The 72,089-nt window shown below is 47.7% G+C and overlaps 1 protein-coding gene across 5 annotated transcripts; it reads right to left on the reverse strand.

Annotated features, from left to right (window-relative positions):
• Positions 1-24,873: 24,873 nt before the first annotated feature.
• On the reverse strand, positions 24,874-59,091 carry ggps1 (geranylgeranyl diphosphate synthase 1). 5 transcript variants are annotated; one of them, XM_085996719.1, is made up of 4 exons: positions 58,984-59,091; positions 53,357-53,510; positions 31,661-32,150; positions 24,874-30,377 (listed from the first exon to the last, which is right to left on the reverse strand). In XM_085996719.1, the coding sequence occupies exons 3-4, from the start codon at positions 32,127-32,129 to the stop codon at positions 30,343-30,345; spliced, it is 504 nt and encodes a 167-aa protein (XP_085852845.1). In that variant the 5' UTR covers positions 32,130-32,150; positions 53,357-53,510; positions 58,984-59,091; the 3' UTR covers positions 24,874-30,342. The 5 variants fall into 5 exon arrangements, with proteins under 5 accessions (XP_085852845.1, XP_085852843.1, XP_085852840.1 ...); XM_085996717.1 differs by having other exon boundaries at positions 31,533-32,150; XM_085996714.1 differs by lacking the exon at positions 24,874-30,377 and having other exon boundaries at positions 31,032-32,150.
• Positions 59,092-72,089: the final 12,998 nt, after the last annotated feature.

Raw genomic sequence — 72,089 nt, forward strand, 5'->3', positions numbered from 1 at the left:
ACGCACCAACACACACTCACTCACCCACACGCGCGCACCAACACACACTCACTCACCCACACGAGCGCAACAACACACACTCACTCACCCACACGCGCGCCCCAACACACACTCACTCACCCACACGCGCGCACCAACACACACTCACTCACCCACACGCACGCACCAACACACACTCACTCACCCACACGCGCGCACCAACACACACACACGCGTGCACCAACACACACACACGCGCGCACCAACACACACTCACTCACCCACACGCGCGCACCAACACACACTCACACACACGCGCGCACCAACACACACTCACCCACACGCGCGCACCAACACACACTCACTCACCCACACGCGCGCACCAACACATACTCACTCACCCACCCGTGCGCACCAACACACGCACTCACTCACCCACATGCACGCCCCAACACATACTCACTCACCCACACACACACGCACCAACACACACTCACTCACCCACACGCGCGCACCAACACACACTCACTCACACACACACGCACCAACACACACTCACTCACCCACACGCGCGCACCAACACACACTCACTCACCCACACACACACCAACACACACACACTCACCCACACGCGCGCACCAACACACACTCACTCACCCACACGCGTGCACCAACACACACTCACTCACCCTCACGTGCGCACCAACACACACTCACTCACCCACACACACACGCACCAACACACACTCACTCACCCACACGCGCGTACCAACACACACTCACTCACCCACACGCACGCACCAACACACACTCACTCACCCTCACGCACGCACCAACACACACTCATTCACCCACACACACACGCACCAACACACACTCACTCACCCACACGCACGCACCAACACACACTCACTCACCCACACACACCAACACACACTCACTCACCCACACGCGCGCACCAACACACTCACGCGCGCACCAACACACACTCACTCACACGCGCGCACCAACACACACTCACTCACCCACACACACACCAACACACACTCACTCACCCACACGCACGCACCAACACACACTCACTCACCCACACACACACGCACCAACACACACTCACTCACCCACACGCACGCACCAACACACACTCACTCACCCACACACACCAACACACACTCACTCACCCACACGCGCGCACCAACACACTCACTCACCCACACGCGCGCACCAACACACACTCACTCACACACACACACGCACCAACACACACTCACTCACCCACACGCGCGCACCAACACACACTCACTCACCCACACGCACGCACCAACACACACTCACTCACCCACATGCGCGCACCAACACACACTCACTCACCCACACGCATGCACCAACACACACTCACTCACCCACATGCATCAACACACACTCACTCACCACACACGCGCACCAACACACACTCACTCACCAACATGCACCAACGCACACACACTCACCACACACGCGCACCAACACACACTCACTCGCCCACATGCACCAACACACACTCACTCACCCACGCGCGCGCACCAACACACACTCACTCACCCTCACGCACGCACCAACAGACACACACTCACCCACCCGTGCACCAATACACACTTACTCACCCACATGCGTGCAACACACACACTCACCCACACGCGTGCACCAACACACACACTCACCCACACGCGCGCACCAACACACACACTCATTCACACGCGTGCACCAACACAGACACACTCACCCTTATGTGCGCACCAACACACACACACACACTCACCCACATGCGCACACCAACACACACACTCACCCTCACGCACGCGCCAACAGGAGGACTGTGAGGCAGAGGAGGACGCTCGACCACCGCCCGAAGTGCCGGGATCAGGACCCATGTGCCCTGTCCGGCAGCAGAAATACAGTGCGCCCGTAGACGGTCAAGCGCAAGGACCACTGCAGAGTGACTTTGTGGTCCTGTATACAACCCCCCAGCTGCAGGCAATGGTATCTAACCTGACCAAAATGACCAGCAAAGGGGACCCATCTGTCCATTTTACAGATGTGGAGCAGGTCAGGGGGATCAATAACGGAGCTGAGACAGCCAAATTACTTTTATTTTCCCTGGATAGTAGATTGTACCAGTCGCTCTCAGTGGGTAGCAAGAGGGGGCAGGGTACGTTAGAGAGGATAAAGGATGACATCCTAGAGGCTATGGGCCTCAGTGATGGAAGTCCCTTCCCCCGAGTGGAAAGGACACTGCAGACAGCTGGGGAGGCACCGCAGGCTTTCGCGGACAGGCTTTGGCCCGTCTACCGGAGTGCCTGTGCGGGGGTGCCCGACCGGGCGCAGCTGCAGGGGGAGGCTAGGGCTCATTGGCTGAGGACCCTGGTGGCGAACAGCCTGCCCAGGATCAAGGCCAAAGCAAAGGGGTGGTTTGATTCCAGGGATCCCCAGACCACAGAAGAGAGTGTGATCCGGCAGTTAACTCTCTCTTTTAAGAATGGTAGGGGTGAGGATGACAAACCAAAGGACAGAGTACACGAGTTAAAGCCTAGTGGAGGCTGTAGTGTATGTACCTTTAAGAGAGAACTACTTTTACAGCTCCTGTATACTGTAGTACCGGCAGTGACCACACCTGTATATAAGCCTTGAGCATGCCTCTGTACTGTTAGTCTTTAGACTACCCTCCTCCAGTAAACACCTGTTGATTGTTAAGTTACAGCCTCCGTCTAGTTATTGGAAAACATCATACTTTAAGAATCACGGATTCAACAGAGGCAGCATTAGAAGAGACTGGCGCCAGGAAGGGGGTAGGTCAGAGTAGGAGACCCCATGGCCTGACCACAGAAACAGTACAATTTCCCCAGAGAGGCAGAGGCAGATTTAGAGACGGCAGTGGGATCACTGGTTGAGCAGGGTGTGTTGAGACCCATAGCGACACATGTGAACTCTCCGATTTGGCCGGTTAGGAAACCAGATAATCCGTGGAGAGCCACTGTGGACTATCGGGTTCTTAACAAGAACATCCCAGCCTGTGCCCCCACCATCGCAGCCGTAGCCAACCTGATCGGGAGTATCCCAGCATGTGCGAAAACATTCACGGTGCTGGACATTCCGAACAGATTCTGATCTATTCCTCTCAAAAGGGAGGACCAGTATAAGTTCGCATTCACTTTCAAGGGTCAGCAGTACACATGGACCTGCCTTCCCCAAGGGTTTCACAACAGTCCTTCTATTTTCCACCAATGTATGGCCAACTGTTTAAAAGGGTTCAGCAGACCGCAGCGGCTTGTGCAGTACGTGGATGACCTGCTTTTGTTCTCCAACAAGGGGAGGAGCATGGCCCACTGCTGGCTGAACTGCTGAGTCTGTTAAAGGAAGCTGGGTTCAAGGTTAATCCCAAGAAAGCACAGATCGGCCAGCAGGAAGTAAAATTCCTCGGGCTGACCGTCCGTGCTGGGGAGAGGGCCATCGATGAGACGAGGAGGAAGGCGGTACAGGAGCTACCTGCCCTGACCACGGTAACAGGGGTAAGATCCTTCCTGGGATTCACAGGGTACTGCAGGGATTTCATGGAGGACTATGCCACTACGGCAGCTCCTCTACTCCGGCTCCTCCACAAGGGAGTGGGCTGTGAGTGGGATGAGGACTGCATGGCAGCTTTTAGTCGTCTGAAGAGAGATCTGCAGACCGCACCGGCTTTAGGAGCGATTGATGGGGGAAAGGAGTTCTTTTTGGAGGTAGCTGTCACAGGGGACAGTTTGAGCGCAGTGCTGCTCCAGGAGCGGCATGGCAAGCTGAGGCCTGTGGTATACTCATCAAGAATCCTCACAGATGTAGAGAGGGGGTACTCCAATTGTGAGAGGCACCTGCTTGCCACACATTGGGCCATGAGGAGATCACAAATCTTCACGGGGGCATCCCCGGTAACTCTCTTAACCCATCATATGCCCACTCAGATGCTTCTAGATGGGAGGATAAAGGACGGCACGGTGAGCAGTGCACGCATTGCTCGCTGGACTTTATTGCTCTCTCAGATGGATTTGAGTGTGAAAGGCCTCTGTGAGCCCAAGCTTGCAGCAAATTTGATCTACCCAGGGGTGGCCCACAAATGTTCTGTTGAAGGGGTATGGGACGTAGACTTAGGGTTTCGGCCTGGGATCCATCACACGAGCCACGAGATCTATGTAGACGGGTCCAGTACAGTGGTGGCCGGGGAGCGACTCACTGGATGCGGGATTTTTGACCCAAAGGCAGGCATTGCCAAGGCCATTAAACTCCCGAGCACCATGAGCGCCCAGCACGCTGAACTGTTGGTGGTGTATGTGGTTACCCACCCCGAAGAGTTCCCTACACCCTACACGATTTGCTCGGACAGCATGTTCACTTGCAATTCGTGTACAGAATATTTAGCCATTTGATCTCGTCGCGGGCTCACATCTGCAGATGGGAAACCCCTAGCAACCAAGCCATTGTTGCAACAGATCATTACATTGATAGGAACCCAGGGGGATTTCTATATCCACAAAGTCAAGGCCCATTCTAAGACAGAACCCCGTGCAGAGGGCAATCAGCAGGCTGACGTGCTGGCCAAAGAGGGTGCTTGAACGGGCACGTTTTGGGATCCATATGGGTCGAGTCTGCTGGCAGCGATCAGAGACAGAGGTGGGACCCAAGGGAGTGCAGGTGTAGCATTGGCCCCGGAACTAAAGATGGTCCAGGCATGGGATCCCACCCTAAAGACTGTTCGGGAGATGCTGGCTAAGGGAGATAAGGTAGAGGGTCCATACGGAGTGGCAGGTATTACGATAAAGGAAGGGATGGTTTTCAGAGGGGATCAGTGGGTAGTTCCGCAGCAGCACCGGAGAGAATTCCTTCAGTTGGCCCACGAGGGTCCAGGAGCGGGTCACCCTGGGCCGGAGACCACCTGGCAACGGGTGGAACAGGCAGGGTGGTGGCCGCAACTGAGGGAAGACGTCTGCGCGGATTGCTTGGTGCGTGCTGCAAACAACCCTGACCCCCAGAAAAGGAAGGTATCCATGGGACACACTAGGAGAGTGGAGGGACCATGGCAGTCCATACAGGTTGATTATATTGGACCGCTGCCCACCGCACAGGGGGGTTACAAGTACTGCCTGGTCCTGGTGGATGTGTTCTCTAAATGGGTAGAAGCCTTTCCATGCTGAACAGCCACAGCTTTGGGGACCGAAAGGATTCTAGTGAGAGAAGTGTTCTCTAGGTGGGGGCTACCACAGTATGTGAAGTCCGATCAGGGGAGTCACTTCATAGGGGCAGTCATGCAGGCGACTCTGAAGATGCTAGTTGTAGAGGGTAAATGGCACGTCACACACAACCCGCAGTCATCGGGGATTGTGGAGTGGATGAATAGGACTATCAAGGAAAGGTTATGGAAGGAGGCGGGAGACTCGCCTAGAAAATGGACGGAGGTCTTGCCATTAGTTCTGATGGGGGTCCGAGCCAGCCCGTCTAGAAGCACAGGGTATTCCCCGCATGAGCTCGTGACTGGCAGGGTCATGAGAACACCCTGGTTCTCACGGAAGGTCAGTTGAGAGAAGTGAACCGGGACAGGTTTGTTAAGAATTTGCTTGAGCATCTCAGACAGATCCATTGGCAGGCTGCCAGTAACATGGGGAAGCAACATCGTAGAAATCATTTATTGCTTGAACCTCAGAGGCACCACAAGTGGAAGGTCGGAGATCAAGTAATGGTTAGAAACTTCGCCAGGGTAGGGACTTTTGAACCACTGTACATGGGACCGTACAGTATCGTGGATAGTGCGAGTCCGATGGTATATGCAGTCAAAATGCCCCGACGCACTAAGTGGTTCCATATTAATCAGTGCAAGCTTTGTAACCCTGGGGAAAGAGCTGATAAGAGGAGGAAACAGCAGGGAGTGGAGAGCTGCGCTACAGGTGTGGGTCTCCAGCCCCTAATCTGGGACTGTGAGGAGCCCACAGAGGGACCAGTCGTTCTGCCTGTGGGAGCAGGGGTGAGAAGGAGTGCCAGGATCCCACGGCCGAGGGTGCTGTGGACGCCTCCTTACACATTGGTGAATGAAGGAAGCCAGAGTCGTAAGAGGCCTAGGGTCGAGGAGACCTAGTGTGGCCACGCGGAGACGGGTGGCGCTGTACATAACTTCTCTCTCTCCTGTCTGTTGCCTTAGCTTGTCTGTATAGTTTGGATTTACATGTATGCTGTGGATACCAAATGTAATCATGTGTAACTGCGTCTGGAAAGGTGAGGCATCACCCAAGGACAACGTTGCATTGTGTGTGTTTTCAGGGAACGCCTAAGAACAAGATGAAGTCAGCCATGGTAGTCCTGATAGTCATGATTGAAGTCAGCATGCATCACAGGGGCGACACCGAGAAATCGGTTGTCTTCGGCTGCACCAGCGGAGATGGACCGACCGTGACCACTGAAGGTGGCTCGAAGGATGGGGCGACCGTGTATCTCCATGAGGGCCGAGAATAGGGGTTACTACCTCCCGGGTTAGGGTAACAGAGGGTAAACGGGTATGCCTTAGCTGTAGGGGACACATTCCACTGGGAAGGTGGTGGTGGCTCAGGAAACTGAGCACGGATACAGGGGACCAGACAGCTGACTGGGAAAGACTAAGTAATGACGCGTACCGGACGATCACGGGTTCTCAGGGAGGAGTGAATGTGTGTTGGGATAAGTGGTGGGAATCCGAGGAAGGGATTTATGTGTGTATGTGGGGGTCGGAAAAGATCTGCCCAGCGGGTGTGTCGATTGCGTTTAGCAGGCGATGGCAGGACGTCGGGGTTGGGATCGGAGTGTGGACTCGTGTGTGATCCCAAAACCCCCAAACACCATCAACGCCACAGAGCTCATCTCATACACCAGGAAACCGCTGCCCAGAGCCCCAACAGTACAGACGACTGTAGATGGGTGTCCCACCAGCACCAGGGGTCCAGGGAAACAAAGTGTTGTTTCAGAACGTGCACTACGCCGTGGCATCCGTGATCCTGAACCTGACTGAAGTCTATCTGCCTGTGTGGTGTCCAAGGAAGACAGAGAAGCTTTATGAAGCTCTGTTAAAAGTGATGTTTCAGGAATTTTATGAACTGGACTATGGAAATATAGAGAAAGAACAGCTTTATAATCTGAATGTTGGGGATAGTGTGCGGTCCAGGAGGCAGAGAAGAGGGACCTGGAATGATGTAGCCACGGCGTTCAGTACAGGAACGGGTATTGTTAATAGTATGGATGATGCACAACTCCAGATGCAGATCACTGGGTTAAAAAACCAACTGCGTAAGATTCTAGGGGAAGAGAATACATTGGTGGGTTGAGCTTCATGAGGACCAGGCAATGACCGTTCATTTAAAGGAGGTCATTGCGGAGCTGGAGAGGCGTGCAAAAACTGTTAATGATTTGATATGGGAGGACAGGAACGCCTCGGAGCAGGCTGCACAGAATGAGGTGTGTGTGTTGTATGGAGCATGGTTGCTGGGCGAGGGCCGCAGTAACCTGAAGGACCTGAGGCAAGGTCGCGTCCCTTCATGGTTAAGCAACAAGCACCTTGCCGCGCTGCACCCGTATAGCAATTCGTTGAGCCTGTGCCAGCTTCGTTTAGCCTCTGAAGACTACCATCCCTGTAGATTGCGGGCGGTCCAACCATATAGTGATGGGAATTGTAGTGAGGATGCCGGTAATGGGCGGGTCATCCTGGCCGGCACCGGTATACAGGGTTGAGAATATCGGGGTCATTCGTGGAGGAGTACATGTTCGTTTTAAAGCGGTCCCGCCGTATGTCATAAAGTGGGAGCATGCTATGACAGGCACTGACCTCTCCAGATGCCAGAGCCGGGGTGCACACGTAATACTGTGTCCCCAGCACTTGAATGCTTTTGCGCGACTAGAATGTGGGTTTGCTTCTGCAGGCATGGTGTAGGGGGTGGCGCATGCACCCAGTCAGTTATACCTCTGCCTGCCTGTGAGCAGTTCGAATCGCTCCCACGCCCCTGGGTTCTAGACACTGGACTTAGGTGCAGGCGGCGATACAGAAAAATTGAGTCAACAAGTGGTTTGGTGTAAGAAAAGCAAGATTTTATTAAAACAGGAATAAAACACAGTCTTATGAGAAATTACTGGTAAACAATTACAGGCATAAACAAATAACTATACTTAAACAGGGAATGGGGAACACACGGCACATCGAGGGGAAAAACTACATTAACAATCCCCTTATCCTTATCCCACCCCCTATACCTAACTAGATTAAACTATGAGGGGCCAGGAATTCATGCTCACCAATCCAAGGCCTGTTGCTTTAACAGTTGCGAGTTTTGAGGTTTGGTCTCCCGTCCTTTGGGGTACTCCGTCGCCACGTGGTCTCAGGGCGCGGTGCTGGAGCTATTGCTGCGACACACCTTTCCTCTCCTCAGCTACCGTCGTCGTCTCGTCGCGATGGGTTCTCTCCTTCTCCCTCGGGTGGTCGTCGGCGGTAACGTCGCGTTTGGCGGTCTTCACGGCTGGTTTGATTTTACTACCCAAGCGTCAGAACACCAACATATTCATCTAAATTCTTCCCCAAGCGTCAGCTTATAACTAGGTGCTCGGTCTTTATCAATGCGTCTTTTGCTGCCCTTCTCTGCTTTTGTCGGGTCTTTACCCTTTTCTTCGTCTTGCCTTGTCTTGCCTCATTTTTTCTGCCACTTTTCGTGGCCCATGTGTCCTGGGTGACTTTGGACTCGGGTCTCGTTCCCCTCTCCGCGCTTAGTGTGGATGTCCTTGGTTGCAAAACTAATGGGGGGAGCGAGAAGAGAACCGCCACGAGGCCAGGGCACGAGTATGAGCGGCAGCAGCCCAAGACGTCAGAGTCGAGAGGGCAGAGCAAGAGAGTAAGAGAGCGATTGCCACTGAGGGCCTACAATTATACTCCTTCCGATGGCCCTTAATCTGCGCGCCAAATCAGGTCAGTCCATTGTTTAACTTTTGGTGGGCTGTTTTAAATGTTCTAACTGGCTTTAGATGGCCGTTTATCGCACCTGATGGCCCGATGTCCGAGTTGTATTGTCATTAATGCATTTTAATTGGCCTGTCCAGCCTTGGTGGCTTCCTTAAGCTGTTTCCGATTATTTATGCGGACAAACTAATTGCCTCATGCTTAGGCCTAACTGGGTTTGATCTGTTCCAATCTGATGCAATGCATATTCAGTGTTTGCCTAGCTGTCTGGCTTTTCAAACACAAAGTCCTTTTCACAGAAATGCATTTTAGGTTTCGATTTCCCAAGACTGCCTGCTCTGTGCTGCAGAGTCCAAGCTTGTAAAATCTTACAGGCTTTTGGTCACGAGGTGCGGACGCCATCTTTTGGGTACCCTTTTTAAATTGTCCATGCAGGGTCCCTTTTATTAATAACCTTGGGGGAATGTGGGAATTTTGCGAATCTTACAACAGAACCTATCAATTGCACCATGGAAGTGATGGCACCAGATCACGTACCTCCACAGGTAGCATACGTAGGGAGTGGGACATACTGTGTCACCACAAGTGCACGCCGCTACCGGTACAGCCAGGACATGTGGAGTCTGGTGAGCGAGAGCAGTTTTTGCTTCAAACCCAAGGCTGAGGTTCAAGTGGCACAAGAGCAAATTACTCCCATCCCCGAACCCTAGACCATTCACCTCACTGTGAACAACACTTTCACGTGTCTCCAGGACTATGTGGATCATTTTGGGTACCTGATTCCTTTTCTGCCGGAACACATCACTGAGTTAATAAAGACCGTTGAGCTCTCCCAGAAACATTTTTACACTTTAGAGCAAAAGACAGTAGAAGTGGGGGAGGAGATCAAGGGGATTGTCTCACCACCATGGTGGGACATCGGTCTGAGTATAGAGATTCCCCCCTGGATTCGCATCTGTTCCCATGCATTAGTTATCATACAATTGTTGCTTGTAAGCTACTTGTTTTACAGCAGCTGCAGGCGACAGAGCCAGATGCTCCGAGCGCGGTGGCAAGGGGTGTTCGATCGATCCGGAAAGGTGTAATTGATTTTTGATGATGGTTTCTCCCTGCCAAAACTTGTAGTGTACCAAAGTTCTGTAAGCAAGTGTATTGTATTCTGGTTATAGTATTACACTCTGTATTGCGCGATGTGCGCAGTTGCATTTTTGTAATGTGTTACCACCTGTCAATGCTGTACTGTGTGATGTGCGCGGTGTCTTTTTGGTAACGTCCTGTGGATCTTATTAATGTTCTGTATTTTGACTTGAAGTTTGTCGGTGGGAATTGGAACCCAGCCATTTGAATGTGTTAAGAAGCCGTTTCGCTGATGCTTTGACTCGGTAGAAGGGAACTATGACATGCAGTAAGGGGTACAGTTCCGGGGTTTTAAAATGTAAAATCAGGGACACAGCTTCACTTGTGGGAGACTTTGGCTTTTGCTCTCTCGTCGAGTGATGCTTTGTGGAAAGAAAAGCAGCAAACGGGGGATTGAAGAGATCGCAAAGTCTCTGTTTGAAGAATGGACTCAAGTCGAGAATATTTTTTGGACTTTATGGGATTTTTCTGAGGGTATTTTCCCTGTGATGGGATCGCCCTGTGCAGATACGTGAAAAACTGGTTTGTTAAAACTCCAGAGAATGCATGGCAGTTGGCTGTGACAAAAGAACTGTCAGTCATCCAGAATGTATGGGTTCACCCGACAGTCCTGGAAAAAGGAAGGGGGCGGGGCCATTGACGAAGGGGCTGAGGACCCTGAGGCACCCATTAACTTGAACCTATTAGAAAGCCACTATAATATGCAAAAGCACTTCTCACCTCCATCTCAGAAGAGAAGCAGAACAATGAACCCACTAGCCTAGCCAGCCGAAGAGGAGCCAGTTTTTCCCAACACAAAGACCAAGAGATGTCCCAGACTTAGGGCCATTAGTCCAATCACTGAATACTCATGGGTCTGCTGATGGCCCATCACTAACTAAGCACCGGAGTGCTTAGAAACAAAAGGATTTTAAAGATTGGCGGGAATGATAGAGGTAGCAAGACTCCTATAAAGAGTCGGTGCCGTTTCCTGCTCTCGCCCCGAACTTGACAATTTCATTCACTTTGCCTCCAATTTCCACCCTTCCCTCACCTTCACATGGTCCATCTCTGACTCTTCCCTTCCCTTCCTCGACTTCTCCGTCTCCATCTCTGGGGATAGGTTATCGACCAATATTTACTACAAGCCCACTGACTCCCACAGCTACCTGGACTACACTTCCTCCCACCCCGCTTCCTGCAAGGACTCTATTCCATTCTCCCAGTTTCTCCGCCTCCGCCGTATCTGCTCCGACGATGCCACCTTCCACACCAGTGCTTCAGACATGTCTTCCTTTTTCCGCAACCGAGGATTCCCCTCTACCGTGGTTGACACTGCCCTCGACCGTGTCAGTTCTATCTCCCGCACCTCTGCCCTCACCCCTGCCCCTCCCTCCCGGAACCACGATAGGGTTCCCCTTGTCCTCACCTTTCACCCCACCAGCCTCCACATTCAACGGATCATCCTCCGGCATTTCCGCTACCTCCAAAGTGATCCCACCACCAAACGTATCTTCCCCTCCCCTCCCCTTTCAGCATTCCGCAGGGACCACTCTCTCCGAGACACCCTAGTCCACTCCTCTATCACCCCAAACAGCCCCTCCCCTTCGCCTGGCACCTTCCCGTGCAAGCGGAGGAGATGTAACACCTGCCCCTATACCTCCCCCCTCCCCACTGTCCAGGGCCCCAAACACCCCTTCCAGGTGAAACAGCGATTTACTTGTACTTCTCGCAATCTAGTATACTGTATTCGCTGCTCACGATGCGGTCTCCTCTACATTGGGGAGACCAAACGCAGATTGGGTGACCGCTTTGCGGAACACCTCCGTTCAGTCCGTAAGGGTGACCCCGAGCTTCCGGTCGCCTGTCATTTCAATTCACCGCTCCATTCCCACTCGGACCTCACCGTCCTTGGCCTCTTGTACTGTTCCACGGAAGCTCAACGTAAACTCGAGGAACAGCACCTCATCTTCCGATTAGGCAGTCTGCAGCCTTCCGGTCTCAATATCGAGTTCAACAATTTCAGATCATAACCTCGGCCCCTATTTCATTTTCACTTATATTTTTCCACTCCTTTCCTTTCCCCCCCCGCCCTTTCCTTTTGTTTCTCTCTCACACCTGGCAGCTATCTTTACACCTAATCACAGCCTATTACCATCTCGTCTAGCTTCTAATCTCTTTTACTTCTTTTGGTTCTTTTATTCTTTTGTCCGATCGCAGCCCTGCCTTCGATCTAGTTCCTTTTCTCTCCAGTTTTGAAGAAGGGTCAAACCCGAAACGTCAACTCAAATTTCTCTCCACGGATGTTGCCTGACTTGCTGAGTTTTTCCAGCATTTTCTGTTGTTACTCCTATAAAGATAGATCCTTTTCCACCATTCTCTCTCTCTCGTTCCACCAAGATCAACCTAACAAGAAGTACCAGAGGAAGAAGACGCTGAGACTGAGAACTGCATACCCCTCACAAGAAACGGCCTCCGGGCAGTGACTTCCCACAGCTGAGCGGAGCGATCGAGACCAACTGCGTGTGGTGGTAAGCATGGTCTCTGACATAAGAAAACTACTGGGCACTTGGTCTAAGGTCTAAGTATTAAACAAGGCTTTAATCAACTGTTTTTCAACATGGAGATCTAGTTGTGTCCTTCACTAGTTCCTGTTAAAGAATGTCCTGAGCAAGCTGGGCCCATGCCCGAGTATTTATACTCTCCCTGGACAGCGCCACCAGCGGGCCGCCCAGTATCATTTCATAAGTCATTTCTACATGAATGACAAGATTCATGTCAGTCTCGAGTGTCCCGAGATGGTAACCAGATATCCCAGGCAAGCTGGGTGAGGTGTAAGGGCTCAGGGTTTTTCTCAGAAGTGAAGTTTTTGGGCTATTCCAGGGTGGAAGCTTCGTTTGGTTCAGCCAGGCGATGGGGCTTATGCGACTGGGTAATTCGTTGGTAGGGGTGGAGTTAGGGTCCACCATAGCAACAAGGGAATTACTGCATGTTATAGTCCCCAGTTGTGTACTGTATGTATATTGTTTGTAACCTGGATCTTATTCTCCACAGAGACAGTGATTTTCTTTAGTAGTGCATGTTTTAGCCAGTGTATGTTAGACCAAATAAATAGAAGTATGATTTTTCACCGAAGCATTCCTGTCCGTGACTTATTCCATTTACACTCTGAATAAATAATTCCCGGGTATAGAACTTTCGTAAGGCGGGGGCGATTTGAACCGTCCATCTAGCAACTGGGTTAGGATCAAAACCGCTTACATAATGCACACTCACCCACACGCATGCACTAACGCACACTCACTCACCCACACATGCGCACCAACGCACACTCACCCACACACACACCAACGCACACTCGCTCACTCACACGCGCGCAATGCACCCTCACTCACCCACACCAACGCACTCGCTCACCCACACACACTCAATCACGCATGCACCAACGCGCTCACCCACACGCGCGCACCAACATGCATTCACCCACATCGCGCACCAATGCACACTCACCAACACGCGCGCACCAATGCACGCACATCAACGCACACACTCACCAATGCACTCACCCACATGCACGCACCAACGCACACTCACCAACACGCACGCACTCACCAACACGCGCACACAAACGCACACATGGGCACTACCGCACACACCAACACCTGGACCAACGCACAAAAATGCACTCACCAGCACACACTAACCAATGTACTCTCACCAGCACACTCACTCACAACACACACTAACCAATGTACTCTCACCAGCACACTCACTCACAACACACACTAACCAATGTACTCTCACCAGCACACTCACTCACAACACACACTAACCAATGTACTCTCACCAGCACACTCACTCACAACACACACTAACCAATGTACTCTCACCAATCAACACACTCACCAACTAACGCATACACATAAACACCAGTCATTAGTTGTTGGAGCCAATGGGATTTTCCTAGTTGCACCATTTAATCGCTAATTGTTGAATACTCACTTGCTTACTTACTCCAGAGTGCTGCTCCTGGGATCACTCCCAACGGCGGAGCAATGACATCCAGACAGCTCAACCTGGGAAATCAGCATCAGCTGACACAGCCCCCCGAACAGCTAACAACTCCAAGACAGCCCTGACCTGTGAAAACGAACAGTTACATGGCTCTGTACCTGAAGGGCTCGAGCTACATAACATCCATTCAGTTGGACTGGAGGAAAAAATATACAAGTACATAAAAACCTGAAGGTAGAATCTAACTGTTGAAAGCTCAAACCTCGTGGTGCGTATCTAAAGAGGGAGGGGTTTGAGGAGCTTGATTAAATTTTTTCCTAAATTAAAAAGATATAGATTATGGTTCATCTTAAGCACTTGCCTTGATAAGCAGAAGAACAAATTCAGGACATTTGGCTTTTGTGGAGAGCCTGCAATCATGAATATACTGTTGGGATCGGTAGAAAACAACAGGCAGAGACTTTTGTTTAAGCCAAAACAAAACGTGTCTTACTTTAATCACTCTCCACGAGGTCTGAAGGCTCAGCCCCGTGCAGGGGTTATGACGTCATCATGCAACCGACGTCATGAAGTCATCACGCTACCGACGCACTTAAAGGGACCCTGCACCGATAACCCAACCCAGCATGTACATATCACAACATTGCTATACATAGTGAATTGTGTTTAGGTACATATAACAGCATTGGCTATACATTGTGTTATTGTCCCTATGTGGTCTCCGCCACATGCGTCCCCCCAGAATTCACTAGCACTGGCAATGTCAGTCGTTGGGGGGGCCGGATCACACGGCCGGAACGGCTCCTCAGTTCCGGGGCGGGGACCGGGGGGTTCGTCGGAGGGACCTCGGGCGCACGGTGATGGACTGAGGGTGCGGAAACCGGAGGTCGGCCCCGTCTCGGGGGCTGTGCCAATTCAACGGGTCGGTGCAGATCCAGGTGGGCCGGCTTAAGACGGTCCACGGAAATGTAGTCCGGCTTACCACCGACATCCACTATGAAGGTCTTGTCCCCGGTTTCCAGGACGCGGAATGGTCCCCCGTAGGGTGGCTGAAGAGGTCCCCAGTGGGCGTCGTGGCGGACGAAAACATACTCCGCCTCACGAAGATCGAGCGGAACATGGGACTGCGGGAGGCCGGGCTGCGACGTAGGCACCGGCGCGAAAATCTTGGCGTTGTCCAGAAGGTCGGACCGCTGACGGGCTGCGGACCAAGGTTCCGTTGCATTGTGGATGAAATCCCTGGGAACCCGTAGCGGCTGGCCGTAGACGAGCTCGGCGGACGAGGGCTGGAGGTCCTCCTTCGGAGCGGTCCTGAGTCCCAGCATGACCCACGGGAGTCTGTTGATCCAACTGTCGTCCCGGAGGCTGGCCCGGAGCGTGGCCTTCATGGAGCGATGAAACCGTTCGCACAGCCCGTTAGCCTGAGGGTGGTATGCTGTGGTGCAGTGGAGTCTCAACCCGAGGCCTCGGGCGACAGCGTTCCAGAGCTCTGACGTGAACTGGGGCCCCCAGTCGGAGGACATGTCAGATGGGGCACCGAACCAGGCGACCCAAGTGCTGATGAACGCCCGAGCCACATCGGTGGCCGTCGTTGAAGGCAGCGGGACGGCTTCCGGCCATCGGGTGGTTCTATCGACCATTATGAGGAGGTGGGTGAACCCGCGGGAGGGCGGCAGGGGCCCCACCAGGCCCACGTTAACGTGGTCAAACCGCCTCTCGGACACTGCGAAAGGCGCCAACGGGGCCTTAGTATGGCGATGTACTTGCGAGCGTTGGCATACCACGCAGGTGCTGGCCCAGTCGCGAACGTCTTTCCTGAGCCTATGCCAGACGAACTTAGCCGCCACCAGCTTCTGTGACGGCTTCCTGCCCGGGTGGGGAAGATTATGGACGGCGTTGAAAACTGGCCGTCTCCACCCTTCGGGCACGACGGGACGTGGCTGCCTAACGGAGACGTCGCACAGGAGTGTGGTGCCGGCAGCGTCGAACACGACGTCCACCAGTTGAAGGCCCGTGACCGCCGTCCTGGTCGGCCACCATGCGGGTGTAGTCGATGCCGAGGTGTACAGCGCTGGCGACGGCTCGGGAGAGGCAGTCGGCGACGGGGTTGTGTTTTCCAGCCACATGCTGGATGTCCGTTGTAAACTCCGAGATGAAGGCCAACTGGCGTTGCTGACGGGCCGACCACGGCTCGGAGGCTTTGGCCATGGCGAAGGTCAACGGCTTGTGGTCCACGAACGCCGTGAACGGGTGGGCCTCCAAAAGGAAACGGAAGTGTCGGACGGCAAGGTAGAGGCTGAGAAGCTCGCGATCAAAGGTGCTGTACTTCCGCTCGCTTGGGCGGAGCTGTCGGCTGAAGAAGGCGAGCGGCTGCCAGGTGCCGTTGACCCACTGTTCGTGGACGGCGCCGACCGCATAGTCCGAGGCGTCGGTGCCGAGAGCGATCGGCGCATCAGGTAACGGATGCACCAGCATGGTCGCGTTAGCCAGGGCCCTTTTCATGTCCGTGAAAGAACTGGCCATCTCCTCGGACCAGTCGACGGCGAGTTTGTCGGGCTTGCCTTTGAGAGCCTCGTAAAGGGGCCGCGTAAGCTGGGCTGCTCGGGGGACGAAACGATGGTAAAAGTTCACCATGCCCAAAACTCCTGCAGAGCCTTCACGGTGAGGGGTCGCGGGAAGTCCATCACGGCCTCCACTTTCAATGGCAGTGGCACCGCCCCGTCCATCGTGATGCGGTGCCCGAGAAAGTCGATTGAGGACAGCCCGAACTGGCATTTGGCCGGGTTGACGATTAGGCCGTGTTGGCCGAGTCGTTCGAAGAGAGTCCGGAGGTGGGACACATGCTCCGTCCTGGAGGCGCTGGCGATGAGGATGTCATCCAGGTATACGAACAGGAACGTCAGGTCCCGTAACACGGTGTCCATTAAGCGTTGAAAAGCCTGTGCGGCGTTTCTGAGGCCGAATGGCATGCGGAGAAATTCGAACAGCCCGAACGGGGTGATCACCGCGGTTTTCGGGACATCCTGCGGCCGGACAGGGACCTGGTGGTAACCCCAGACGAGTTCCACTTTTGAGAAAACAACTTTCCCGGCCAGGCAGGCGGAAAAGTCCTGGATGTGTGGAATCGGATAGCGGTCGGGGGTCGTCGCGTCGTTGAGGCACCAGTAATCTCCGCACGGGCACCACCCGCCGCCTGGTTTCGGGGCATTGTGGAGGGGCAAAGCCTATGGACTGTTCGACCGGCGGATGATGCCGAGGCGCTCCACGGTGTCGAACTCGGCTTTGGCGATGGCGAGCTTCCCCGGGTCGAGGCGCCGAGCGCGGGCGTAGACGGATGGACCCGTGGTCGAGATGTGGTGTCCTACCCCGTGTTTGGTGGTGGCGGACGAGAACGTGGGCTTCGTGAGGTCCGGGAACTGGGCGAGGAGGCAGGAAAACTCATCGGAGGCTGAGAGTGCGCTGGACAACTTCGTGGTGCTGGACCCGCTGAGGGAACATGGGAGCGAGCTGAAGGTTTCCGCGTTAATGAGACGTCGGTTCTTGACGTCCACCAAAAGGCCATTGGCGCAGAGGAAGTCAGCGCCGAGAAGGGGGGTGGACACTTTTGCTGTGACAAAGTCCCAGGTGAACCGCTGCCCCCCAAAACAAAGCGCCACGTTCCGTTTCCCGAAGGTGCGGATGGAACTGCCATTGGCGGCTTCGAGGACGGGGCCGTGGTTCCCCCCTTGAATGTCTATGGCTGACGCGGGCAGGACGCTCACCTGGGCGCCCGTGTCGCAAAGGAAACGACATCCGGAGTCGTTGTCTGTAATAAACAAACTGCCTGAACGGCCGACAGCCATAGCAGCCGACGAGTGGTCTTTAGTTTGTTTCGACGCGGGAAAACTGCACGGGGGCCGACACTTCCTGGCTTTGGGGCCGAACTGAGCATGGTAGAAGCAGAGGCTTGAGGGTTGCTGCCGTTGGGCTGTAACAGTGGGGGCAGGGTTCCGCGTGGCCGCGCAGTACTGTTGCCCGGCGGAGAAAAATTTGTCGGCCTCCTTGGCCAGGTCGCGGAAATCGGTAGTGGAAGAGTTGGCTAAAGCCGACCGTACCTGACCTGGCAGGTGTTGACGGAACAGTTCCTTAAAGAGGAAGCACGGCGTGTGTGTGCCCAGGAGGGCCAGCATGTGGTCCATCAGCTCCAAGGGCTTGGAGTCGCCAAGCCCGGGTAGAGAGAAAAGCCGGCGTGCGTTTTCAGCTTCGGTGAGTCCGAAAGTTTGTAAGAGGTGTGCCTTCAGTGTATTGTATTTGTTGAGCTCCGGGGGGTTTTCGAGCAGGTTCACGACTCTGGCCGCGGTGGAGCTGCCGCGAGCAGAGATAACGTAGTAGTACCTTGTGTCGTCCGCGGTGATGTCCTGGAGTGCAAATTGAGCCTTGGCCTGGGCGAACCAAGCCGCAGCCTGTTGTTCCCAAAACTCAGGTAATTTGATGGAAACGGCGTTCGTCGCTATTTCAGATGAGGTCTTTGGGATCGTCCAAAAGAGCAGCGGGGTCACCAATGTTGGGATCGGTAGAAAACAACAGGCAGAGACTTTTGTTTAAGCCAAAACAAAACGTGTCTTACTTTAATCACTCTCCACGAGGTCTGAAGGGTTCAGCCCCATGCAGGGGCTATGACGTCATGACGCTACCGATGCTCTTAAAGGGACCCTGCACCGATAACCCAACCCAGCATGTACATATCACAACATTGCTATACATAGTGAATTGTGTTTAGGTACATATAACAGCATTGGCTATACATTGTGTTATTGTCCCTATGTGGTCTCCGCCACAATACTGTATTATTCACATAGGTGATATCAGTAACAGTTGTGTTTTTACAGTTGTGGGATACTGAGAGCTTTGAAAGAACTTGCATTTCTCTAGCACCTTTCACGAGTTCAGGACGTCCCAGAACGTTTTACAGCCAATGAAGTACTTTTAAAAAGTGTAGTCACTGTTGTAATCATAGAATAGTACAGCACAGGAGGAGGCCATTTGGCCCATCAAGTCTGCGCTGGCTCTTACGAACAGCAATCCAGTTTGTCCCACTCCCCTACTCTTTCCCCGTAGTCCTGCAACAGAGATAGGGAGGGGCGAGGCCATGGAGGGATTTGAAAACAAGGATGAGAATTTTAAAATCAAGGTGTTGCCGGACCGATAGCAAATGTAGGACAGTGAGCACAGGGCTGATGAGTGAACGGGACTTGGTGCAAGTTAGGACACGAGCAGCCAAGTTTTGGATGATCTCAGGTTTATGGAGGGTGGAATATGGGAGGCCTGCCAGGAGAAATCCCCAATGGCAATTTAAAAACAAAAATGAGCTCAAATTGTTAAAAATAAAATACACATCCTACCTTTGGGATCCAACAAAAATAAAATGGAATCAAAGACTGAGTGACAGGACTCATCTCAGGTATCGAGGGTCTTGAGAATATATATTGTAGGAACTAAAAATCCATTGGTCTTTCAAAAAAAAAATACCGACGAGAATTTGAAATCAATTTACTGGCCACATTTTGGGTCAAATTGAGTTTTAAGCCTGAACAGAACTGGTGAGAGGTTTACTTCTGCGCAGAGATATTTAGTGCATTATCTGGTAGTCAGCCGTGGCTCAGAGGATAGCATTCTCGCCTGAGGCAGATGGTTGTGGGCAATGTTCCCATTCAGCTGCATGGCGGTCTGGAGGTCCTGCGCTGGCCGCTCAACGGCTTTACAATTGAAATAACCACCCATGTCCGAGAAATTGAATGGGCCATGCACCCAAAAAAATTACCGGAAACATTGGTCGTGGGTTCAGGTCCCCACACCAGAGACTTGAGCACGTGACCCAGGCCCACTCTCGCAGTGCAGTACTGAGGGAGTGCCGCACTGTCGGAGGTGCCGTCTTTCGGGTGAGACGTTAAACCGAGGCTCTGCGTGCCCTCTCAGGTGGATGTAAAAGATCCCACGGCCACTATTTCGAAGAGGAGCAGGGGAGTTATCCCCTGTGACCTTCCAATCTCAGACTGGGTATTATGTAATGAGAAAGGATTAATTAACAATCTTGTTGTACGAGGCCCCTTGGGGAGGAGCGATCATATGATAGAATTCTTCATTAAGATGGAGAGTGAAGTAGTTGATTCACAGACTTGGGTACTGAATTTAAATAAAGGAAACGACGATGGTATGAGGCACGAGTTGGCTAGGATGGATTGGGGAATGTTACTTAAAGGGTTGACGGTGAATAGGCAATGGCAAACATTTAAAGATCGCATGGATGAACTACAGAATTTGTTCATCCCTGTTTGGCATAAAAATAAAACAAAAAAGGTGATTCAACATCGGCTAACAAGGGAATTAAGGGATAGCATAAGATCCAAGGAGAGGACATATAAATTGGCCAGAAAAAGTAGCAAACTTGAAGGTTGAGAGCAGTTTAGGATTCAGCAAAGGAGAACAAAGGGATTAATTAAGAGGGGGGAAATAGAGTATGAGAGTAAGCTTTCAGGGAACATAAAAATTGACTGTAAAAGCTTTTATAGATATGTGAAGAGAAAGATTGGTAAAGTCAAGCATAGGTCCCTTGCAGTCAGAATCAGGGGAATTTATAATGGGGAACAAAGAAATGGCAGACCAATTAAATACATACTTTGGTTCTGTCTTCACAAAGGAGGACACAAATAAACTCCCAGAGATGTCGGGGAACATAGGGTCTAATGAGAGGGAGGAACTGAATGAAATCAGTATTTGTAGGGAAATGGTGTTCGGGAAATTGACAGGATTTAAGGCCGATAAATCCCCAGGGCCTGATAATCTACATCCTAGGGTACTTAAGGAAGTGGCCCTAGAAATAGTAGATGCATTGCTGGTCATCTTCCAAAATTCTATAGACTCTGGAACAGTTCCCATGGATTGGAGGGTAGCTAATGTAACCCCACTATTCAAAAAAGGTGGTAGAGAGAAAACGGAGAATTATAGACCGGTAAGCCTGACATCGGTGGTGGGGAAAATGCTAGAGTCTATTATAAAAGATGTAATAGCAGAGCACTTGGAAAACAGTGACAGGATCAGACAAAGTCAACATGGATTTACAAATGGTAAATTATGCTTGACTAATCTACTGGAATTTTTTTGAGGATGTAACTGGTATAATAGATAAGGGAGAACCAGTGGATGTGGTGTAATTGGACTTTCAGAAGGCTTTCGATAAGGTCCCGCATAAGAGACTAGCGTGCTAAGTTAAAGCACATGGGATTGGGGGTAAGGTACTGACTTGGATAGAAAACTGGTTGGCCGACAGGAAGCAAAGAGTTGGAATAAACGGGTCTTTTTCTGAGTGGAAGGCAGTGACGAGTGGGGTACCGCAGGGATCGGTACTAGGACCCCAGTTATTCACAATATATATTAATGATCTAGACAAGGGAACTAGATGTAGTATCTCCAAGTTTGCAGACGACACAAAGCTAGGTGGGCGTGTGTGCTGTGAGGAGGATGCAGAGAAACTCCAGTACGATTTGGACAGGTTGGGCGATTGGGCAGATGCAGTATAATGTGGATAAATGCAAGGTTATCCACTTGCGTGTCAAAAACAGGAAGGCAGATTATTATCTGAATGGCAATAGATTGGGAAAAGGGGAAGTGCAACGAGACCTGGGTGTCCTTGTGCACCAGTCGCTGAAGGTAAGCATGCAGGTGCAGCAGGTGGTTAAGAAGGCAAATGGTATGTTGGCTTCATAGCGAGAGGATTGGAGTACAGGTGCAAGGATGTCTTGCTGCAGTTGTACAGGGCCTTGGTGAGACCACACCTTGAGTATTGTGTGCAGCTTTGGTCGCCTTATCTGAGGATGTTCTTGCCATGGAGCGAGTGCAGCGAAGATTCACCAGCTTGATAGCTGGGATGGCAGGAATGACGTATGAAGAGAGATTGGGTCGATTAGGTTTATATTCACTAGAGTTTAGAAGAATGAGAGGGGATCTCATTGAAACTTATAAAATTCTAACAGGACCAGACAGACTAGATGCAGGAAGGCTGTTCCTGATGGCGGGGGAGTCCAGAACCAGGGATCACAGTCTAACGATAAGGGGTAAGCCATTTAGGACTGAGATGAGGAGGAATTTCTTCACCCAGAGAATGGTGAACCTGTGGAATTCTCTACCACAGAAGACAGTTGAGGCTAATTCATTAAATATATTGAAGAAGGAGTTAGATATATTTCTTAAGGCTAAGGGGATCAAGGGATATGGGGAGATAGCAGGGACAGGGTACTGAATTTGGATGATCAGCCATGATCGCATTGAATGGCGGAGCAGGCTCGAGGGGCCGAATGGCCTACTCCTGCTCCAATCTTCTATGTTTCTATATTTATCCCTCAGCCAACATCATTTAAACAAGTTATTCGGTCCTTATTATCACATTGCTGTTTGTGGGAACTTGCTGTGCGTAAATTGGCTGCCACATTTCCTACATTTACAATGACTGAAGGATTAATAACAAGAGGGCACAGGTTTAAGGTGATTGGCAAAAGAACCAGAGGCGGTGAGGAAAAACATTTTTACGGAACAAGTTGTTCTGATGTGGAGTACGCTGCCTGAAAGGGCGGTGGAAGCAGATTCAATAGTAACTTTCAAAAGGGAATTGGATAAAATATTTGCAAAGGAAAAACTTACAGGGCTATAGGGAGAGAGTGGGACTAATTGAATAGCTCTTTCAAAGAGCTGGCACAGACATGATGGGCCGAATGTCCTCCTTTTGTGCTGTATGATTCTATGAGATAAGGCGCAAGTTGGCAAGGCAAGCGATGCTGAGGAAGGGAGCAAAAGGAACAGGAAACAAGTAGGCTGGTGAGAATGAGGAGTCCCAGAAGTAAAACTGAGGATGGGTTTCAGTCAATCCTGTGCTAGTTGGAGTTGAAGCTTCACCCAATGTTATATGCTGGCTGCCAGAGCACGAGCTGAGAATAATGCAGATGTGCAGATATTCCCCAAAGCACTAGTCAAGGTTAGATACAGACGCCAGCACAGTACTCCATGCTCTGGCTAGCAGTAGGGCTACGATGACATATGCCAGTGGCCCAGTTTTAACTTAAGTGCTACAGGAGGCTATAATTCCCAGATTCCCATCTCCTCAATAAGTTGGCATGGGATCAATTCTACTGATATAAATGGTTTTGGTATTCACTGTTGTCTGTTGAACCCAGAATTTCAGAGGAGAATTTTGTAATGGAAGTGGAATTAGAGGCATTGAACAAGAGTGATGTCATCCTTTCCTCCAATACCACTTTCCATTATTTCAGTTACAAATTGATTTATTGGAGTCTGGAACAGGATGTGCAACAGGTTAGCTCTATACAGCCAGGGTTATGGCTATCTACTGCCAGATATGAATTAGGAATGTGCAAAGTCTTGAGTACACACACAGGCAACCAAATGGCTTCAAGTGAAGCATCACAACTCCGATAACAGAAATCAATGCCAGTGACTGCTGGACAATAAAATCTTCACATAAAACATTAAAAGATACAGGAAACTCTCGATTTACCGGCACCTAAATAACCGGAAATGTCTTAACCGGCAAAATTCAGGAGTAGGTTCAGTAAGTTTTACTTCATAGTAGTGGCCGTGTAACCAGGGTTCCTGCATCTGTTGCTATGCAACAGGGACGCCTGGATCTGTGGCCGGGGTTCCTGCACCTGTTGCCATGCACCAGGGACGCCTGGATCTGTGACCATGTGCGGGGCTCTCGTACCTTTTACTATACCTCTCTGTAATCCGGACTTTTTGATAAACCGGCACCACGCCGGTCCCGGATAAAAAAGTTTCCTGTACCTGGAAAAAAAAAACTGAAAGCTGCTCAAATATGAATGAGAGCCAAAATGGGTAGTGTTGGAAAAAAAACAGATTTACACAATGCAACTGTGGTGCAGTATTCCTTAACTGCAAAAATACATAACTTGTATTTCTATAGCACTTTTCACCAGCTCCGGACTTCACAAAGCACTTTACAACTAACAAAGTATTATTTTTTGAAGTGTAGCCACTGTTGCAATGTAGAGAAATGCAGCAGCCAACTTGCACACAAGATCCCACAAATAGCAATGTGATGCTGACCATTTAATCTGTTTTTAGTGATGTTGGTTGAAAGATAAATATTGGCTGGGGCACCAGGGAGAACTCTCCTGCTCTTCCTCGAAATAGTGTCACAGGATCTTTTTTGTCCACCTGAGAGGTTAGACGAGGCCTCAGTTTAACACCTCATCCGAAAGACGGCACCTCCGACAGTACTGTTCCTCAGACAGTGCTGCACGCTCTCAGTACTGCACTGCTGACATTGCATTAGCTGCAGTAAAACATGTCTGCAACACTACTGTGAGCGCTCAAATCTTATGGAGGATAGTCTAATACCCCGGTGGGTTCATCTCCCCAAAGCTGTATTGGGCAAGAGCCCGTGTAACTTTGTGTAGAGGTTGATTGAACGAAGAACAAGTTCCCCACTGGTTTAATAATCACTAATAATCTAATACCTGTACCAGTAGCTGCATGGGCCGTTTTAATAATTAGTACCACCAAAACGGTTCAAGAGGCAGTCACTACAAGCGGTCCAACTTAGTCCCATTTTAAATTCTAGTCTTGAGTTAAGATCCATGGTTACACACATTCAATCACATGGATTTGCTCGAGAAACACATAACAGAATGGAATCCCCTCGATTACACCAGTTACAAATTTTGAAATATTATTTGATAAAAGTCACACTTTTACTGAGGCATTAAAGTTCACAAATACATTCGGTGGATACTGTAGTTCATTTTAATCCATTACAAATGTTCTTACAAATCCAATCAATGTTGTGCAAATCACATCACTTCCAAGGAGTCTGAAAGTTCCTCCAGCATTGGCAGAATACACCATTGACAGAACACAAAGCATCAGCTGTGTTTGTTTACACCAATGACTCCCACCATTCCCTTAACAAAAAGCTGAGGAAGGTTTTTAAAATAATGTCACATGGTGTAAATTCTAGACTAAGATCAAGACTTCCTAGAGGCATTGGTTGAATTCGATATAAACGTCAATGAGCACAGCCCATCGGTGTAGCATTTAGTGTACAAACATAGACAGTGGGATTTCTCAAAGTCTTAGAAAAGGTAGATAAAGACTGACTAATATACAAGTTGTAACTTTAAAAAAACAATCTGTGAAAAGTCCAACAAACGTGTGACATGGAGATTGGGTTAAAAAGACAGTAGGAGAGTAGAGAGTCAGAACAAGATTCCCTAATAATGGGGTCATCAGTTAGATTTGAATGTTGCAAAATAGGTGGAGAACACAGTCGCTGCTTTCCACCATGTAAACAGGAGGAGGCCATTCAGCCCCTCAAGCCTGTTGTCATTCAATTAGATCATGGCTGATCTGTACCTCAAGCTCATTTACCCGCCTTTGCTCCATAACCAGCACTGTTGCCTCACAGCACCAGGGACCCGGGTTCAAATCCGGTCTCGGGTGACTGTCTGTGTGGAGTTTGCACATTCTCCCCGTGTTTGCGTGGGTTTCCTCCCACAGTCCAAAGATGTGCAGGTTAGGTTGATTGGCCATGATAAAAATTGACCCTTAGTGTTAGAGGGGATTAAATACGTGGGGTTACGGGGATAGGGCTTGGGTGGGATGGCTGTCGGTGTAGGGACCGGGTGCTAGGGTTTGGATGATCAGCCATGATCTCGTTGAATGGCGAAGCAGGCTCGAAGGGCCGAATGGCCTACTCCTGCTCCTATCTTCTATGTTTCTATACCCTTAGCTAATGCAAATCCAGCGCGCAGTCTTGAAAGCTCCAACTGACCCCCAGCATCCACAGCCTTTTGGGAGACAGAATTCCAGGTTTCCACTAACCTTTGTGTGAAGAAGTGCTTCCTGATTTCAGTCCTGAACATCTTGGCTCCAACTTTATTATGCCGTCTTGTTCTGAATTCCCCCCATTGGAGAAAATAGTTTCTCTGTATCAGATCCCTTTAGTATTTTAAATACCTTGATCAGATCACCCCTCAACCTTTTGAGCTCCAGGGAATTCACCTACTGTTGTAGATTCGGCAGACATTTTGGTGCCGCCTGTGTAGAATCCCCATCGACATGGAGTTTCTGCAATGGGCAGTATCCAAGGTTCTGCTTCAAGTTGGGAACTTGCATTTATATAGAGCCTGATCACATTGGGTCACTTGTCCTAATATCTCCAGGTGGCTCAGTGTCAAATTATATTTGATAACGTTCCTGTAAAGCACAGTGGGACAATTTACTAGGTTAAAGGCCCTATATATTTTCTCTTGAAAAGAGAAGGCCGATGAGGTGACCTAATACAGGTCTTTAAAATTATGAAAAAGAATAAGGGGTTGCACATTTAAAACTGAAATGAGGAGGAATTTCTCTTCTCAGAGGGTCGTAAATCTGTGGAATTCTCTGCCCTAGAGAGCTGTGGCGGCTGGGTCATTGAATATATTTAAGGTGGAGATACAGATTTTTGAATAAGGGAGTGACAGGGAAATGGAGCTGAGCCCAAGATCAGATCAGCCATGATCTCATTAAATGGCGGCACAGGCTCGAGGGGCCAAATGGCCTACTCCTGCTCCTATTTCTGATGTTGTTATGAAAGGCTTTGATAGGGGAGAGAGAGAATGGCTCCACTTGTGGGGAAGAGCAAAACTACAGGCAATCAGTACAAGATCGTCACCAAAAAATCCAATCGGGAATTCAGAAGAAACTTCTTTACCCAGAGAGTGGTGAGAATGTGGAACTCACTACCACGGAGTGGTTGAAGTGAATAGTATAGATACATTTAAGGGGAAGTTAGATAAGCACATGAGGGAGAAGGGAATAGAGGGTTATGCTGATAAGAGTTAGATGAGGAAGAATGAGGCTTGAGTGGAGCAACAATGCCAGCATGGGCTGGTTGGGCCGCATGGCCTGTTTCTGTGCCTGTATATCCAGTGTAAATAAACGCAAGTTGTTGCCCTCTGGACGATCCAAAGCGCTCAAACTCAACCAATGGCTGATAGTTGAGGTGACATCCAGGTGAACGTCAAAAGAACATTTGTAGTATAATTATCTCTCTGGAGTGTTTCAGTGCAGTTCTCCTAAGAGTACCTGTATTGGAGATGTGGAGTGAAATTGCAAGAATTGAAATTATACCATTTTTTTTCTCTAAAGCAGCTCTGCAATTTGAGATCGGTCCAGGGTGACATCAGTAAATGCTTCCCTAATTAGTTCCTGAGGCAGACTTAATGTTGGCAAACCAGCTACAAATGGCAGAGACCACAAAATAAAAGCAAGGCTACAGAGCTTTTCACAAGCACAGCATGATGAATCACTGAACTTGAGGCTGACAAGAGGGTTTCTTACAATTCCAACATTCTCAGATTTTGGTTCTGTGCAACAGCTGGAACCTAGGAGCACAACTTAATAACTGTCCAGGCACCAAGAGAAATTGTGCACTGACCTCTCAAAAAACAATGCTACATAATGGCGAGGCGTTTAGATAACTTGCTACAACAGCCAAGGAGTACACCTGGCCACCTGTTAATACAGCAGTTTGGAAAGTGATTTAAAAAAAACTTTATTTTGCAAAATGCGAGAAGTTTCACTGAGGACAACCCAAGATGGTTACTGTTAGAATTAGGTAGCTGTGATCTATAGCGTAGCTCATTCATACAATGTTATTTGAACTCAGTTTATCACCATTAAATATCTAAGAATTTTACCAATAGTAACTTGTGTGGATTTCGTTATTACTGGTGCTGCTAAATGGTGGAGTGGGTGGTGTAATTGATCATCAACCCTAAACCTTGGGCTTCTGTGCTTCCCCGAGCACGACCCTCTGTCTTCTCACCTGGAACTCTACAAGACCGGTTGAAGGTTACACTTGGAATGTTAACCTGATCAATCAGCTGCGCACTTGCCAACAGTTGTGGTTTTCCTCTTAGCCCTGGGACCTAGTTTGAGTGCAGCCCAGTCTGATAGGGACGACAGCCTCCTCCTGTGTCACAGGCAAGGGGGAACCGACTTTAAATAAATCACAACCCAGTTCCCACTGAGCATGAACCTCACGGCACAGAATTGCTCCTAAATGGTAGTCTCACTCAGAGGGAACGTATAGTGACTGGTGTGTGGTAAATGGCAAAACTTCACATTGTTGGAGTAGGGACTGCAGTGCAGAGGTGCTAAGGCATATGATTGGCACAGAGATTAGGGAACTTTACTCTGCAAGTAATCACTTTAAACATAACATGGGAGTGCATGATGCTGACACTGGATGCCCAAATAGAGAAATGCTCTACTTCCCCGCGTTAATATTCCTCACATCGAGCAATAAATTCAGCAATAGAATGTACACTAGTACTATAAAATTCACAACGCGCTAGAAAATCAGATAATCACCAAAAAGGCAAAGTACAGCCCCTTCCAGTCACGAGAAAATTTTTCTAACCATGACTCCCTTCCATTGATGTATACCACAAAGAGCAGGGGTCCCAGTACACTTCCCCAAGACATCCCACTCAATATTCCACCAGCTGTCCCCCCCCACCACGGCTTCCTCTACAACTACCTTGTTTTCCCATAGGAAGTTACTGATCAGTGTCTTACCCTTGACACTCAATGGCCTTAATTTGTAAAGGAGGCTCTCATGCAGTATTTTATCAAAGGCCTTTCAGAAGTCAAGGTATACCACACTGCATGGTTCCCCAACCCGTCAATTTGGGGCGTTAGCTGCTTGAAGAGTCAGAGGTTGACTGGGTGAGAACAGGTTGGGTCTCTGCAGTGATGGACACACCCCTGAACTGTTTAATAGTCTGCTAACACTACCTAGACTTGCACATGAAGAATGGCCAGAGGAAATAGGGGGGCGATCAGTGCCTATGGAATGGTATCCCAAGATAAGGGGCCAGCCTTTCAAGACTGAAATAAGGAGGAATTTCTTCACTCGGAGGGTTGTGAATCTTTGGAATTCTCTACCCCAAATGCTGTGAATGCTGAGTCGTTGAGTATATTCAAGACCGAGATCGATAGATTTTTAGACTCCAGAAGAATCAAGGGATATGGGGATCGGGCAGGAAAGTAGAGTTGAATTCGAAGATCAGCCATGATCTTATTGAATGGCAGGGCAGGCTTGAAGGGCCGAATCACCTACTCCTGTTCCTATTTCTTATGTTCTTATAAGGAGATCAACACAATGGGGAGGGGAGGAAAATAAAAATAACCCTGGTGTTTCTAATGCTATAACAAGATTTACTGAAAACAGACATCACCATAGTTTAGGATCTGATTACCAAAAATACACAACCAGTTCTGCCCAGGAAAATTCTGCACTGTTGAAGACTTCTGCAGTGTCAGATTTAAAGATATCCCCATCATGTGTGCAGAAAATTCAAAGTACAGCACTGCCCATGATGTTTAAAGACCATTCTTGTGGAACAGTCAAGCCTTACAATAGTGCGAGTGCAAACTTATCCACCAATCCCCTGCAATGGTCAGCTTAAAATGGCCCTGCTTCCTTTTAGGAAAAAAGGAATCCACTTCTTCCCCACTTCTCAAAGTAAAGAGTCAGATACCACATCACACAGAAAGGTAGCACGAGTTTTCAGCTCAACGTCCGCACGGACCAAGTTACCCAACAACGCTTGAACAGAGGGACGGGAGGGATTGAATCACTTCCCTACAAGGGGAGAAAAATCGAAGGATGGAAACCAAACAGTGAAAAGGCCTGACTGCTCATTTGTTGCAGATAGATCTGTGCAAACTAGAAATAATGCCAAATAAATAACTTGATTAAAAATCCACTTAAAAAGGAAACTGTAAAATACTTGGCCCAGTAAAATGGACCTGATTTTATTGTAAAAATATGCTGCAATGGCAATGAGTTGCTATGTGCTTCTAACTCTTCCAACTCTCCAGATATATTGTGCATTAATTATAGCTGGGAGGGTATTAGCGTGGCTGTGTTTAGCAGTCAGAGAGCACCATGCATTCTCACTTGATACAAGGGCTGAGCAAAGTTACAGCAGTCTATCAGTTAGAGAACAGCAAGCATTAATTGTTCTGGTCTGCTGAAATTCCATCTGTAGTCTCCGAGTGCAGCAGAGCAAAGAAGTGCATGACAAATGCCGATCTCCAGTACTCATGATACAGTCTGTGACAATCAGTGCCTGCTGTCTGACATTCTCCCCTCATAACAGAGCTCATCTCAGAGCCCACTCTGCTGTTCAGCACAGCCAGTGTCTTCAAAGTCTTTCTCTCGATACGACGACAGGACTTGCTAAGCATAAAGAAAGAAGACTTGCATTTATATAGCACCTTTCATGGCCACCGGACATCACAAAGCACTTTACAGCCAATGAAGTACTTTTGAAGTGGAGTCACTATTGTAATGTGGGAAATGCAGCAGCCAATTTGCACACAGCAAACTCTCACAAATGGCAATGTGATAATGACCAGATAATCTGTTTAGTGATGTTGGTTGAGGGATAAATATTGGCCAGGACACTGGGGAGAACTCCCCTGCTCTTTGAAATAGTGCCATGGGATCTTTTACATCTACCTGAGAGAGCAGACCGGGCCTCGGTTTAACGTCTCATCTGGAAGACAGCACCTCTGACAGTGCAGCACTGGAGTGTCAGCCTAGCTTTTTTTTTTAATGTGCTCAAGTTCCTGGAGTGGGACTTGAACCCATAACCTTCGGACTCAGAGGCGAGTGTGCTACCCACTGAGCCACAGCTGACAGTGATGGGCATCCTCAAGATCAGTACCATTCACTGACACCAAGAGTCCCAAAGACTGGCCTGCCTCTGTAACGCTGCAGGTAGGGAGGGCAGGTGAGTGCGAGGGGATGAAACGGGCATGGGGTAGGACTGTATCAGGCACACGTCAGTTAAGCAAAATGTTATACTGAAACATAAAAACATCTGTTCAGTCTGATTTTATAGGTTGAAAACAGGACAAGCTTTCGATTGCATGAATATCCTGTGGTTTTCAACCCCAACTGCAAGTACTGTTTAAACTTCACACATACTGCGAGAGCACAGTCATGGGAGAGAGATCAAGAGCTCAGGAGAGAGCGAGGGAGCTCTCAGGAGTGAGAAATTGAGTGGGAGAGCATTCATGAGCGCGAGTGAGAGCACTCGAAAGAGAAAGCGAGAAATGAAGTGATAGTGCACTCATGACAGAGCGAGAGATCGAGTGAAAGAGCACACATGCGCAAGGAGTGAGCGAGCCAAAGCATTCAAGAGGACAAGCGAGAAAAGAGGAGCATGGGGAAAGAGAAAAAAAAGTTTTTTCAACTCTCTTTATACAATTGGCTAAGTTGTTCAATTAAAGCTGCTAACTGTGGGTTACCACCAAGCTTGTCAATAGTTTTGTAAGCTTCTGATTCCAACTGTTTGAGTGTTTGTCTGGTGTAATCGAAAGAACCCACCTTTTCCAAATAGTTTACACAGTATTTCTTTACATCTACATTTTCAGTCCTCTGACGCAAAATATTCTGCACTTGTGTACTCTCTGGATGTGACCAGATAGCATGAATAAGGGGGAATGAAAACTTGCCTTCCGTTAAATCTTCACAAAAACCCTTGTTTGAACTGTATTCCCTAGAGATCAGGTTTGCATAATCATCACGTATTTGGAATAAAAGTCCAAGTGTGTCAAGAAGAGGCTTTAAGTCGGATTTATTTTCAGAGAAGAGTTGCATGAGGCCAACAGCCAGCCCAAAGAGTCCTCCAGTCTTCTGCAGCACCATGGCCTTGTAATCTTCCAACGTGGGGCAGGTGTACGTATCTCTCCAATAGATGTCCAGGCCTTGGCCGCGATGCAGCTCCAGCAGCTGTTGGGTGAAGACTTTAATGGCTTCTGGATGGTCAAGGGTCAGTACCTTCTCCAGACTCAAAAAGTAGACGTAGTTGGCTGAGTTTATGACAGATGGAACACCATAGATGCTGTGCGCCACAGGGAAGCCACGGCGCAGCTTAGAATTATCCTCAATATCATCGATCAGCAAGCTGGCACTGTGCAACATTTCTGTAACTTCTATGATGACCTAGAGCAAAAACAGAAACATCGAAAAGTGTAAAAACCATGTTTAAAAGATGACCAGTTTTAGTTCTGTAGAAAACAAAACCACACTTGGACATCAGATTAACCATCCAGCACCAGATGTGGCTGGACCACATCAAGCTCTACCAGACCTCTGCCAAAATACACCCATGTTTCTAGGATTATCCTAATCCCCATCTACTTTTTTATTCTGCCTCTGGGGATTTTTTTGTCTGTTAAAAGTGCTGTGTAAATGTAAATTGTTAACAGTTGGCAGTGAAGTCTGCTTCTGTAAAAGAGCTTATATTGGTAGAAGTTTTGATCGATTTACTAACTACCTATTTTTGCTTGCAGGCAATGCCTATTGGAAATATGAAATAAATGTCAAGTTACCGATATATTGATAGACAAAGAAAGGGAAGGGCTTGCAAGCCCAAAGTGTCCAAAGGAGCTACACAACTGGAAGTAGTGACCTCGTCCTCACCAATCTACCTGTTGCAGATGCAGCTATCCATGACAGCATTGATAGCAGTGACCACCGCACAGTCCTTATGGAGATGAAGTCCTGTCTTCACCCTCCATTGTGTTGTGTGACACTACCACCGTGCTAAATGGGATAGATTCAGAACAGATCTAGCAGCTCAGAACTGGGCATCCATGACGCGGTGTGGGCCATCAGCAATAGCAGAATTGTATTCCACCACAATCTGCAACCTCATGGCCTGGCATATCCCTCACTCTACCATTACCATCAAGCCAGGGGACCAACCCTGGTTCAATGAGGAGTGCAGAAGAGCATGCCAGGAGCAGCACTAGGCGTACTCAAAATGAGGTGCCAACCTGGGGAAGCTGCAACAGAGGACCTACATGCATGCTTAACAGCAGAAGCAGCACAGGGCTAAGCTATCCCACAATCAACGGATCAGATCAAAACTCTGCAGTCTTGCCGCATCCAGTCAATGGTGGACAATTAAACTACTAACGGGAGGAGGTTCCATGAATATCCCCATTTTCAATGACGACGGAGCCCAGCACGCGAGTGCAACCATCTTCAGCCAGAAGTGCCGAGTAGATGATCCAGATCGGCCTCCTCCTGAGGTCCCCACCATGACAGAAGCCAGTCTTCAGCCAATTTGATTCACTCCACGTGATATCAAGAAGTGGCTGAGTGCACTGGATACAGCAAAGGCTATGGGCTCAGACAGCATCCGGCTGTCGTGCTGAAGACTTGTACTTCAGAACTAGCCGCGCCTCTAGCCAAGCTGTTCCAGTACAGCTACAACACTGGCCTCTACCCAACAATGTGAAAAACTGCCTTAAAAAGCAGGACAATTACCACCTCATCAGTCTACTCTCAATCATTAGCAGTGATGGAAGGTGTCATCGTCAGCGCTATTAAGTAGCACTTATTCACCAATAACCTGCTCACTGATGCTCAGTTTGGGTTCCGGAAGGACCACTCGGGTCCAGACCGCATTACAGCCTTGGTCCAAACATGGACAAAAGAGCAGAATTCCAGAGGTGAGGGGAGAGTGACTGCCCTTCATATCGAGGCAGCATTTGGCTGAATTTGGTACCAAGGAGTCGGAGTAAAACTGAAGTCAATGGGAATCAGGGGGAAAACTCTCCACTGGTTGGAGTCATTCCTAGCACAAAGGAAGATGGTTGTGGTTGTTGGAGGTCAATCTCAGCCCCAGGACATCGCTGCAGAAGTACCTCAGGGCAGTGTCCTAGGCCCAACCATCTTCAGCTGCTTCATCATTGACCTTCCCTCCATCATAAGATCAGAAGCAGGGATGCTCGCTGATGATTGCAGTGTTCAGTTCCATTCGCAACGCCTCAGATAATGAAGCAGTCCATGCCCACATGCAGCAAAACCTAGACAACATGCAGGCTTGGGCTGATAAGTGGCAAGTAACATTCGCATCACACAAGTGCCAGACAATGACTATCTCCAACAAGCGAGTGTCTAACCACCACCCCATGACATTCAACGGTCTTACCATCGCTGAATCCCCCACCATCAACATCCTGGGGGGGGTCACCATTGACCAGAAATTTGGCAATATATCACCATTCCTTCATCGTTGCTGGGTCAAAATCCTGGAACTTTCCTGACCTTTAAAAATTTGTATATGGGATGTGGGCGTCGCTGACAAGGCCAGCATTTATTGTCCATCCGTAATTGCCCTCGAGAAGGTGGTGATGAGCTGCCTCTTGAACCACTGCAGTCCGTGTGGTGAAGGTACTCTCATAACGCTGTTAGGTAGGGAGTTCCAGGATTTTGACCCAGCGACGATGAAGGATCGGCGATATATTTCCAAGTCAGGGTGGTGTGTGACTTGGAGGTGTTGGTGTTCCCATGCGCCTGCTGCCCTTGTCCTTCTAGGTGGAAGAGGTCACGGGTTGAGGTGGTGCTGCCGAAGAAGCCTTGGCAAGTTGCTGCAATGCATCTTGTAGATGGTACACACTGCAGCCATGGTGCACCGGTGGTGGAGGGAGTGAATGGTTAAGGGGGGTGCCAATCAAGCGGGCTGCTTTGTCCTGGATGGTGTCGAGCTCGAGTGTTGTTGGAGCTGCACTCATCCAGGTAAGTGGAGAGTATTCCATCACACTCCTTACTTGGGCCTTGTAGATGGTGGAAAGGCTTTGGGGAGTCAGGAGGTAAGACACTCGCCGCAGAATACCTAGCGTCTGACCTGCTCTTGTTGCCACAGTATTTATGTGGCTGGTCCAGTTAACTTTCTGGTCAATGGTGACCCCCAGGATGTTGATGGTGTGGGATTCAGCGATGGTAATGCTGTTGAATGTCAAGTAGCGATGGTTAAACTCTTGCTTGTTGGAGATAGTCATTGCCTGGCACGAATGTTACCAGCCACTTATCAGCCCAAGTCTGAACATTGTCCAGGTCTTGTTGTATGTGGGCATGGACTGCTTCATTATTTGAGGAGTTGTGAATGGTACTGCACACTGCAGTCATCAGCGAACATCCCCATTTCTGACCTTATGATGGAGGGAAGGTCATTGATGAAGCAGCTGAAGATGGTTGAGCCTAGGACACTGCCCCGAGGAGCTCCTGCAGCGATGTCCTGGGGCAGAGATGATTGACCTCCAACCACCTTCCTTTGCGATAGGAATGACTCCAGCCAGTGGAGAGTTCCCCCCCCCCCCCCCCGATTTCCACTGACCAAACAGCACTGTGGGAGTACCTTCACCACACGGACTGCAGCAGCTCAAGGTGGCGGCTCACCAGCACCTTCTCGAGGGCAATTGGGGATGGGCAATAAATGCTGGCCTTGCCAGCGACGCCCACATCCCAGGAACGAACAAAAAAAGCAGTACTGGATTTGTTGGTGTGAAAAAACAAAGCTTGGCAAGCACAAATTAAAATCCATTTCAGAATACTCCGGCTTATATTTAAACTCTTCAACTGAACCCAGGTTAGCTGTGGGAAACAGCTGCAAGGTCATTTCATCACACACAATGCATAGATATACTGGCTTTGACACACCAAATTGGGGGGTATAGTTAATACTGAGAAAGACTGTGACAAAATAGAAAAAGAATATAATTAACTTGCAGAATGGGCATGTAATTGGAAAATTAATTTCAATCTAGACAAGTGTGAGGTGTTACATTTTGGTAGGTAGAATAAGGAGGCCACATACAGCTTGGATAATCAGACTCTAAATGGGGTAGAGGAGCAAAGGGATCTAGGGGTAGATACTCAAATCACTAAAAGTAGTGACGCAGGTTAATAAGGCCATAAAAAAAGCAAAACAAGCCCTGGGGTTCATTTCTGGAGGGATAGAATTGAAAAGCAGAGAAGTTATGATAAACTTGTTTAGAACCTTGGTGAGACCACTATACAATGCAGAGTTCTGGGCTTCATATTCTAAAAAGGATAGAGGCATTGGAGAAGGTGCAAAAAAGATTGACAAGGATGATGCCAGAACTGAGAGGATATACTCATCAGGACAGGCTGAACAAGCTGGGCTCTTTTCGCTAGAAGAGAGAAGACAGAGGCGTTACTGAATAGATGTCTTTAAAATTATGAAGGAGTTTGATAGGGTAGACATAGAGGTGTTTCCATTTGTGGAGAGTTCAAAACTAGGGGCTGTGGCAGAACCACCAGAGGATTACAGACAATTGTATATAATTCCTTTTACAGCAATGTAGTACAGCTGGGGGCTGCACCTTTAATGTATCTGTTAACTGTACTAGGGCTTCTTTGCTGTACTCCGCGTGATGACGTCATGCCGTCCGTCACGTGATCTCTCAACGGCGGGAAGAACGTGATGATGTCATGACGTCAGAGCTCGGAACCTTCTAGCAGTAGAGCTCAGAACCTTCTAGCAGTAGAGCTCGGAACCTGCTAGCAGTTTCCAGAGAGGCTTTCAAGCAGACCAGACCTATTTGCATTGTATCCTACAGTTTTCTGTACAGCTTTGTTTGTTCATTAAATATTATTGTTTTTGATTTTGAGTCGATCTCAATTCTTTCGGCTAGGAACCCCAGTTCCCACAGGGCCATAAATATAAGATTGTTACTAATAAATCCAGGAGAAATTCTGCCTTATTAATGTTGAAATATTTATTGTAAATCTCCACATATTCGATTCGAAGTTGATTCACCAGCAAACCTTTGCCTGCCATTTGTGAGGCAGAGTGTTTTCTGTTGTTATTTCAGATTTCCAGCATCCGCAGTATTTTGCTATTACATTAATGTCTAACTCCTCTGGTTAAGAACTACATTAAACTCGACACACTGGACACCACGTTAAGCCTGCTCTCCGATGTGAATCTAATACCAGGTCTCAAATTAAGAGAAACCTGGGAGGCAATTTACAAAAACCCAGTTAATTTGGATATTTGTGGATTTCACACGAGTGAGGGAGAACCAGGTGCAATTCACGTTATGTTTACTATGGTTATACAGAACTTCTCTAGGGGTAGGATTTCAAACTGGGTGCACAAGGGAGTCCCTTGGGGTCAGATTTCTGTCTGCCTGGCACAGTGTCAAGAATTCAGTATTTTACTTACTAGCACGTTATTTCTGTTGTTGAATACTAAAACTCTGTCTGCAAAAGGGTTGTGTTCCTTTGGGTAGTTGACGGTACCCCATTGCAAGTCAGGGCACATAGCCTGAATTTTACTACTTTGGCAGGTTGGGAGTGGCGGGGAGGGGGTGCGTGGCTCAGAAGCGGTCCCAGGAGTTAAGTGTAAAGGTACCTGCCTCCTGGATCCAGCAGTCCTCACCTTACTTTAGCTGGCCGGTTTCACAAGGCCGGCAAAACCCGACCAGCCATTTAAATTTAAAATGCTGGTTAAATAGTCCCTCCTCCGTTAAAACCGGCAGCGGGCAGGTTGCAGGCGGGTTCTGGATTCAGATTTTTAACACCAACTTCCCACCTGACCCAACCTACCCTTTTTTTGGGTTAAAATTCCCCCCCCATCAGTTCAGCAAGAGTTATAGAAATATTCCAAAACAGTAGGTACTCCAAGAGGCTGCCAAGATCTTGCCCAGGTACTACAGGTCAAGACTACCACTACGTGACTTTCTGGAGACCATAGTGGAGTGAAAGTCTTGGATCTGAAACTGCTTCAAAAAGGCACTGTCGATACTTCCCTTGGAACTGTAGCTATCTTCAGAGATATTAAGGGGACAAGATTGGAACAGGAAAGGGGGAAAATGGTAGACAATAGTGCAAAATCTGTCCCTCCTGTAACAGTAACAGCAGCAGGCTTGTCCTTGCCTACCCAAAGATCAGAGTCTCCATCAAAGTCATGGTGATCTGAGAAACAACATTCCGATACTCAGTAGGGTGTGCACAACAGTGATCTACACATGCTGGTGCATCAACGCAAAGTGCTGCGGAATGGGACATTGTGGGGTTGTCTCTGATCACCAAAATGACTGTCTCACTGATTCCTCCCTATTTCCAGTCTAGTTTCTAGCTTAGTATACAAGTAGAAAATAAGTGGTGATATATATTATACACACACAGACACACACAAACTGTAACTGCTCAAAACATTGAGTAATTATAAAGTATTAGTTTAGCTGAGCTTCCTGAACAATTTGTTTGTATATAAATGTACCATTCCCAGATTAGCGTGCAGGATGTGAATTTTGAATTTGTAACTAGGTAGAGACAAGATATTGGTCCCAGTGGGAGTTCTGCAAGAGCGATTGACTCATTTTGCTGATCTAAACTGCAGAAAAACAAAGTCATATTAATATTAACCATTAGTCTGCATTCCCTAAAGTAAATCATGGGCAGAAAAAAAATAAAATGGAACACTTAGACCAATTTTCAGTCCGAAGCATTTTCAAAGCCCCGCTCACAATAACCGTTCTACTGAAATATCAAATGACAGCCCTCCATAAGAAAACAGCTATTATTAGTGTATTACTTCATGCACTTGCATCCCTCATTACAAAAAATTCAACCCAGTGCTCTAAAACGTAATGCTAATCTGATTAAGTTTGAACAGTGGTCATGACCTAATGAGCTTGAAGCAGTTGAACTGAAGCGTTTAGTAATGGTGCGTACCTCTTTACACTGGAGTGCTGTTGAAGCAAGTATTTTTAATTATATCGGAGCTGGATACCATTCTGTTACCAGGAAGAAATTCTTAGCATCTGAATACATTATGACAAAAGCAGTTTTCATGGAAAACTCATCTGACAGAGGCACTGGTTAAACACACAAGTGGGCATACTGTAGAAAGTCCAATTTGTTCTCAATACAAAAAAAACACACCTTCCCTCCTAAAACTGTGCAATGCACAAATCCAGAAAAAACAAAGGGTTCATCAAGGTACTTAGCGAGAGACTTACTCCTCTGGACTCAAGTGACCCACTTGGACATCTCATTCTTAAAAAGAGCTCCATGTATTAAATGGCTTTGTAATTTCTCTCTCTCAGATGCAACGATCACTGAATGTGCCTGGAGGGCATTAGAGGTGCCACTCATTGCCCTCTTTACATTGGCTGTTGACCCTTAGGCTGCGAGCATCAATAGTTATTCCTGCAGCAGGACAACTGAATCTTGCTTTGTATCAAGAACATTCTTTAAATCTTGCGCCTCAAATCTCCCCACCACACCAGAAATTTGGCTGGTTGTCTGGGTCTGAAGTCAATGATACCACATCAGAGGTCATGCCGTTAGGTCAGTCCTTTTTTTGTTACACCAATGCGGGACTTTAGGTCAGGAATTTCCTGGGACATTTCAGCTTAACAGATGGTTTTTGAGAAAATGTGTGTCACCGATTGATGCTGAACATCGTTGAATGCGAATGTCCTTACCCAATTGCACCGGCTCCGAAGTTACAACTGCTAAACTCCTAACTTAGCTCATTAACATAGCCCCACCCCAATGCAAAAGACCAGAGAATGCGAATTTCCTGCATTTACAACTGTTCTGAACAGGTGTAAATTTACAGCCAAAATGTTAGGAGGCGCAGGATACAGTCGCAATTTCTGGTGTTTTATAGCATTTTTTTTTTTTACATTTCAGCTTAGAGACCAGCACTGTATTTTCTAGATCTTTGAACGCTTATGACTGGGTTACAATACAGAAAGTCAAGGCCATCGGTATTACACACATAGCCCTATCCCATGTCAGTACACACTGGGGCAGCCGGAGAAGACACCCATGAGTTCTGGCTTGGGTTACTTTCACGATCTTCGTTTACTGCTTGTGTTATTGCACAGCTCCAAGGCATCAGGTGGTGCTCACTCTGGAATCCCAACAGGATTGATGAACTTGGGAACATAGCCCAGTTGGAGAGTATTATTCTTTCCACTAGCCTCAGGTCAAAGATCTGGTTTTGCTCCAGTTATTGTGTGCAGCATTCTATTAAGAGATCATGATCTCCTGAGATTGCCAGTAAGGCTAGCCCATTACAGGACTTTGCCGATTCACCGATTCAGTCTTCTGACCCTTTTGGGACTCTTTCCTGGTTTACACTTCTGTGAAGCACCTTAGGACATTTTTAAAGGTGCTATATAAATGTAAGTTGTTGCTGATTTTGGTATCCCAGCCTTTTTTGGGGCTCCTTATTTCTCCCACAGGCTGGCTTACTCTTCCCTTTAATGTACAATCTTGGTCTCTGATTTTGGCACTGGCTTGACCAGAGTTGCCAACTCTGGTTGGACGTATTTCTGGAGATTTCATCACATGACCTCCCGTCTCCAACCGCCCCGCGCTGTCAAACAACCTTACGCCGCCACCTACAACATTTTTATAACTAATAAATGAAAGTGTGCAAAGAAAATGAAAATAATTTTAATGGTCCTATGATTTTTCTCCCAAGTTGCTTGCAGCAGTGTCCAGGAGATTAATCTTCAACTCCTGGAGGGTTGGCAACCCTACTTGATGCCCCCCTGCTCCATGAGGATTTGGTCTGGTTTAAAAAAAATCTGTTTATGGGATGTGGGCGTCGCTGGCAAGGCCAGCATTTATTGCCCATCCCTAGTTGCCCTTGAGGTGGTGGTGAGCCGCCTTCTTGAACCTCTGCAGTCCGTGTGGTGACGGTACTCCCACAGTGCTGTTAGGGAGGGAGTTCCAGGATTTTGACCCAGTGACGATGAAGAAACTGCGATATATTTCTAAGTCAGGATGGTCTGTGACTTGAAGGGAAACTTGGAGGTGGTGGTGTTCCCATGCACCTGCTGCCCTTGTCCTTCTAGGTGGAAGAGGTCGCCGGTTTGGGAGGTGCTGCTGAAGAAGCTTTGGCGAGTTGCTGCAGCGCATCTTGTAGATGGTACACACTGCAGCCATGGTACGCCGGTGGTGGAGGGAGTGAATGTTTAAGGTGGTGGATGGGGTGCCAATCAAGTGGGCTGCTTTGTCCTGGATGCTGTCGAGCTTCTCGAGTGTTGTTGGAGTTGCACTCTGTTGTGAATGGCAGGAGTTGGCAAGAACTATTGGCTGCTCTGGATCAGAATCCGGAGAGAATACCTCCTCCCTTCTCCCAGTGCTATCCAGTGCATGACTTTCATCCCAGTAAACTCAAGTGGTTGCAAGGTTTGGATTTTTGATTTATTGTGGAAATGACCGTCATTTCATAGCGTGTTTTGCCTGGATGTTTCGCATACATAACGCACTGTTCATGTTCCATTTATAACAGCATTTACACCGAGGTGGAAGCAACAAAGAAGGTGGAGATTATTGAAACATACCGTGCACTTCACATTGTGTGTACTGAAGCGATTATATATTATTGCAATTATAGAAACAATATCGAGTCTATGGAGTTTAAGTTTATGATGGGTTCCCTGACCTTGTGGGTGAAATGTTAAATCGAATGAGAAAAATCTATATTGTGTTCATGATAATGACCTTTCACTGGATTTATTACAAAAGCAAATTATCTTTTTAATAAGCCACACAGCACAAAAAGGCCTGTGCACACTTTTTTTGGGGGGGGGGGGGGGGGGGGGGGGGGAGTGAGAATGAAAGCAGACACTCTCTGGGACATGAGCCAGGGAGCAAAGCCAATTACCTAAAACTGTGCATTAGTCCAATCTTCACAGCGTAGGTTTAAAAACAAGTCATAACCCAACGATCATCAGTTAAATAGCTTTTACAATAATCAACATGCCAACGTTCTGTTTAAATTGTTTTAAGGTTGTGGGCTACCCGTCAAGGTTGCCGTTATTGTTGCACCCTAGTTGCCTGGGGGGGGGGGTATTCCCTTGAAGCAATTACATGCCAACTGTGTGGCTTGCTAGGCTATTCTAGAGCACATGACATAGAATATACAGCACAGAAACAGGCCATTCGGCCCAACTGCTCCACGCTGCTGTCTTATGCTCCACATGAGCCTCCTCCCTCCCCTCTGCATCTCACCTTATCGACATAACCTTCTATTCCTTTCTCACTCATGTACTTATCTAGCTTCCCCTTAAATGCATCAATGCTATTCAACTCAACATTAAGAGTCAACCATGTATTGTGGAGCTAGAGACACATGTAGGTCCAGACAAGGTAGGCTGGCCAGCTCCCTTTCTTGAAGGACATCATGAACCAGTTATTTATGACAACTAAACTTTCAGTAATGTGCTCATATAAAAAAAAATGAAGGAGTTGATTGGTTAGACAGAGATGTGCGGGTTAGGTTGATTGGCCATGATAAAAATTGGCCCATAGTGTTAGGGGGGATTAAATATGTGGGGTTACGGGGATAGGGCTTGGGTGGGGTGGCTGTCGGTGTAGGGACCGGGTGCTAGGTTTGGAGGATCAGCCATGATCTCGTTGAATGGCGCAGCAGGCTCGAAGGGCCGAATGGCCTACTCCTGCTCCTATCTTCTATGTTTCTATGTTTCCTCTTGTGGGAGAGACCAAAACTAGGGGCCATAAATTCAGATAGTTACTCATAATCCAATAGGGAACTCAGGAGAAACTTCTTTACCCAGAGAGTGGTTACAATGTGGAAATTGCTACCACAAGGAGGAGCAGAGACAAAAAGCATAGATGCATTTAAAGGGAACCTAGATAAACACAAGAGGGAGAAAGGAATAGAAGGTATGGTGATAGGGTGAGATGAAGTAAGAGACTCACTACTCTACTGAGAGACTCTCTGTAGCAAGGATGTTGAAATGCATTGAGAATGTTAGGTGAGGGGGGGGGCGGTGAAGTACACCACAAGGAAGTCAATCCAATTAACTTTAAATAGCAACGGCACAAAGTTTTTTGACTGATAAGACCCACCGCCTGCTCCCTCGACCCTATTCCCACCAAACTGCTAACAACCCAACTTCCTTTTCTGGCTCCCATGTTAGCTGATACTGTTAATGGTTCTCTCTCCTCGGGTACTGTCCCCCTCTCTCTCAAATCTGCCATCACCCCTCTCAAAAAACCAACCCTTCATCCCTCCGTCCTTGCAAACTACTGCCCCATCTCCAACTTCCCTTTTCTCTCCAAAGTCCGTGAACGTGCTGTCCTCTCCCAAATCCGTGCCCATCTTTCCTGCAGTTCCATGTTTGAATCCCTCCAATCAGGTTTCCGCCTTTGCCACAGTACCAAAATGGCTCTCATTACAAATGACATCCTTTGTGACTGTGACAAATGTAAACTATCCCTCCTCGTCCTTCTTGACTTGTCTGCAGCCTTTGACACGGCTGACCACTCCATCCTTCAACGCCTCTCCACCATCGTCCAGCTAGGTGGAACTGCACTCGCCTGGTTCCATTCTTATCTATCTAATTGTAACCAGAGAATCACCTGCAATGGCTTCTCTTCCCGCTCCCGCATCGTTACCTCTGGTGTCCCCCAAGGATCTATCCTTGGCCCCCTCCTATTTCTCATCTACATGTTGCCCCTTGGCGACATCATCTGAAAACACAGCGTCAGTTTCCACATGTACGTTGACGATACCCAGCTCTACCTCACTACCACTTCTCTCGACCCCTCTAAATTGTCAGACTGTTTGTCCGACATACAGTTCTGGATGACCAGAAATGTTCTCCAATTGAATATTGGGAAGACTGAAGCCATTGTTTTTGGTCCCCGCCACAAACTCCGTTCCCTAGTCACTGACTCCATCCCTCTCCCTAACATCTGTCTGAGGCTGAACCACACTGTTCGCAACCTTGGTGTCATATCTGAAATGAGCTTCCAACCACACATCTGCAGCATAACAAAGACTGCCGACATCCACCTCTAACATCGCCCGTCTCTGCCTTTGCTTCAGCTCATGCGCTGCTGAAACCCTCATTCATGCCTTTGTTGCCTCTACACTTGATTATTCCAACGCACTCCTGGCCGGCCTCCCACAGTCTACCCTACATAAACTTGAGGTCATCCAAAACTCATCTGCCCGTGTCCTAACTCGCACCAAGTCCCGTTCGTCCATCTCCCGTGCTCGCTGACCTACATTGGCTCCCAGGTAAGCAATGCCGCGATTTCAAAATTCTCATCCTTGTTTTCAAATCTGTCCATGGCCTTGCCCCCTCCCTATCTCTGTAATCTTCAGCCCCCCCACCCCCCTTTTGGTCACCTGTCCTAATTTATCCTTGTGGATTGGTGTCAAATTTTTTATCTTAAAATACTCCTGTGAAGTGCCTTGGGACGTTTTACTACGTTAAAGGCGCTATATAAATACAAGTTGTTGTTGATGTTGGGTGATGGCAGGACAGCATATTGGTGACCTTAAGTATCAGGTCACCCAGGATCACACACCACCACATAGAATGAGGAAGAAATACTTAGTCAGTTGCTACCTCAGCCTTCTACAGCCACTCCCTGCACCCACCTCCCCTCCCCTCCCCCAGAAACTGAGCACTAGAGTTGATATTTACCTCGTGCAAGACCATGGAGGAAGGGGGAGGAGTGATGCTCACAGTTCCGCCTTCCCATTTACCTCACTGGATGAAATGGAGAGCGCCGAACAGATTACCTACCTACTGCAAGCGCAAAGAGCCACATTAGGTCCCAGCACAGCAGGTGGCCATTCGGCCCACCATATCTGTGATGGGTCTTTGCTGGAGCAGTCCAAAACTAATCTTGCTGCCTTGCATTCTCCAATCCCCACCTCTGCGCTCCCCCGCCCCCCCCCCACATTTTCCTCTGCTTCAAAATGTTTACCTGCTCTTCCCTTAAAAGATGCAATGGCTTTGGCTTCCAACTACTCCTTACAGCAGCATGTTCCATAGCCCAATAACCCTCAGCATAGGGACATTTCTCCTAGCTTCTCTCATCTGACAGTTTTAAATTGATGACTCCATGTCACCGATTCCCCAACTAGAGGAAACAGTCTTTCCATATTCAGCATCAAAATCCTTCATAATTTTAAAAAGCTCTATTAAATCGTCAAAGCCTTCTCTGCACCATCCAGCTTGGGAAACGATAAAAAAGCACCAGGTGTTCTGTTTCCTATCTCACTGTAGTTTAGGTTTCACCATATACTAGCCATATATATTGGCCTTGCAGGGGGTGCAGCACACATTCACCAGAATGATACTGGGGCTAAAAGGGCTAAATTATGAGGACAGGTTACATAGACTAGGCTTGTATTAATTTGAGTATAGAAGATTAAGGGGCAATCTAATTGAGGTGTTTATGATTAAAGCAATTGGTAGGGTAGAGAGGGTAGAGAGAGAAACTATTTCCTCTGGTGGAAGGAGCCCAGAACAAGGGGCAGAACCTTTAAAATAGAGCTAGGCCGTTCAGGGGTAATGTCAGGAAGTGGAAATCTGGAACTCTCTCCCACACAAAGCTGTTGAGGCTGGGGCGGAGGGGGGGGTTGGGGGTCAAGTGAAAATTTCAAAATTGAGATTGATAGATTTTTGTTGGGCAAGGGTATTCGGGGTTACGGAACCAGGGCAGGTAAATGGAGCTAAGATACAGATCAGCCATGAGCTAATTGGATAGCGGAGCAGGCTCGAGGGGCTGAATGGCTTCCTCCTGTTCCTATGTTCCACAGTGTAGTGCGATATATTGGTGCTACAAGACATTGATAAATCTGAGTGGGGCTCCTCTTCTCTTCACAAATGTCTCAATAATTTTGTGTGAGAAATTAAAAGGCTGAAAAACTGAGGCCGGATTATGAATGACAACACAGTTCACTAGAGAAGACTGCAGAAATACCAAATAGGAACAAGAATGCAAAACAAGCACGCACAAAATAAATCAGAAAGCTTTTCTCTCAACAAGCCAAACACCACAAAGTGGATCGACTAAAGCACAGGAACTGTGCATTCTAACAGGAGGCTCAACCTCAATTCCGTAAATTTAAAACCATGCAGACTCATAGGTTCAAATAGGCCCCACACAAGCTTGTTTAAACACAGGATTCAAATCCCAGGAAAGCTTTAACTGCCAGAAATCAGAGTTTGCTTTTGTAGGTACTCTGGATTTGGAACAGCTTTCAATCACCAGCGATTTCCCTACCAAGGGATTCAAGCTATTTGGAGGCATAATCTTAGGAACATCGCTATCGCTGTCCCTCCTCCCAACTGTGGAGATACATTCCACCTCCATGCGTGAGGCAACAAGGCACATAAAAATAACCAGCTGTTGCTGCTCCAACAGCGGTTTGGGCAGTTTGCTCTCTCTATCATAAGTACTTGAGGGTCAGTGTAAAGTCTTTTTCCAATGTGAGTGCATGTTCTCCGAGATCAACAGCATCTAACCAGTTTTGTGAACAATCCATTCAATGTGCCATTGCAAAACTACCTTGATTATCTTGTGACCGAACTGCTCAAGATCCTCAAGTTCAGCACAGTTCTCAAGGAGCAGAACCCATCACTTTCAGACCTATGGGGACCTTCTCTATGCAGAAACTCTCTCTTGACAACAGCTTGTATTTATATTACATCTTTAACACGTTAAAACATCCCAAGGTGCTTCACAGGAGCATTACCAAACAAAATTTGACACAGCCACATAAGGAGATATTAGGACAGGTGTCCAAAAGCTTGGTCAAAGAGGCAGGTTTTAAGGCATGTCTTAAAGGAGGAGACACGGAGGTTTAGGAAGGGAATTCCAGAGCTGGGGCCTCGGCAGCTGAAGATACGGCCGCCAATAGTGAAGCGATTAAAATCAGGGCTGCGCAAGAGGCCAGAATTGGATGAGCGCAAAGATTTTGAAGCAATACATCTTCAATAAGAACATTCATTATCCAAAACTGTGGAAACCTTCCATGAAAAAAGTAATCAAGAGAATAACAGTCTACATTACTCGTGTATCTAAAAAGCAAGCCCCGATTAATTGCAGACGATCAAACCCTGGCCCTACAGTGGAATTCAATCAAGTGGGCTTGGGAAGCAGTGATCCTCAGTTGCAGTATGCTCTGGGCAAACCGGTTTACCGCAATTGCCGAAACTTTTAAACAGCTACAACAACTACTTATATCGCGCCTTTAACGTAGAAAAATGTCCCAAGGCGCTTCACAGGGGAGTTATCAATTTTTTTTTAGGACCGAGCCACGTAAGATATTAGAACAGGTGGCCAAAAGCTTGGTCAGAGAGGTAGGTCTTAAAGGAGCGTCTTAAAGGAGAAGAGAGATGTGGAGAGGTTTAGGGAGGGAATTCCAGAGCTTAGGGTCTTGGCAGCTGAAGGCATGGCCACCAATGATGGAGCGATGATAATTGGGGATGCACAAGAGGCCAACATTGGAGGAGTGCAGAGATTTCAGAGGGTTGTAGGGCTGGAGGAGGCTACAGAGATAGGGAGGGGTGAGGACCATAGAGGGATTTGAACACAAGGATGAGAATTTTTAAATTGATGCATTAATGGACTGGGAGCCAATATAGGTCAGTGAGCAACGTTTCCTCTAAGCTGCGTAGCTCTGTCGGTTCCACTCAGCCTGGGACCGGCTTTTCCAATGGTAAATTCTGCACATGTGCGCAACTGTGAATGGGCCACGCACCCAAAATAAATTGGGGCAACATTGTCAGCGAGCACAGGGGGTGATGGGTGAACAGGACTTGGTGCGAGTTAGAATAGCAGTGTGTTCGATGAGGTCAAGTTTACAGAGGGTTTAAATACTTAGCTGGGGAAGAAAAAGCAAACCCTGGAAAATAAATGGATAAGGTCAGCCTGCCGATTCCTGATGAAGTACCAAATTTAGGGGTAGCAACCTATTTTGGTGCAACATACTCAGTGTACTCGGGAGGAAATATGCCAAGAATCAGAGTCTCATACCCTCATACTCATGAAAGGGGGAGCTGAAATCCCCCAGCCATTTAAAGCCAATACTCCATCAAAGCAGATACCAAGGTGCAGAGGAGCTTGCACAGCAACACAGCAAAAAAGATTTACAAGGATGATACCAGAAATGCAAGGGTATATCCATCAGGAAAGGATGAACAGGCTGGGTCTCTTTTCTCTGAGGAATGACCTAATAGAGGTCTTTAAAATTATGAAAGGTTTTGATAGAGTGGATACAGAGAGAATGTTTCCATTTGTGGGGAAGAGTGTAACTAGAGGCCATCAGTATAAGATAGTCACCAAGAAATCCAATAGGGAATTCAGAAGAAACTTCTTTACCCAGAGAGTGGTGAGAATGTGGAACTCGTTACCACAGGGAGTGGTTGATGCAAATAGTATAGATACATTTAAGGGGAGGCTAGACAAGCATTTGAGGGAGAAGGGAATAGAGGGTTATGCTGATCGATTTAGATGAGGAAAGGCAGGAGGAGGCTGGAGTGGAGCATAAACGCCGGCATGGACTGGTTGGGCCGAATGGCCTGGTTCTGTGCTGCACATTCTATGTAATCCTATGATGACTAAATGCCAGAAGACCAGAGCTCATTGTTGGAGAAGTGAGCCAATGCCCATGCTCAGACACCGGCTCGGAGTTTAGCTACAAGTCCAAGTCAATGCCCGTTACTGACAGCTGCAAGAACTGCACCCGACACCTTCCCTGCATCTCGAGTCGGAACACTACTCGGTTGTGGGTTTTGAAGTAGCATTAACCAAATCAAAGTCCTAAATTCAATGCTGTCTGAGAAGACTAGAAAAAACTAAAATTCTAAACATTCATTTAAAATTTAGCTTAGTGTAGAAGTTGTACATTCTTAATTTTCTATTACAAAGAACTTGCCACAGTTAACAATCGGTTGCTAAAACGTTGTAGCTACTATGCACTTGAACTGTTGCTGTTAAATAAACGTGTCTGGTAGTCGAAGTCTAAAATGTGGTCTTGTATAATGTTATTCTTCAGCCTTACAAAGACCAGGAGGGTCCTGCGAAGGCACGGGATAGAACTAATAGCTAAATTAATGTAAATAAGGATTTCTGGTTTCTTATCCTGGGCAAGCTATGAAGCTGTAGATCAGACTGACCGGGAACATTGAGGACATAGGGAGCTGGGCTTTACTGACGAGAATAGTTTGAAACTTAGAAGCCAAAAATATCAAGAGTAAAAAAAAAGTAACAGAAACCCAATCACACAGCCCTGTAAAATGCTGCCCACCTAATGTGCTTATGAGGGGGACAGTTTGTTCTGGGACATCTTCCCAAAAACATTTGGCGAGTTATCTTGAGCAGCACTGAACAAAGATGGCAGTCAGTCTGCAACTTTCAAAAGGGACCAGGCCAGATCAGGTAGTTTCTGTAGCTGGTAATAAGAGAACATTAATGTATATAAAAGTTAAATGATAAAATATAGATTACAAACTATTTACTTTTCTTTATTCAGAGTTAGCACATTCGAATTTCTTGCGAATATTTATAATCACTTGTTAATTTAGCCATATCTTTTTGAATTTGCCACGTCCTGACATTTCATTGATAAGTCCTACTATTCCTCATGACAGCAACACAGGCTTAACAGAACGTGTGAAGGGGATGCGAGAGTGAAGTTCTAATGATCTGGCCACCAGATGGCACTGCAGGGCACTGCTCATCCACTGTGGCAGTCATCTTGGTAAAGCCAAGTAAACCAAGCAAATACTACCTTTCAAATTGTTTGGTTTTAAAATGTATATATTGAACAGTTATGCTTCCTTACAGTAGGGTTACCATATATTCTAAACTGAATCCGGGGACACAGGGTGGGAACACCGCAAAGTAGCCAGGACATGTTTCAAGAAAACTTTGTTGCTTCTGCTAGTGGAACACATGTAGACAACGCCATTTTCACTTTACAGCGAATCTTGCGTGTGTTCTAGCAATAGTGCTGTACCATCTATACTCATCCCCGAATACCCTAACTTTTAATTTCAGACCAAGATTTTCCATACAAGGTGTGAAACACCCTGTCTCAGAAACCTCTTCCTGGTGGGAGAATTGAGCTCGTCTTATTTCAGTAAAAAAAAATGCACCATACTAATCTGAGGTAAAGTAAATCCACTCACCCACCAGCTCTCACTGCGCCCTCGGCTCCTCCCACGCATTTTAAAGGTTCCACCTCCAACACCCCCCCCCGGCTAGTCATGACTGGCCAAAACACGGGGTCAGGTGACTCAATCGCCCAGAGTGCAATGCGGCCAGTTATCAATGGGGCCTTTTCTCCGACGCGCTGCATTGTAGGAAGGCAAGGACACCATCGGCGCCTCTGATCAACTGGCTTCTAGAATCCGTTCTTGAGCTCAAACCGGGCGGGAACGGGCTGAGAATCTCCCCCCAGGGTTTCTGTATATTTGCATTTTTAAAAAACAAAGATTCTATATGGGGACAAGTTTTCTGAACCGGGGACATGGTTTGTCTGGGGAAACAGCACCTAATCCTGGGACTGTCCCTGGAAAACAGGGACCTATGGTCAGGTATCCTCCCATCTCAGAGCCTAGAATTTCCTCTTCTCTATCTGCCTGAAAGTCCCAGTTCTAGTCCAGAGTTTCATAGCTCAGAACTAAGCTCTTCTCGCCCTGCTCTGCGGCCTGGCCACCCATGGCCCATCCCTCCTCTCCCTGCTCATACTCTTGGTTCACTTCCTGACTGTTGCTGGCCTGAAATTTACTTGTACGATAGTAAAATACTGCAGATGCTGGAAATCCAAAATAACAACAGAAAATGCTGGAAAAACTCAGCAGGCCAGGCAACATCCGTGGAGAGAAAAGAGAGTCAATGTTTCAGGTCAAAACCCTTTGTCAAGACTAAAGAGGCACAGGGAATGAATTAGATCAAGAGGCCAGGCTGGGAGAGAACAAAAGAAGTGAAGAGACATTAAAGAGGTATTCAAAACGAGACAAGATGGTGATAGGACTAGTGGAGACAAAAGACAGCTCTGGATTAGGTGTGAAATGCACTGGCAGAATGGGAGACAGCTGCCATGTGGGAGAGAGAGAAAAAAAAGGGGGGGGGGGGGAAAAGGAGAAAGGCCAAAACAAAGGTGTGGATAAAAAATAAGTAAAAATGTAATAGGGGCCGAGGTTATGATCTGAAATTGTTGAACTCGATATTGAGTCCGGAAGGCTGCAAAGTGCCTAATCGGAAGATGAGGTGCTGTTCCTCGAGTTTACGTTGAGCTTCCGTGGAACAATGCAAGAGGCCGAGGACGGTGAGGTCAGAGTGGGAATGGGGCAGTGAATTAAAATGACAGGCAACCAGAAGCTCGGGGTCACCCTTACAGACTGAACGGAGGTGTTCCGCAAAGCAGTCACCCAATCTGCGTTTGGTTTCCCCAATGTAGAGGAGACTGCAACGTGAGCAGCAAATACAGTATATTAGATTGCAAGAAGTACAAGTAAATCGCTGTTTCACCTGGAAGGGGTGTTTGGGGCCCTGGACAGTGGGAAGGGGGGAGGTATAAGGGCAGGTGTTACATCTCCTGCGCTTGCACGGGAAGATGCCAGGCAAAGGGGAAGGGATGCTGGGGGTGATAGAGGAGTGGACTAGGGTGTCTCGGAGGGAGCGGTCCCTATGGAATGCTGAAAGGGGAGGGGAGGGGAAGATGCTGGTGGTGGGGGAGGATGATCCGTTGAAAGTGGAGGCTGGTGGGGTGAAAGGTGAGGGCAAGGGGAACCCTATCGTGGTTCCGGGAGGGAGGGGCAGGGGTGAGGGCAGAAGTACGGGAGATAGAATGGACACGGTCGAGGGCTGTGTCAACCACGGTAGAGGGGAATCCTCGGTTGAGGAAAAAGGAAGACATGTCGGAAGCACTGGTGTAGAAGGTGGCATCGTCGGAGCAGATGCGGCGGAGACGGAGAAACTGGGAGAATGGAATAGAGTCCTTACAGGAGGCAGGGTGGGAGGAAGTGTAGTCCAGGTAGCTGTGGGAGTCAGTGGGCTTGTAGTGAATGTTGGTCAATAACCTATCTCCAGAGATGGAGACGGAGAAGTCAAGGAAGGGAAGTGAAGAGTCAGAGATGGACCATGTGAAGGTGAGGGAAGGGTGGAAATTGGAGGCAAAGTGAATGAAATTGTCTAGTTCAGGGGCGATGGGTGAATGGTGCGTGGTGAGTTAGGAAGCAGAATTTACTTGCCCTGCTCCTTCTCGTGTAACCTGGCTACCTGTGGCCTCACTCACTCTGGTGCTGACTTCTCTCCGGCAACATTTGAACTGGAGGTAGCCCACAGCGATCGGAACACCTGCTGAACCTCAGACATGACCGTAGCTGCTTCCCCCCATTAGAGGACGCTGGGGAACACGCCCAACAATGAGCTCCATCAGTAGAGCAAATAACCATATGTATGAGCAGTCGCAGTCAGGAATAGGGGAGATAACCGGGGAGAAGCAGCACTGTGGTACCGCCTCAGTGAATACCCCAATGTCAGGCCTCGACCACATTCCCAGCACCCACTCTGCCGTTCTGATACTTACTCCCAGCTGACATTCAAAACGTCAACTGTTTTTTGCCCTTTTCCACTCTAAATGGCCTCAGTCTCCAACTTCTCTGGCAGTAGGTGAACTTTGCTCCCCACTTTACCCCAGAGTGTTTAATACTGCCCGCTTCCTAACTCACCACTCACCCATCACCCCTGTGCTCACTGACCTACATTGGCTCCTGGTCCGGCAACGCCTCCATTTTAAAATTCTCAGCCTTATTTTCAAATCCCTCCATGGCCCTCTCCCCATCCTATAACCTTCCGAGATCTTCGGGCAGCACGGTGGCATAGTGGTTAGCACTGTTGCCTCACAGCGCCAGAAACCCGGGTTCGAATCCGGCCTCGGGCGACTGTCTGTGTGGAGTTTGCACATTCTCCCCGTGTTTGCGTGGGTTTCCTCCGGGTGCTCCGGTTTCCTCCCACAGTCCAAAGATGTGCAGCTTAGGTTGATTGGCTATGATAAATTGACCCTTAGTGTTAGGGGGATTAAATACGTGGGGTTACGGGGATAGGGTGGGATATGTGTTGGCGTAGGGGTTACGGGGATCGGGTGGGATATGTGTCGGTGCAGGCTCGATGGGCTGAAATGGCCTCTATCTGCACTGTGGGGTTTCTGTGATTCTGTGATCTCTGCACTCCTCCAATTCTGGCCTCTTGCACATCCCCGATTTTAATCGCTCCACCATTGGCGGCCGTGCCATCAGCTGCTGAGGCCCCAAGCTTGGAATTCCCTCCCTAAACCTCTCCGGGTCTCTCTCCTCCTTTAAGACACTCCTTAAAAAACTTACCTGTCCTAATATCTCCTTATGTGGCTCAGTGTCAAATTTATTTTGTGAAGCGCCTTGGGACATTTTACTACGTTAAAGGTGCTATATAAATGTAAGTTGTTGTGTTATATTCATTAAATGTAAATGAATTCATATATTTGGACTGCATTATATTTAATACATTTTAACATAATATTTAATGCATTCATTTTTTTTATTGACCTTTCAGTGAATTCACTTTATCTTCACTCTCCATGGGCAGCACTGTGGGAGATCAATGTTCAATACATTTGCTTGGCAGTTGAAGTGTTGCAACACTGCTGCTTCTCAAAGATGCAAGGAGGTTCCTTGAGGTGTACCGGACAGATTGCAGTAGCTAAAAAGAAATCTAAATTAAAGATTTTCTGTTTGTTATCCTGGGCATGCTACCAACTTACCTAGTTAGTAAATTGAGTGCCAACACTCTGGAGAAAGTAGGGAGTGAAGCGCACCTACTACCAGAGAAGTCGGAGACTGAGGCCATTTCAAGAGCGAAGGCGGCAAAAAAGACCCAAAAACATCACAGGGTGCCTACAACACTCTTAAACCAGCCTCTATAGCGCAAAACACTAGAACACACAGCTCCCCGCCAATCTTTCCCAAAACACAACTTAAATTGTAGGTACAAACCCATGTCCAAACAACGCAAACATTTTAAGCCATAACAGCTAAACATGCGCTTGTCCTACCAACACGTGATGCTGCATTTTATAAACTGCCCAAGTTATAGTTTCTGGCACAAGATATTACCACCTGTCACGCAACCCAACCAGTTGTGTGGGAGAAAGAAGCAAAAGAGCAGAAACAGAGTCAGAGTCAAAGTATGGATTGAAAGTCACATGCCTTGGCTGGAGAGAGAAAAGGTTTGCTCTCTAAGCAGGGGTGTATAAATGTGGGGTGCCTTTAACAGTACCCCTTATCTCACTGAAAACTCAATTAGACAAACAGTAACGCTGCATCGAGGTGTGGACGAATACTGAACATAGTAAAGTTGAACAGCGAGTTGAAGAGTTGCTGGATAAACTGTAACTGGTAAGAACTTTGACTTAATGACATCAGCACCTAAACATGTTTTTTTTTAAAAAAGCAAGTTGGAATTGGACATCGTCCTGCTGCACTACACATCAACAGAACTAAAAGGCCAGAAAAATCTGCCCTTGTTTTTCTTCCCTACTTCAAAGTGCACTATAATCTAGTCACACACATGAAAGTTAACACTAAATGCGTATTATCTTCCAGTCCTGCACCTGCACCAAATCAAAACCCCCTCATCGCTAGCAGCAAGATGCACCATCCCCCAAACTTTGGCGAAACCTTCGCCCTCCCACCACAAACAAGTGGATTAGGCACCAGTGGGACAGATGCCAGTCACAGCATGCAATGTTCAGGCGCTTGAAAATGAGGAAAATATCTAGCACCCATCCCTGGAAGCCTACACAAGAGGTCTTCCCTTTCAAGCCTCTCACACACACTGCTTAATGAGAGATGGGTTGATACTAATGGGTCTCAACTGTACAGAGTAAAAAACTTTCCCTTGTACGGGCCATAGACGTGACACAGGATGGTATGTTGCCTCCCTGGTGCCAGGGTCAAGGATGTCACTCAGCTGTTGCAGGACACTGAGGGGGGAGGGTGAACAGCCAGAGGTCATTGTCCATATCGGTACCAACGACATAGGCAGAAAGAGGGATGAGGTCCTGCAGGCAGAGTTTAGGGAGCTAGGAGAGAGATTAAAAAGCAGGGCCTCAAAAGGCAGTAATCTCCGGATTACTCCCGGTGCCACGTGCTAGGGAGTACAGGAATAGAAGGATAGAACAGATGAATGCGTGGCTGGAGAAATGGTGCAGGAGGGAGGGCTTTAGATTCCTGAGGCATTGGGACAGTTTCTGGGGAAGGTTGGACCTGCACAAGCCGGACAGGTTACACCTCAACAGAGCTAGGATCAATATTCTCATGGGGAAGTTCATTAGTGCTGTTGGGGAGGGTTTAAACTGGCTTGGCAGGGGGGTGGGCACCAGCATATAGGAGTAGAAAAGGAATAAGGTGCATAAAAGAGTGAGTGTGTTGGATAGTACTAGAGGTGGAAGTAGTACCATATTAGAAAGGAGACTAAGAAAGACTATGAAAAATTCAAAAATGGGTTTAGAATGCATGTATATAAACGCACCAAGTGTGAAGAATAAGGTTGGTGAGCTACAATCACAATTAGCTTTGTGGCAATAACGGAAACGTGGCTTAAAAACAGTGTGGACTGGGCACTTAATATTCAAGGGTACAAGGTGTTCAGAAAAGATAGGGAAGGAAAAAAGGGAGGTGGGGCAGCAGTGCTGATTTAAGAAGACATTGTAATGTTGGAAAGGGAGGATGTTCTTGAGGGTACAAGGACAGAATCCATTTGATTAGAGAGTTGAGGAGCAAAAAGGGTATGATCACGCTATTGAGGGTATTCTATAGGCCTCCAAATAGTGAGAGGGAGGTAGAGGAGCAAATCTGCAGGGAAACCGCAGAGATATGCAAGAGCTATAGAATGTTGATATTGGGGGACTTCAATTACCCAAATATCGATTGGGATAATGCTAGGGTCAAGGGAAAGGAGGGGGAGGAATTTCTGAAATGTGTTCAGGAGAATTTCCTTGACCAATATATATGTTCTTGGCCCAACTTGGAAGGAGGCATTGCTGGATCTGGTGCTGGGGAATGAGGTGGGCCAGGTCGACCAAGTGTCTGTGGGAGAACACTTGGGTACGAGTGATCATCATATTAGATTGTTCCTTGCTCCTCTCCATTGCTAATCTAAATCTTGAGTCGAACTTCTAAACTGAAATAGGGCTAACTTCAATTGGATGCAAAAGGACCGAGCCAGGGTAAAATGGAACCAAAGACTGACGGGAAAAACTAACGGAACAATGGGTGATTTTTGAGGAGATGTTCCAAGTACAGGCTAGGTACATTCCAACAAGAGGGAAGGGTAAGGGCTCCTTGGATGACGAGGGAGATAGAGAAGATGATGAAACAAAAGAGGGTGTATGATGCATGTCAGGTGAATTCTTCAAGGGAGAACCAGGCCAAATACAGTAAGTTGAGAGGGGAAGTGAAGATGAAAGTAAGATTGGCAAAGAGAATATAAGTAGAATGGCGGTTAACATAACAGGGAACCCAAAAATCTTCTACCGGCGTGTAAACAGTCAACGGGTAGCAAGAGGCTGGGTGGGGCCTATTAGAGACAAAGGTGGTGATATATGCTTAGAATCGCAGGGCAAGGCTCGAATACCCAATGAGTACTTTGTATCTGTGTTTACTAAGGAGGTGGATGCTGACAAAATCAGTAGAAGTGGAAGGTAGAAGCAATGGATGGGGTGAAAATTGATGGACAGGATGTACTAGAAAGGCTGGGTATGCTTAGAGTGGACAAGTCGCCTGGTCCAGATGGCTTGCATCCCAGGTTGCCAAGGGAATTGGGGGAGGAGATAGCGGAAAGGCTTGCCATAATGTTCCAATCTTCCCTAGATGCGGGGAGGTGCCTGAGGATTGGAAAGTGGCAAACGTGACACCATTGTTCAAGAAAGGGTGTAAAGGCAATCCTAGTAACTACAGGCCGGTCAGTTTAACATCAGTGGTGGGTAAAGTTTTAGAAACAATAATCAAGGAAAAAATTAACAGCCACTTGGAGAGGTTTAAGCTAATTAAGGAGAGCCAACATGATTTGTAAAAGGCAGATCGTGTTTGACTAATCTAATTGAATTTTTTGATGAAGGGAATGCAATGGATGGTGTCTACATGGATTTTCAGAAGGTGTTTGACAAAGTACCACATAGAAGGCTGGTTAACAAAATTGAGGGTCATGGAATAGGTGGGTCAGTGGCAGCTTAGATAAGGAATTGGCTTAAGGACAGAAAACAGCGAGTTGTGATAAATGGCTGTTTTTCAGACTGGAGGGTGGTAGACAGTGGTGTTCCTCAAGGGTCAGTGCTGGGGCCACTGCTTTTTTTGATATATACACATATATATATATATATATATATAAATAAATGACCCGGATTTCTATGACACCAAACTTGGGGGTGTGGCAAACTGACAATGATATCAATCGACTGCAACAGGACACAGAAAGGCTAGCAGAATGGGCAGATGGAATTTAATACAGAGGAGTGTGAGGTGATGCATTTTGGCAGAAGGAATAGGGAGAGGCAATATACACTTAATGACACAGTTTTAAAGAGAGTGCAGGGACAGAGGGACCTGGGAGTGAATGTGTATAGGTCCCTGAAGGTGGCAGGACATATTGAGGGAGTAGTTAACAAAGCATATTGGATCTTGGGCTTCATAAATAGAGGTATTGAGTACAAAAGTAGAGAAGTTATGCTGAACCTTTATAAAGCACTGGTTAGGCCACAACTGGAGTATTGCGTCCAGTTCTGGTCACCACACTTTAGGAAGGATGTGAAGGCCCTCAAGAGGGTGCAGAGCAGATTTACCAGAATGGTTCCGGGGATGGGGGATCTTAGCTACAAGGACAGGTTGGAGAAGCTAGATTTGTTTTAATTCGAGCAAAGGAGGTTGAGGGGTGATTTGATAAGAGGTGTACAAGATTATGATGGGTTTGGGTAGGCTAGACAGGGAAAGGCTGTTCCCACAAGGTGATGGGACAAGGACTGGGGACACAGATTTAAGGTTTTGGGAAAAAGATACGGGGGGTGGGGTGGGTGAGAGAAAAAACGTATTTACGCAGCGAGTGGCGAGGACCTGGAACTCGCTGCCAACGGAAGTGGTGAAAGCGGAGACACTCAATGTTTTCAAGGGGAGACTAGATAGGCCCTTGAGGGAAATAAACCTGTAGGGCTACAGGGATAGAGCGGGGGAATGGGACTGACTGGATTGCTCTACAGGGCCACCACGGACTCGATGGGCTGAATGGCCTCCTTCTGTGCCGTTATGACTATATGTCCCCACCCGTGTCCACTTCAGACCTGAAGAGCATTAAGTTACTGTAGAACAGAGTATGAAAGCAAGGAAGTTATGCTAAACCTTTATGAATAACTGGTTAGGCCTCAGCTGGTGTATTGTCTCTAATAATTCGGGGCACCACACTTTAGGAAGGATATCAAAGACTTGGAGTGGGTGCAGCAGAGATTTACTAGAATGGTACCAGGGATGAGTGACTTCAGTCACTTAGAGAGTCGAGAGCAGCTGGGGTTGCTGCCCTTAAGAGCAAAGGAGGTTAATAGAGGTGCTCAAAATTATGAAAGGTTTTGATGCAATAGACAAGGAGAAACTGTCCATTGGCAGGAGGTTGATAACTAGAGAACACAGATTTAAAATAATTGGCAAAAGAACCAGAGGCAACATGAGGAAACTTTTTTTTTTTATATATAAACAGCGAGTCGTTGTCATCTGGAATGCACTGCTGGAAAGGGCGATGGAAGCAGGTTCAATAATAACTTTCCAAAGGGAATTGGATAAATAATGAAGGGGGAAAAATGTGCAGGGCTATGGGGAAAGAGCGGGACCAATCAGATAGCTCTTGGAAAGAGCCGGCACAAGCACAGTGGGCTGAATGGCCTCCTTCTGTGCAGTTTGATTCTATGAACTATGCAGTTCAGAGACCTTCAAGTCGATGGCATGCTGGAAACATATAGCAGCTCGTCAGTATCAGTGCGAACCAGTGTAGGATTTTGCTTAGTTTAAAAGATTATGTCCATTTCAACACATAATCCATTAATTTATGACAGTTATTATAAATATTTTATTTCAAGAAACAAAACCAATGTCTTAATTGTCTTTATGACAAATAAAATGCAAGGAATTCTTACCTGCAGTTTCTCTTCTGGGACATTCAACCAGTGGTTAAAGGCTTGGGAAAGTTTGGTTCTCACTTGCTTTCCTGATTCAAAAAAAAATTAAAAATGCACTTGTTACAACTACTGGGTAACCGGTATCTCTCAGATTTCATCCAGAGATTAGCCCCTAACCCAAAACCACAGTGCACAAGCCTGCTATTACACTGGTTAATCACTTTGTCTCTTGGGCACTTGCAGTGCACATTGTTAACTTGAAGCAACGTATACATTTCGTCAGCATTTGTTTAACTGAAACGAATATGCTGCAAACCACATGCAACAACACTTTTTTTTAATGTCATTTTCAGGATGTGGGCATCACTGGCAAGGTTGGCATTTATTGCCCATCGCTAGTTGCCCCTTGAGAAGGTGGTGGTGAGCCGCCGCCTTGAACTGCTGCAGCCCGTGTGGTGAAGGTGCTCCCATAGTGCGGTTAGGGAGGGAGTTCCAGGATTTTGACCCAGCGACGATGAAGGATCGGTGATGCATGTCCAAGTCAGGATGGTGTGTGATTTGGAGGTGATGGCATTCCCAGGCACCTGTTGCACTTGTCCTTCTAGGTAGCGGGTTTGGGAGTTGCTGCCAAAGAAGCCTTGGGGAGTTGCTGCAGTGCTTCCTTTTGATACGGTACGCCAATGGTGGAGGATGTTCAAGCTAACTGATAACTCCATATCTGGGGGTAGGCTATTGACAAACATTCACTACAAGCCCACCGACTCCCACAGCTACCTGGACTACACTTCCTCCCACCTCGCTTCCTGTAAGGACTCGATTCCATTCTCCCAGTTTCTCCGTCGTATCTGCTCTGACAATGCCACCTTCCATACTCTGTTTCTCTCTCCACAGATGCTGCCTGACCTGCTGAGTATTTCCAGCATTTTCTCTTTTTATAACTGATAAGTTGTCAATCAAGTGGAGACCACTTCAGTGCGGTCAAGAGTCAACCACATTGGTGTGGGACGGAGTCACATATAGGGCAGACTGGGTAAGGATGGCAGATTTCCTTCCCTAAAGGATATTAAGTGAACCAGTTGTGATGTTATGACAATCCGACAGCTTCATGAAAGAAAGACTTGCATTTATGTAGCGCCTTTCACAAACTCCAGATGTCTCAAAGCACTTTACAGCCAATGAAGTACTTTTGAAGTGAAGTCACTTGTAATGTGGTCACTTTTACAGACACCAGCTTTTTACTTCCAGATTACAATTTTTAAAAAATGTAATTGAATTCAAATGCTCAAATTGTGGTTTGATTTGAACTCCTACGCTCTTGATTACTAGGCCAGTAATATAACCGCTGCACCCGTACATGGTCAGCCGTGGCTCAGTTGGTAGCACACTCGCCTGTGAGTCTGAAGGTTGTGGGTTCAAGTCCCATTTGAGCACAAAGCTAGACAGACACTCCAGTGCAGTGCTGTGGGAGCACTGCACTGTCGGAGGTGCCGTCTTTTGGATGAGACGTTGAACACATGCTCTCTCAAGTGGACGTAAAAGATCCCATGGCACTATTTCGAAGAGGAGCAGGGGAGTTATCCCCAGTATCCTAGCCAATACTTATCCCTCAACCAACATAAAAGCAGATTATCTGGTCGTCACCACATTGCTGTTGGTGGGAGCTTGCTGTGTGCAAATTGGCTGCCACATATCCCACATTACAAGTGACTCCACTTCAAAAAGTACTTCATTGGCTGTAAAGCGCTTTGAGACATCTGGTGGTCGTGAAGGCACTATATAAATGCAAGTCTTTCTTTCTTAAATTACAAGGCAGTTATAAGAATTAGGCTTCTGACATCAATCTCCAGCTGCATGGATTGTAGCTTTAAAAGACCCCAGACTGTATTTAATACTTCAAAGCAGAGGGGAATCACTACTGGGGGTGGGGGGGGGGAGAAAGAGAAAAGGAGGTCAGGAATGCCCCAGATCAGGAACAGATGTAGTTGCAGCAATGATACTTTTAATACAAAATTCACAATCCTGGAAATAGTTGATTACAGAACGAAAACTTTCAAATCATTCTTTCTCCTACAGTACAGCCTCAAGTCCCATACACAAAGGAAGGCAAAAATATAACCTGAATTCCATTCCTCAGTCCACCCATTTACATAGAGACAACAGCAAAAACAAATTCTAATGGAAATAAAATCAGTTTTGCATTTGGAAGAGTTCAGGCTGCAATTACCTGAATAGACACCAGTTTCAGTAAACGGGGTGGTAACTGATAAGTAACATTTATATGGACTTCAAGATACAAGGCACTACACAGTATTACGGTGCCCAAGTGTCTTCAAAGAATACTGCACACCAAGAAATACGTTGGTGCAGAAATTTGGGTCCCCACGCGTAGACCCAACGAAAGTGCCGGTTTCGTGCATGCACTGCGCATGCGCTGGAAACCGGAACTTCCGTTCCCTTGAAAGGGGTTCAGAGGTGGAACGCGTGCGCCGGAGAGGCAGCGCGTGCACACTGAACTTACGTGTTTGTTTTTTTTTGCAGGTTTTTCCGGGAGGGCAAGTCTCCAGGAGTTACACATGTAAAAAGCAGGTGCAAGGCCTGCTTTTAACAAGGTAAGTGGTGAATTAATTAAAATTAAAACTTTTTTCCACAGGTTTATTATTTTTAAATACTTTAAAGGGAAATTTTTTAGCCCAGTTAGAAAATGTAATTAATTTTTTCAAAAATGTAAATTATTTGAAATTGTTATTTTATATAATTTATAGTTTTTAAAAATGTGATTTTTTTTTTATTTATTTGAAGTTTGAGATTTTTGGGACTTATAGTATTTATGGTTTTGACAGCTCTTCCTGTCAATTTTATGAATGGGCATTCCCTGCTACCATTGGCTCTCCATGGCCCACGTGATCCCAGGGGATGCATCGAACTAACTGCGCCCCTGGGATACGCAAGCACTGCGCGCTGGCAGTTGGAGCAGGCCCAGGATCGGAATCCCACGCGGGCCCACAGCTCAACGGCCAGCGTGCTAGATAAGTGCAGGTCGGAGGTTTGCACCCACGGGAAGCCCCCGACACGAATTTCTGGGCCGTTGTCTTTTACATGTCGAACTGCAAGTGACCAAGTCTGAAGCTTTCTTTCCAGCTCTTTTTTTCCCAGACTTACCTGGGGACTGTGGTTCACAGCTGAATCTTGAGCTTCAGAAGTTGCTTCCAAAATAAACTGGATTAAAAACACATTCTCCTTGCTGCCTTTCCTTCCCACCCCCTTCATGGAGTAGGTCACCATAGTGCATCTCTACGGTCTCTCCCTAGATACATTCCCCACCACTTAAGGTCCACATTTATAATGGGCGGTCGCTTACATCGGCCAAAAAGCGAGGACCATTAACGTTTCAAAGTTGCTGGTTATAGAATACAAGAGCAGGGAGGTTATGCTTGAACTGTATAAAACACTAATTAGGCTGCAACTAGAGTACTGCCTGCAGTTCTGGTCACCACATTACTGGAAGGATGTGATTGCACTAGAGGGTACAGAGGAGATTTACAAAGATGTTGCCTGGGCTGAGGAATTTTATCTGAGGAGAGATTGGATAGGCTGGGGTTGTGTTCTTTGGAACAGAGGAGGCGGAGGGGAGACCTAATGCAGGTGTATAAAATTATGAGGGGCCTAGATAGAGTGGATAGGAAGGACCTATTTCCCTTAGCAGAAGGGTCAATAACCAGGGGTGCACAGATTTTAAATAATTGGTCGGAGGTTTAGAGGGAATTTGAGGAGAAATGTTTTCACCCAGAGGGTGGTGGGGGTCTGGAACTCATTGCCTGAAAGGGTGGTAGAGGCAGAGACTCTCATCACATTTAAAAAGTACTTGGACATGCATTTGAAGTGCCATAACCTACAGGGCTATGGACCAAGTGCTGGAAAGTGGGATTAGGGTGGATAGCTCCTTACCGGCCGACACGGACAAGATGGGCCGAATGGCCTCCTCCTGTGCTGTAAATTTCTATGATTCTATATAGTCTTTATTATTTAGCCCTCTGTTTATTATCACTCACCAGATTGCACTTTGTTTAATGCTTTCAGTGCAGTAAACAATCAGAAGTACTTGTAAATAGCACCTCCTAAATGTGCATCTTGCACTGAAGCAAGAGCAATCATAAGCAATGTTCCCTCTAATTTTTTTTAAAATTTTTTTTTTTTATTTTTATAAACTGAGCGGGCCACAAACTCCTTGGAGCGCGATCTTTTCACCCGTGAGCAAATTTTAAAACAACAGCTTTTACAACAGTAACCACTTAAATGCATATATACAGTAATGTCATATTGCCACCCCACCGTCTTAAGTCATGAGACAATCAGACAAGGTTCGATACAAGATTAACATAACTTCTGATTTTGAATTCTATTCCTCCAGAAATGAGCCCCAGTGCTTTATTTGCACTTTTATGGCTTTTTTAACCTGCATTGCTACTTTTAATGATTTGTGAATCGATACCCCTAGATCCCTTACCCCAGTTAGTCTCTTATTTTCCAAGGAGTAGATCACCTTATTCCTCATACCAAAATGCACCACCTCACACTTACCTATATTGAAATTCATTTGTCATTTCCAGGCCCATTCTGAAAATTTGTTTACAGTAGAATTAATTAAAAGCTTTTAGTTCATCGTGTACAAACTCCATTTAATATAAAGTTACTTGTCAGAAATGACTGGGATATAAAAGAACTGCATAATAATACATTAACACTTCAGAAACATCACTCAGTTACACGGTTATGCATCGACAACAATCCAAAAACCCAAGGTGAGCTGAAAGAGTCATATCTATTCGTGCAATTTGTTTAAATTTTAAAGTATTCAACATATGAGCCCATCCCTCCTCATGTCACTATAGCAGTGGCTGCACAAGCAGCAGCTTTCCTATGGTGCTGACGTGCTGTACACCCACATAAGTAATTAGAGTATTAATCACAATGCAACCAGACAACCAACAAATATAAAGTGCTATACTGTAGTTCTTTAGTTCATAGTGTTAAAAGAATTGAACAAAAACGGGTATCCGTATTTCCAATTTCATTCACTTCATTAATAAACATTGTCTTCTTGAACCAGCACACCCACCCCCCACGTAACATGTCAGAAATGCAGCACTTATTCACAAGTGCAGAAAAACACATACACAATTTGCGTCACCGAATTAAAAACAAAAAGCAGGAAAAGCTATGATTTAACAGAAATAAACATTCATCTTTCTTCCTGGACAGGAAAACCAATCAGACTGACTTGGAAATGTTTACTAATATGTTGATGTAAAGATGTTAATTGATGAATTTCACTTCTAATGTTTTTCCCTCAAACATTTTCCACAATATTAATCCCTGCTCTTATCATGAAGTGTTGAATTATTTTAGGTACTTCCCAATTAAACAGTGGGAAACAAACGTCATTGTTCTCTCAATTTTTAATCTCCTATTTCAAACATTTATACCAAATCAAAATTATACATTATCAGTTTAATCGAAGTATTTTCTGTGTCTTCCTCAAATAGTCGTTTCTTGAAAAGTAGCTTCCTGCAATTTTTATACATCATTACGTAACTCGTGTTTCTATTAACACTCCACTAAATGTTTAAGAGGAAATCTATATTTACATTATTCCTGGGACTTGTTTGGACTATAGAACGACAGACAAAATAAAATGGTTTGCGTTTTCCCCCTTTTTGGGTTCTCTTCCTAAGTGTCTTAATGATATTTTTTAAAGTCAATAAAAAGTACTAAGTAACGCCTACAAATCCTCAATAACAGAAAATGCTGGAAAAACTCAGGTCAGGCAACATCCATGGAGAGAAATTTGAGTTGACGTTTCGGGTCGAACCCTTCTTCAAAGCTGGAAAGAAAAGAAACTAGATCGAAGGCAGGGCTGCGATCGGACAAAAGAATAAAAGAAACAAAAGAAGTAAAAGAGATTAGAAGCTAGACGAGATGGTAATAGGCTGAGATTAGGTGTAAAGTGTACTGGCAGGGCAAGAGATAGCTGCCAGGTGTGAGAGAGAAACAAAAGGAAAGGGGGGGGGGGGGGGGGAAGAAGAGTGGAAAAATTACAAGAAAAAATGAAATAGGGGCCGAGGTTATGATCTGAAATTGTTGAACTCGATATTGAGTCCGGAAGGCTGCAGAGTGCCTAATCGGAAGATGAGGTGCTGTTCCTCGAGTTTACGTTGAGCTTCCGTGGAACAATACAAGAGGCCAAGGACGGTGAGGTCCGAGTGCGAATGGAGCGGTGAATTAAAGTGACAGGCGACCGGAAGCTCGGAGTCACCCTTACGGACTGAACGGAGGTGTTCCGCAAAGCGGTCACCCAATCTGCGTTTGGTCTCCCCAATGTAGAGGAGGCCGCATCGTGAGCAGCAAATACAGTATACTAGATTGCGAGAAGTACAAGTAAATCACTGTTTCACCTGGAAGGGGTGTTTGGGGCCCTGGACAGTGGGAAGGGGGGAGGTATAGGGGCAGGTGTTACATCTCCTCCGCTTGCACGGGAAGGTGCCAGGCGAAGGGGAAGGGCTGTTTGGGGTGATAGAGGAGTGGACTAGGGTGTCTCGGAGGGAGCGGTCCCTGCGGAATGCTGAAAGGGGAGGGGAGGGGAAGATACGTTTGGTGGTGGGATCACTTTGGAGGTAGCGGAAATGCTGGAGGATGATCTGTTGAATGTGGAGGCTGCTGGGGTGAAAGGTGAGGACAAGGGGAACCCTATCGTGGTTCTGGGAGGGAGGGGCAGGGGTGAGGGCAGAAGTGCGGGAGATAGAACTGACAGCGTCGAGGGCAGTGTCAACCACGGTAGAGGGGAATCCTCGGTTGCGGAAAAAGACATGTCTGAAGCACTGGTGTGGAAGGTGGCATCGTCGGAGCAGATACGGCGGAGACGGAGAAACTGGGAAAATGGAATAGAGTCCTTACAGGAAGCGGGGTGGGAGAAAGTGTAGTCCAGGTAGCTGTGGGAGCCAGTGGGCTTGTAGCGAATATTGGTCGATAACCTATCCCCAGAGATGGAGACGGAGAAGTCGAGGAAGGGAAGGGTCAGAGATGGACCATGTGAAGGTGAGGGAAGGGTGGAAATTGGAGGCAAAGTGAATGAAATTGTCAAGTTCGGGGCGAGAGCACGAAACGGCACCGATACAGTCATCAATGTATCGGAAAAAGAGGTGAGGGAGGGGACCCGAGTAGGACTGGAACAAAGATTGTTCCACATAGCCCACAAAAAGGCAGGCATAGCTAGGACCCATGCGGGTACCCATGGCAACACCTTTGATTTGGAGGAAATGAGTGGAGTTAAAGGAGAAGTTGTTCAATGTGAGAACAAGTTCAGCCAGGCGGAGGAGGGTGGTGGTGGATGGGGACTGGTCGGGCCTCTATTCAAGGAAGAAGCGGAGCGCCCTCAGGCCATCCGGGTGGGGGATGGAGGTGTAGAGGGATTGTACGTCCATGGTGAAAAGGAAGCGGTTGGGGCCAGGAAACTGGAAACTGTTAAAGTGGCGGAGGGCGTCCGAAGAGTTGCGGATGTAGGTGGGAAGAGACTGGACAAGGGGAGAAAAGATAGAGTCAAGATAGGAAGAGATAAGTTCCGTGGGGCAAGAACAGGCTGAAACGATGGGTCTACCAGGGCAGTCCTGTTTGTGGATCTTGGGAAGGAGGTAGAAGCGGGCTGTGCGGGGTTGGGGAACAATGAGGTTGTATCTTGGGAAGGAGGTAGAAGCGGGCTGTATCTGGGAAGCTCACGTAAGCTCCACGTAAACTCGAGGAACAGCACCTCATCTTCCGATTAGGCAGTCTGCAGCCTTCCGGTCTCAATATCGAGTTCAACAATTTCAGATCATAGCCTCGGCCCCTATTTCATTTTTTCTTGTAATTTTTCCACTCCTTTTCTCCACCCCCCCCACCTTTCCTTTTGTTTCTCTCTCTCACCTGGCAGCTATCTCTTGCCCTGCCAGTACACTTTACACCTAATCTCAGCCTATTACCATCTCGTCTAGTTTCTAATCTCTTTTACTACTTCTGTTTCTTTTATCTGATCGCAGCCCTGCCTTCGATCTAGTTTCTTTTCTTTCCAGTTTTGAAGAAGGGTTCGACCCGAAACGTCAACTCAAATTTCTCTCCACGGATGTTGCCTGACTGCTGAGTTTTTCCAGCATTTTCTGTTGTTATTTCGGATTTCCAACATCAGCATTATTTTGCTATCCTACAAATCCTCCCGCCCTCCCCAGCATGGTTGCATATTTGTATAAAGCTACTCACTTCAGTTGATCATTCAAAAATCAAATAGAGAAATTTTAATTTTAAAATGTTTTAAGCATTTCAGAACCTCTTAAAAGCATTTGGGCTTCAAGACCTGGTTGAAACATAGAAGATAGGAGTAGTCCATTCGGTCCCTTGAGCCTGTTCCGCCATTTAATGAGATCATGGCTGATCATCCAAATTCAGTACCCTGTCCTTGCTTTCTCCCCATATCCCTTGATCCCTTTAGCCTGAAGAAATATATCCAACTCCTTCTTGAATATATTTAACGAGCTGGGGAGCCCCGCGTTGCGAGGGCAATTTTGGGGCGCTTGGTCTCCCTGCCCGTGTGTCCCCCCTCTCCCCGTCATGTCCTCTCCCTCCCTCCCTCTGTCTCCCTCCCTCCCTCCCTCCCCTCGCCCACCCGCTCCCCTCCCCACCCCCGCTCCCCTCCTTCCCACCCCGCTCCTCTCCTCCCGTCGCCCACCCCCCACCCCCTCCCCTGTCTGTGTCCCTCCCTCCCCCGCTCCCCTCTGTCCCTCTCTCCGGCCCCTCCCCTGCCTACCTGAGGTCCGGTGCCGTTTGCCAGAGCGGGAATGCTGAGCGGCGGCCGGCGCCGGGAGCGGGCTCTCGCGGCCGGCGCATGCGCGGTCAGTGCGGCCAGCGCGAGCGCCCCGCGATTTCCAGAGGCTCGCGCGCCCCCGCGATTTCCCGAGGCTCTCCCCCCCCCGCGCGATTTCCCGAGGCTCTCCCCCCCCATTAAATTGTTACTTAATTCCCCTAACACATCATTAAAATATTTACCTTAGTTCCCTAACAGAGAAAGTGTGGGGGAAAAAAATCGTGAAAAATCAAGATGGCGGCCACTCACCTCGGTTCAGAAGGATAAGGCCCGCCCACACACGCACCGATTGGTCGACCGGTCAGGTCACCGAAGCGTAGGATTGGTCAATCGTCGAGTCACTCGACACTCAACTGTAGAAGACCTCGACGTCACACGGTCGCTAATGAGATGCTAATGAGCGGAACGCTGAACGTTTTTGGGATACCGCGGGCGGGATTTTTGTCCGGCCGAAACGTAAATACGCCGATGACCGGTCCGGAATCGCAAGCTTTCTTTTGAGGCGACGCGCGCGTCGGTACGCTCTGTAACTTCCAAACGTATCGAGACCAGGCGGACAGACAGACAGAAAGAAGAGCCGCTTTATATATATAGACTAGCTGGGGGAGCCCGGCGGTGCCGAGGCTTTCTCGAGGGCATGTTGTTGTTTGGAAGAGAGAGAGGGAGCGACTGGGGGGAAGAGAGAGAGGGAAGGAGAGAGAGGAGAGAGAGAGAGAGAGGGAAGGAGAGAGAGAGAGAGAGAGAGAGAGAGAGAGAGGGAAGGAGAGAGAGAGAGAGAGAGAGAGGGAAGGAGGGAGAGAGAGAGAGAGAGAGGGAAGGAGAGAGAGAGAGAGAGAGAGGGAAGGAGATGAGAGAGAGAGAGAGAGAGAGAGGGAAGGAGAGAGAGAGAGAGGGAAGGAGAAGAGAGAGAGAGAGAGAGGGAAAGGAGAGAGAGAGAGAGAGGGAAGGAGAGAGAGAGAGAGAGAGGGAAGGAGAGAGAGAGGGAAGGAGAGAGAGAGAGAAGGAAGGAGAGGAGAGAGAGGGAATGGAGAGAGAGAGGAAGGAGAGAGAGGGAGAGGAGAGAGGGAAGGAGAGAGAGAGGGGGAAGGAGGAGAGAGAGAAGGAAGGAGAGAGAGAGAGGAAGGAGAGAGAGAGAGGGAAGGAGAGAGAGAGAAGGAGAGAGAGAGGAAGGCGAGAGAGAGAGGGAAGGAGAGAGAGAGGAAGAGAAGAGAGAAGAGAGAGAGAGGAAGGCGAGAGAGAGAGAGGAAGGCGAGAGAGAGAGAGGGAAGGCGAGAGAGAGAGGGAAGGCGAGAGAGAGAGGGAAGGCGAGAGAGAGAGAGGGAAGGCGAGAGAGAGAGGGAAGCGAGAGAGAGAGAGGGAAGGCAGAAAGAGAGAGAAGGAGAGAGAGAGAGAGGGAAGGCGAGAGAGAGCGGAAGGAGAGAGAGAGAGGGAAGGCGAGAGAGAGAGAGGAAGGCGAGAGAGAGAGAGGGAAGGCGAGAGAGAGAGAGGGAAGGCGAGAGAGAGAGAGGGAAGGAGAGAGAGAGAGAGGGAAGGAGAGAGAGAGAGAGGAAGGAGAGAGAGAGAGAGGGAAGAGAGAGAGAGAGAGGAAGAAGATGAGAGAGAGAAGGAGAGAGAGAGAGAGAAGGAGAGAGAGAGAGAGAAGGAGAGAGAGAGAGGAAGGAGAGAGAGAGGTAAGGAGAGAGAGAGGGAAGGAGAAGAGAGAGGAAGAGGAAGAGAAAGGAGAGAGAGAGGAAGGAGAAGAGAGGGAAGGAGGAAGAGAGGGAAGGAGAGAGAGAGAGGAAGGAGGAAGAGAGGGAAGAGGAAGAGAGAGGAAGGAGGAAGAAGAAGAGAGGGAAGAGAAGAAAGAGAGGGAAGGAGAGAAGAGAGGGAAGGAGAAAGAGAGGAAGGAGAAAGAGAGGGAAGGAGAAAGAGAGGAAGGAGAAAGAGAGGAAGGAGAAAGAGAGGGAAGGAGAAAGAGAGGAAGGAGAAAGAGAGGGAAGGAGAAAGAGAGGGAAGGAAGAAAGAGAGGGAAGGAGAAAGAGAGGGAAGGAGAAAGAGAGGAAGGAGAAGAGAGGGAAGGAGAAAGAGAGGAAGGAGAAAGAGAGGAAGGAGAAAGAGAGGAAGGAGAAGAGAGGAAGGAGAAAGAGATGGAAGGAGAAAGAGAGGGAAGGAGAAAGAGAGGGAAGGAGAAAGAGAGGAAGGAGAAAGAGAGGGAAGGAGAAAGAGAGGAAGGAGAAAGAGAGGGAAGGAGAAAGAGAGGGAAGGAGAAAGAGAGGAAGGAGAAAGAGAGGGAAGGAGAAAGAGAGGGAAGGAGAAAGAGAGGGAAGGAGAAAGAGAGAGGAAAGAGAAAGAAAGAGGGAAGGAGAAAGAGAGGAGAAGGAGAAAGAGAGGGAAGGAGAAAGAGAGGGAAGGAGAAAGAGAGGGAAGGAGAAAGAGAGGGAAGGAGAAAGAGAGGGAAGGAGAAAGAGAGGGAAGAGAAAGAGAGGGAAGGAGAAAGAGAGGGAAGGAGAAAAGAGAGGGAAGGAGAAAGAGAGGGAAGGAGAAAGAGAGGGAAGGAGAAAGAGAGGGAAGGAGAAAGAGAGGGAAGGAGAAAGAGAGGGAGGAGAAAGAGAGGGAAGGAGAAAGAGAGGGAAGGAGAAAGAGAGGAAGGAGAAAGAGAGGGAAGGAGAAAGAGAGGGAAGGAGAAAGAGAGGGAAGGAGAAAGAGAGGGAAGGAGAAAGAGAGGAAGGAGAAAGAGAGGGAAGGAGAAAGAGAGGGAAGAGAAAGAGAGGAAGGAGAAAGAGAGGGAAGGAGAAAGAGAGGGAAGGAGAAAGAGAGGGAAGGAGAAAGAGAGGGAAGGAGAAAGAGAGGGAAGGAGAAGAGAGGAAGGAGAAAGAGAGGAAGGAGAAAGAGAGGGAAGGAGAAAGAGAGGGAAGGAGAAAGAGAGGGAAGGAGAAAGAGAGGGAAGGAGAAAGAGAGGGAAGGAGAAAGAGAGGGAAGGAGAAAGAGAGGGAAGGAGAAAGAGAGGGAAGGAGAAAGAGAGGGAAGGAGAAAGAGAGGGAAGGAGGAAAGAGAGGGAAGGAGAAAGAGAGGGAAGGAGAAAGAGAGGGAAGGAGAAAGAGAGGGAAGGAGAAAGAGAGGAAGGAGAAAGAGAGGGAAGGAGAAAGAGAGGGAAGGAGAAAGAGAGGGAAGGAGAAAGAGAGGAAGGAGAAAGAGAGGGAAGGAGAAAGAGAGGGAAGGAGAAAGAGAGGGAAGGAGAAAGAGAGAAGAGAGAGAGAGAGAGAGAGAGAGAGAGGGAAGGAGGAAAGAGAGAGAGAGAGAGAGAGAGAGATTGGGAGTGTGAGAGAGATTGGGAGTGAGAGAGAGAGATTGGAGGAAAGAGAGATTGGAGTGTGAGAGAGAGAGAGAGAGAGATTGGCTGTGAGAGAGAGAGAGATTGGAGAGAGAGAGAGAGATTGGGAGTGTGAGAGAGAGAGATTGGGAGTGTGAGTGAGAGAGAGAGAGATTGGGAGTGAGAGAAGAGAGATTGGAGTGAGAGAGAGAGAGATTGGAGTGAGAGAGAGAGAGATTGGGAGTGAGAGAGAGAGAGATTGGAGGAGAAGAGAGAGATTGGGAGTGAGAGAGAGATTGGGAGGAAGAAGAGAGATTGGAGAGTGAGAGAGAGAGAGATTGGGCGTGTGAGAGAAGAGAGATGGGAGTGAGAGAGAGAGAGATTGGAGTGTGAGAGAGAGAGATGGGAGTGAGAGAGAGAGATTGGAGTGTGAGAGAGAGAGATTGGGAGTGTGAGAGGAGAGAGATTGGGAGTGAGAGAGAGAGAGATTGGGAGTGAGAGAGAGAGAGAGATTGGGCGTGGAGAGAGAGAGAGATTGGGAGTGAGAGAGAGAGAGATTGGGAGTGAGAGAGAGAGAGAGATTGGGAGTGAGAGAGGAGAGAGAGATTGGAGTGAGAGAGGATTGGGAGAGTGAGAGAGAGAGTGAGAGAGAGAGACTGGAGTGTGAGAGAGAGAGATTGGAGTGATGAGAGAGAGATTGAGAGACTGGGTGAGAGAGAGAGATTGGGAGTGTGAGAGAGAGAGAGAGATGGGAGTGTGAGAGAGAGAGAGATTGGGAGTGAGAGAGAGAGATTGGGAGTGTGAGAGAGAGATTGGGAGTGTGAGAGAGAGATTGGGAGTGTGAGACGAGAGATTGGAGTGTGAGAGAGAGATTGGAGTGTGTGAGAGAGCGCATGGGAGTGTGAGAGAGAGATTGGGAGTGTGAGAGAGAGATTGGGAGTGTGAGAG

The sequence above is a fragment of the Somniosus microcephalus genome, chromosome 9 (assembly GCF_052327205.1).
Source record: "Somniosus microcephalus isolate GS21.2 chromosome 9, FLI_Smic_1.0, whole genome shotgun sequence".
Taxonomy (NCBI): domain Eukaryota; kingdom Metazoa; phylum Chordata; class Chondrichthyes; order Squaliformes; family Somniosidae; genus Somniosus; species Somniosus microcephalus.

Bases quoted from the DNA above. Each gene is read 5' to 3' on its own strand.
- ggps1 (XM_085996714.1), bottom strand. From the start codon at position 32,129: ATGTTGCACAGTGCCAGCTTGCTGATCGATGATATTGAGGATAATTCT.